Here is a 72,089-nt window from a genome sequence, read left to right on the forward strand (position 1 = left end):
TCCAAGAAGGGAGAATCAGAACAGAAAATGGTGATTGTGGCTGCCAAGACACAGTCAGCCACACTGCAAGATCTACGGGAATTTCTGCCAAGTACTTTTTGTATACATGTGGGAAGAGACTCCATTTTCTCTATATGTCTACACAGAGGCTGTAAAGCAGTATCATTTTCTTTCAAATGAATCACCTGGCTTTGACTAAAACCTTCTGGTCTGAAAGGAACCAAACTTGAACTTTGAGCAGCAAGTCCAAGAGATAAAGAAAAAGCATATACACAGAAATAACCAGAAGAACACCATATCTACAGTGAAATGTGGTGGTAGCAGTGTATTGATCTGGGTTTTCTTTTTTTTTTTTTTTTTTTACAAGAAACTAGGCTTTTTGTCATGTTGAATGAAAACATGAACAGTTCCACATGCCAGTCAATTTTAACCCAAAAGATGAGGGATTTCAGCATCACAGATACTTCAAACATTCACATTTAAGTCAAAAAAGACATTTCTTAATGGAAAGAAAATTAAAGTTATACAGTTCTCTAACCAGAGTACAGAAGTAATTTTGATAAAAAAAACTTTGAAGGCACCAGAATGAGGTTTTGGACAATTATGTTCTCACAATTTGGGAGCCTTTGCAAGGAACAGTGGGAAAGCATGGTAAGTCAAGACATGTCAAGCCATCAAAAATGCTGAAAACAAGCAGAAAAGTTCACCAATTTTTTTTAATTTTAAGCTTGTATCCACTTTTGCAACTAGGTTATTGGAGTTTTTAATTATTTTTCTGCAGTGCAATTGTCCTTTAGTTGAGATGCACAGAATAAATGTCACTTTATTCAACAAAAATTCTGGAAGAATTTTTACATAAAAATGCCAATTTAGTGTGCCACTGCAAAAGAACAAAAAAAGATATTTCATCTGTGTTACACTATCCACATTAGTATTGTGATTATAATAACTTACTCACCATTGGCCTCTTAGATTCTCCAGTCTCTCCCATACTTTTTCCCTGACAGTGACAGATATTTCTTCTACATCTTCATTCAGAACATTTGGAAACTTTCCACTTCACCATTTCATATCTTTACTCTTTTGCTATTTTCATGAATTCTGTTTTTGGGGGCTGAACAAAATCTTTCCCAGGACCCCAAACAACCCAAGGACGTCCTTGTTTTAAATCGTCAGCAACATAATGACCACATTTCTCCAAGTCAAGACAAAAATAAATGATTCAGACTTGCGATAATTCATGCATGCACAAATGTATCTGCATTCACTCAGTTTGCTTCTGGAGCCCTTAAATGTTTGTTGTTCAAGGTTATACGTTATGGTTTATTAGCATGAAAAGGTTAAACACAAGCGTCAGATGAAATCAAAAGCTTTATGGAACATTTGCACATTAGAAAACGGCTGCAGTTTGTGAAAACAAGACTTTTAAATACACCCTAATTACTTGTTTTTGTCTGATTATTTTTTATTTTGACTGTTGACAAGGGAGTTTGAGGCTCCTGCTCTCATCAGAGAGCCTTCTATCTTTATCCTTCTCCCTCACATTATCTCACACATTCAGATGGACATTTAAGTCTCTCCAAATCAACGTGAGCAGCACCGGCAGGGACGTTTTATTTATTGTGCTACAAGGTCACAAATTCAACAGCCAGTGACCTTGACACAGCTTCTGACAGAGTGCTCAGCAGAGTGAAAAATGCTCTTTAGCTCGTAAGCATGGCTCGGGACCTATGAATCTGTTCAGCTAACGGCTTCACAGGAAATCCCTACGTGTTGCAGCAAATGTGAAATGGGTCTTAAAGTCTCCCCCAAAGTGGAGGGGCGCCGATCATAAAATCAAGCCCCTATATCCAGTCATGTCTTCATCTGAGGGAGATCAAGCAAGTGTGCGTAATGCGTTTTAGGGCAAAGATGGAAGGAGGCGCAGTTGGGAAATCTCACTGAATCACAAAACGCGCGTTCACCCTTGAGGAATTTCAGGTCGTCCTTGTGAAACGCTACCCATGCACACCACCAACCCCTCCACCCACACCTCCTCCTGCCTCCCTATCTCCTCCTCCCCTTCCAACAAACCCCCTTCTCTCCATCCTCTCTGCCTGCCCTCCCCTCCCCGTGCGGATCGCCGTATTGGTCGCTGGAATGGAGTGACTGCGCTCCAGCGTGCCGCTAGCGCACGATCATGCTTGCGGCCGGTCCGTGTGTGGGATGCTGTGCAAGTCCGCGCTTTGCGAGAGGGACAGGTGTTGGGGTGCCGTGTTAAAGAAACGCTTCAAAAACAGGGAAAATTAGTGGATTGGTGATCGGACAGCACGCTGTAGCGCTCTGCATCTGCAGGCGCGGAGGGTTTCCCCCCCTCCCGCTGTAATATTTATGACAAAACGGAGGCGAAATATTCTGGTCACGTTTTTGGCTGACAGCCGGCTGTCCTGGAGAGCGCTGGAGTGGATCGAGGGTCCAGTGCTGGAGAAGGCGCAGCGCACCGACACCTGCAGTACGATGTAAAGGGAATTCCCACGAACAAAACTGGTAAGTTTAACACTTGTCTTTGCCACTTCTTCTCATGAGACTATTTTTTCTCTCTCTCTCTTCTATACGCTATATTAATCCGCTTAAGGCTGCAATTTTTTATTTTTAACATAAAGTCTTATCGTGATTCTGATATGCAAATATGCATTTTGCACATTTGAACTGGGAAACAATGTGAAAGATTCAATTTTATAAAATAGACACTATAAGAACAATTCTCTGTAATTTGGCACAAACAGTTGCTGAAAGACCTATGCAACTGTTGGGACTGCGAACGAGGGGAAGCAACAACATAATCAACAGACTTTCAATGAGGCCTTTAATAACCTCGTTTTCATTTTCAGACGAAACAATTAATTGGTTTGCCAAAAACTCTTTGAGAAAATAAGAACATTTCCAAAAAATATCATTTGGAAATGTGCACGACAAGTAAAGGTACAAAAGGTCCATTTCCAGTATCTTTTAGTTTCATGCATTCACGACACTTACCATGGAGGTTGTACCTCTGATCGTCTTAATTTCAGCGTCTCAGTCAGCGTGTTTTCATGTTTAATGTTTTGGGTTCATAAAAAAGTGCTCGGTCCTGCACCTCTGTGGCTGTAGTTGAGCTAATATAGCATATGAGATCAAGACTTCACTGTAGTTATTCACCTGTAACAGTAAAGTCAGCGCCAGAGGCTGTTCGTGCAGAAATGCTGCCCCATTTTTTGCACACAGAATATAGTGGGTATAACAAAAAGGAACTTTTTGTTTGTTTGTTTTGTAAAAACTCAGATATACATATATATTTTTATCAAATACAGCTCATTAATGCTTAAAATGTTGATCTTTGTTGAATTATAATACATGTTTCAGATGATCAGATGGAGTCCAGATTTCTTAAAAACACCAGTGAATGTTAATTGCTATTGAATTTGCAACCTCAAATCAGAATCCAACTTCCACATCAATAGACAGCCCATTGACTGGGCATCACAAAAAGCAATACAAAAAATACCATTTTGTTCAGCCCCAAATGATGGATAACTTTATCACATGCTCTGATGTCACCCCCTAATAGGTTGACACCCTGGGTTGTGTGCCAGATTGCCCATGTTAATGGCCACCACTGTTCAGTGTCACTGCTGAATGTATTATAAATTTCCTTTTTAATGCTGTACGTAGCTGATCTGAGGCAAAAGCAGAGAATGTAGCTTCCTCTGTATGAGGGCCTTGTTCATACTTGAAATCTCATTTGAATGTTTTGCAAATGTACCAGATGTGTAATAAATGTCATGAAATCTTTAATTTGACATTTACTCCTGCTGTGAGGGTCACAGTACATACAATAATGATCAATTTTTGCGTTGCAGTTTGGGACGTTAAAAATAAAATTGGCCCCTGCTTGCAATGAAGTCACCAGACCAAATAAGAAGAATAAATCCATTTACTGAACATAATTTTGCACTGAGACAAAATGTCTGATAAATAAATCAGAGTGGTATTGTTATAAACAAATAGCATCTACTAAATAAATAAACATTGCATCCCAGGACTAATTAACACATAAATAATATGAAGATAGATGTTCTGCCACAGAGTTAATTTAAGAAATGTATTATTTAATAGCCTGACAGATTAACTATAAAACAAAAGGGGTTACATACAGAAAGCTAAAACATTTAAACATAAATAATATAAGTGGCTTGATTCCTTTTGTGGATTTCGGTGTGGTTTAACTGAAGGTAGACATCCCATTCTTATCAGGACTTCCTTCAACCTCGAGTCGTATCTTAATCCTTAGAAATTATTTTGAAACAAATAGCTGTGTTGAAATCTTTTTTGTTTATGTTGTTTCTTGCTCTCTGCAGCTCTATCTTATTATTTTCTTTGTTTTGCACTTGGTCTCCACTGCATCCTTCTTATCGGCTGCAGGCTGGTTTAATACAGATCTTGTAGCATAAGCTGTACAATAAGAACAAGTTTGTTTTGCAGTGTTTTGTGTAGCGCATCCCACTGCAGAGAAACATTGCACCTGCAAAGCTAGGTCATAGAAAGTAAATAAATTGCTTTAGTTTTCATACCTCGGCCTTTTAAAATCCAGTGATTTAGTTTAGATGTTGAGAAACATAATTTTTACTAGCAAGTCTTTCATGCGTCTTTTGTTCATACCTGCTTATTCTTGCTGGAGGGTTTTCTCTAGCAGCCATTGATGTCACTTGTACTGTGGCACAAGTGACCAATATGTTTTGGACTGTAAGAGGAAGCTGGAGTACCCAGAGAGAACCCATGGATACACCCATGGCTGGAGTTTAGCTCCAAGACAACAGTGCCATTAACTGCTCCACTGTGCAGCACATAAAGAACTTCAAACCAAACTATAACTGTGAAAATTCACTCTACATTTTATTTTTTTGCCAGATGGTGTAGTACATACTAGCAGTTTTAAGAAAAATTATGCCATGTCTGATCATTAATTATTTACAGAAGCACTGGAGGCAATGTCACAATGTATGTGTGAGAAAGAGAGCAGGCAGCGCTACACAGCTCCGCAATTAAGTAGGATTTCACTAATATTTCAAAACAAAGACAAGAATATTTGAATTCATGTCTTTCCTTTCTTTATGTTCAGCAAAATTTGGATGAGTAGTGAAATCACTGTATCTCACTAAGATTGCCAACATTTTCTATTCCAGCCTGACCCATGACAGAGAAAGTTTATTTTTGTTCCCACTTAATTTCTGAACAACTTAGTGCCAATTAAAAAAGCTCTTAGTCTCCTTTATTCTGTAACAATTACCTCACTAAAAAATGTGGTTATTATGACCTGATGGCATTTGTATGGTGTGTCAGTTGTTAGGGAAATGATCTGTTTTATACCACCCAGCTGTAAACAGGACCACTCAATCTAAGAATCGTACAATGCCACTTAGAAGTAAATTTTTATTACAGTTACGTGTTATTATCATCATGTTATTTACAACATTTATTTCTTGTAATTTACATTTTTTAAAAATCAACCAATTCCAGTAACTAGCTAACTTCTTGGTGCGTCTAAGAGTATGTACCGAGTACAAACATTCAAGACTCTGATATCGTGATTAAGAATATCAGAAGGTGTTAATCCACACTGAGATATGTCCCAATGTTTTTCCCATTCTCACTCTCATTAGAGGGTCTAGCCTGTGTGTTTGCTTTGCATATGGGTCATTGTAGGTTTGCATCTAAAAATGTATTTATAGACAAGCTTTGATGCTGCTGGTGGGGGAAATATTCCACCACACACGTGTCACTCTCTTACTAAAAGCGGCAGCACAGTTGAGGGAAGCTGTCACATTTGGTTTTGGCGCGATGAGAAACAGGAGTACTGTACCTCTGATGTGACGTGCTGATTGAGAGGTCTTATTTACTTTTTCAGATGACAATGTCACGACAGTTGTCAGGGAAATTTTTAGGATTCCAGTGTGAAAAGCATGCAAGGTTCTCCAAATAATCCTGCATGCACTTTGAATATTAATATAAAGACACTGAAGTCATATATGTGTAGTGAAATAGTTTCCAGTGCCTTGAGAAAGTATTAAAACCACTTAAATGTATCACATTTTATCGCAGTATAACAGCAAACTTTAATATTTTTTGTGATGTAACAGGACTAGAGAGTAATTATGAATTAGAAGGAAAATTATTAATTGCTTAATAGTAAAAATTTGAAATGTGTGATATATTTAGGCACCTTTTTTGGTGGCCGTAAATAAATTCCAGTTCAACCAGTGGCTGGTTGAACTGGAATTTGTATGAAAACATTCGATATTTAACAAAAACTGAAGCGTTTTGTGAAGAGATTTGTGGCTGATTTAGAACAGAGATGGGTTTGTACAGATAAAGGCATAATGAATAAGGTTTCTGTTAAACAAATTCACTGGATTAAGAGAGCAGCTGTTAAAATGCCCTTACAAAGCAGCAAACAGTTATTTGAAGGTGGAAGATCCTCCAGAGGTAAATTAACCTACTATTCGGCCACCACTAACCAGAGCTCACAAGCAGAAACGGTCGCAGTGGGCCCAGCCGTACAAGAAGATTAATTTTCAAACAGACTTGTTCACTGATGACTGCTGTGCAACCCTGGATGGTCCAGATGGACGCAGTAGTGGATTGGTGGTGGACGGCCACCACATCCCAACACAGCTGTGACGTCAGCAAGGAGGTGGTGGAGTCATTTTTTGGGCCGAAATCATGGGGAGAGAATCATTGGTCGGCCCCTTCAGAGTCCCTGAAGGTCTGAAAATGACCTCAGCAAAGTATATGGACTTTCTGACTGATCACTTTCTTTCATGGTTCAAAAAGAAGAGCCGTACCTTCAGTAGCAAAATCACCTTCATGCATGACAATGCACCATGTCATCCTGCAAGGAATACCACTGTGTCATTGGCTGCTGTGGGCATAAAAGGGGAGAAACTCATGGTGTGGTCACTATCACTATCCTCCTATTGAGAACCTTTGGAGTTTCCTCAAGCAGAAGATCTGAGGGTGGAATGCAGTTCATATCAAAACAGGAGCTCTGGGAAGGTATTCTGACATCCCGCAAGGAAATTCAAGCAGAAACTTTCCACAAACTCACAAGTTCAATGGATCAAGAATTATGCAGGTGATATCAAAGAAGGGCTCCTATGTTAACATGTAACTGGGTCTGTTAAGATGTTTTTGATTGAAATAGCTTTTGATTTTAGTACATGTGACCACTTAATGCTGCACATTCACAGAATTACCTTTTGCAGTTCTTTATAATCCATAAAATGTTTAGAAAATCTGCTGTTCATAATAATTTGGAACAGTGCATTTTGAGTTTTTTATTTTTGAAAAAAAAAAATAGTGTAGCTTGTAAATTGACCAAACCTTAAAACATTTAGGGGCTTTTAATCTTTTTGCAGGCACTCTAGGTTTTTCTGTTGAGATTTAAACTTAAATGCATGCTCCTCTTTTCTTAAAATGTGATAATAAAGTAGGACGATAACAATCCACCTTACGATAGAATAGAAAAGATAAAACTCAATAAGCCACAGTAATTGACTTGTCTGCAGATGTATTGATTACTGATGGCAGAAGAAGCCCATTCCTCTTTACATTGTTCACTGTGTGAAATTACTTAACCCTTAACTTTACTTTCAAACCCAGCACAGTAAATACTAATGTTGCTTTCAAATTTGCATCAGCACAGGAAAGCAAAAATCTCAAAGCAGATCTTCCCTCTAGATGGGATATAAAAGAATAAGGATGATGGTGAGAGTACTGCACAGGAAGAGCAGATAAAGGGAAGATACAATGCATCATTAGAAGAGCAGAAAACTGGAGTAGTCATGAAAGGAAAGCGATAAGAGAGGAAGGAGAAAACATGCGTAGGAAAACCTGCATCCACGTTCCTGGCCATGTTCTAGATATGATCTTAATATTTCAACATGCACATTGTGATGCTCCTCACTCACCTGCTGCAAAAGTGGCAAACTGACAGCCATAAGATGAATACAGATGTGAACCTAATTTATGTTATGCCTCCTGGAGTGTTTCATTTAAAAGTCCCTTCATGCAGAATAAAAAATGAATCCCTTGGTGCTATTTGTGCACAATCATGTCTCACACGTGTTGTTCACCCCCTCAGAGTTAAGGTTAAACCCCTTGCCTGCCATTATGTTATAATATCATAGTTGATAGCCCTGCAGTGGAGCTTTCCTCTCCTGGCCAATGATGTCCTGTCTACGGGAGATAAATGGCATTAATTGAGATCTAATTGCCCTCCAGAGTCAAATAGCTTAATCATTTCAACCTGATACTGGCTACTTCTGCATTTTTTCATCTTTTTTCTTTTCATCAGCTCAATTTTCTCCATTGCTGTTTTTGATTGGCCATAAAACATCTTTTTCCATACCTCTTTATCTGCTAAAACTGAGTCATTCATAGACGTCTGGTGTGAGTGTGCTCCAGAAATCTGGTGCAGACAGATTCTCCTTTTCTCTGCAGACTCTGAATGAAAACAGCGCCTAATTAATTTTAAGCTGAAGGTTAGCTCTGCATGAGCCCAAAACTGTCCTGATTACCATTGATTTTTTTTCTATCTCTGCAACAGAGTTGCTAGTCGAGTCAGAGTTAATGTTTGGAGTTTTCTCTGTTGTGCCGTGGAGTGATGATCCCATCGGGGCCTTCTGTTTGCTCGTGCACAAATATGAAACAATGCTACACATATTCCTGCGGATGATTTGACACAACTTCACTAATCTACCACTCTAATGAGCCGAGAAAAGCAGTAATCTGCTGAGAAGGTTCTGTTGAAAATCAATATGTTTAGAAAGAGTCTTTGTTTACAACATGGGCTCCACAGAACACAATTACACAGCTTCATCTTTATATAAACCAATTTAAGACAACCGCTTTCCACTTTTGCTATCTAAGTTGTCAGAAAGAACTTCACTTTTGCTCTCTCCTGAATTTGGCCAGAGGCATAAGCAAACTAAGGGGCTGCAAAGGCCCTCAGACCTGCAGGGGCTTGAAAGGCCATTGAATTTAAACACTAATGGTCAAAACTTTGTACTTTCTATGCAGCTGTCATGTTTTGGAGCAGTATTCTAACGAAATTAAACTTTTGTATCATTAAGCAATTCTCACATGTAGGCCTACAAAAGAAAAGGTTCACAGTCTCATTGTTTCACTGCATCTAACTTTGAGTCAACTTGGAAAACATTTGTAAAAAGCCATGAAAGAAATGTCAATTTTTATTTCAGGTGTATGAGCTTACAGAAAAAGTAAGAATATCCAACCTTTAGTTATGAAGCATTTCTAAAAATTAAGATTGCTTTTGATCTAAGGTTTTATGATGGTCACCATGGCAGAAAATCTCCTAAGCTCACTGTTAGATCTGGAGTCACAAGTATTTTTAAAAAGTATGTGGGGTTTTTCCTGCCCTTGCATCTCAAACAGACATGTGGAGTGAATTCTGGTGAATTCTACTGGGAATTTAAATGTGTGTGCTTTTCTGCAATGAGACCCACCCTGAGCTTTTCTGCAGCACTCCAGGAGAGTTTGGTGGTCAGGGAAGGGTTAATATTTGCCTACTGCTAAGTATGGTGGAGGATCTGTAATGGTGCGATGCTGCTTCTCTTTAGCAAACCCTAAGAACCTTGTTAGAGTCCAGGACATCATGGGTTATTGAAAATAAACCCCTGCTGGACTGTCCTGTGAATAAAATAAAGTTCTCAAAATTTTATTAATCCAAAACATTTTGCCAATTGATCAATCAATCAATCAAATCAATTAATCAGTCACCGGACACAAAGTCAGCCTTCGTCCTTAGCTGTCTCAGGACTCGGACCTAAATCTATTGGAAAGCTCTAGGATGAGCTGAAGAGGAGACAGAGTATCCAGGACTTTGGATAATGTAGAAAGATTGTTTGAAAAGGAATCGTCAAAGATTCGTCTGTATGCTGCAACGTAATGAAATGTTGTCAGAGGAGACTAAGTGTAGTCCTTTGCCAAAAGGGGCTTGTAGTATAAAGTGCTGCCAGCAGAGTGCAAATAACAACCAATGGAAAGAGCTATTGTCCTCTTACTGAAATAAATTACTTGCTGTTGGATTGCTGTATATTTTTCATAGTGAGATAATGCAGTTGCAGTAAAAGATGAATTGACTTAAAGGTTTTTTTTGTTGTGTTGTGGTGGTTGATGGGCAGTGGTCTTAGCTCCCTTATCTAATATTTTAAATCTTCCTGTCTAAGACTAAGATTCTATGCAACATTTGTTACGTTATGTTTGTTGCCAGCTGCAGCATAAAACAATGGAACAATGAGAGCTGTCATTTTTATTAGTAAAGCAAACTAAACTGACTGAGCAGCTTAGCATTCCCAGTTGTAAGAAACCCAGAAAAGCAGCAAAAAGTTGAGAAATTTATGTGTTTTCTCTTATCTTTAAAACTTTCATCAGGGGATTTATGTAAAAAAATAATAATAATTTAACAAATTGGTCTGATGAAAAACTTTATTGCATTTTTTAAGGAATCCCTGTTCTCAGTTCTCAGTCCAGCTGCTGTCACAGCTTGACCAGGACTTTATTGTCGAGGAGAGAAAAGTAAAGTTTCCCCGTTATCTGCTCCCATCCTCTGTCTGTGGGAGATTTTCAGCGATTGTGTCTGCATGCGCTCGGTGCAGCATGTGTGCTCAGGTCAAAGCTGCTGCCAGGTGTTACCATCCAGCTGCTGTGTCACAAGAGAACCATTAAAACGGTGGCAGCCCTCTCTATGTGAGGAGACTATTTATTCACAACATTCCAGCACAAAGCAAATCAACACAGGTGGGAAGCAGCACACAGGCCATTTCGCTCTGATGATTGCATCCAGACAATTAATTTAACTCCTAATAGAAAGTGCTGTTTGATTTAATTCAGAGTTTATTAAGGCCACAGCTTGTAAGGAGTTTGACATGGATAGATGGTGGCAGACATCGCTAATCTAGAACAATCTCCTAAATGCGCATAAAAATGAAAATGTTATTTAGTGGTTAAAAACAAACACAATGGATGCTGATTTATCTCTCCAGTTTATTCTGCTTCTTTTTTGTCTTACATCTACACTAATCATTGCTATTTTCTACAATAGTATGCCATTTTAGACCTAATTTATCTTCATTTCACAAGCTTTCGCTCCGGGATTTCTTTTTGTTTCAAAGAGCGGTGATTGCATGACAGCCTTGATGAGTGCATATTGATGGGACGTGCGTTTAATAGCAAAATGATGTAGCCAGCACGTCACTGCTGGATGGAGGGTGCAGAGGGGTGTCTATAAAAATGGCAGAGCTAAATTGAATCCACTGAACACACTGTCAGGTGGTAATGATGCCTCACGCTGGTTCAAAGCTGTCTATAGGGAGCAATGTTTCTATTTCTACACATAGCCATGCAGGCTGTAATAATTAACCTGTCCATTGCTTCTTTACCGATGTTCTGGTTTTGCATCTGCCTCTCAGAAAAAAAATAAAAATAAGGCCACTCAGCATGCAGCTATGAATAGCATTTGTAAGAAAACAATTAATGCCTTTAAGGTACAAATGTTATGAAAAATTAGAGCTATTTTGCAAAATGAGCAGCTGAGTGGAATTGGGTGGTTTTCAGTCTGACTTGCTGCTCACAAACTCAGATAGCGAATTTTTTCTGATCAGTGAAAGCACCATAGTGAGCGCCACCTGGTTGCTGCCTATAATGCTCTTTGGTGTGGAGGTTGTTACTGAGTGAAGAAGACAGTCAGCACATTCATAACCATGGCAAAACATTCACACCTTTTAACAAAAAATCTAATTTGTATTAAAAACAATGCAATTTCTGAGGTGTTTGACTTAGTTTGGCATTTGCTTTTTATGTTTTTCGGTTTAACTTTCTGTTTGGTCTTTTATGCAGCTGAAGTTACTTTACTGTGTAGGAATTTTTATTAAACCATTCCTGTGTTTTTGGACTGAGTTAGATACTGTAATGAATAAAGTTGACATTAGTTTATGAAAAAAAATCTTTATGAAATAAAATAAGAATATTAAATAAAAGAGCTCTTGAAAATTTGATGAAGATATAATGTTTACTTTAGTGGAGGTATGTGAAGTGACAGACTTTGGTATCTTTACAACAAATCAGAGATCAGTTGCCACATTATATAACTGCTTACTTTTGCTGCAATTATATTTAAATAAGTGATAACTATAAAACAAATTGCTTACTCGATGCTTTTATTGCAATGAACAACCCAGAGGGTTTTTGACTCTAATTCAGTTCGAACGTTCTCAGAGAGGAAACAAGGCTGAACAAAGGAGAAGGAAGTGACATGAGTTGAATTTTTTTTATTTCCAGTATCAACAAGGTGCTTCAAAGGAGGGAACCATGGATGCTGCATTTACAAAAATCTTATGTTGACAACATGATCAGACTTCTGCAATTCATCCACGTAGTGAGAGTGAGAATTTCTTTAGATAACAGGAAGGTTTAACATATAACAGGTTTTAGTTATGGTGCTTGTCGGATTTATAAAGTTGATAGTCTTTGTTAAAACCTCTCAACTCTCAGTTGGAGCAACTCTCAGTCTTAAAGGGAATACACATAAATAATTATGATTTTGAGACTTTAACCTTGCTAACTTTTCTAAGCGCTGATTAAAGAAGCTTAATACAGTTTAAATGTAAATCCTGTAATCATTTTTGCTTTATTTTGTCTTTGCAACATGTTTCCTTACATGGCAGCATAGCTCCTCTTCTTAATTGTTGAGCTGTCAGGAAGAAACTACAAAACATCATTTACTTCTCTTCTTCAATCTACTCATAACTACTTGAGGACACGACTGAGTCAGCTTAAATTGCTACAGGCAGCACAAAGAGTTTTAAAACCCAGAGATCATAATCAGCCACAAATTTCTGATCGGTTCAGGTCTATTAAAGATTCCTGTGGGAAGTGACATGAACATATTGCAAAGTCTCAAACCTCAAAGCCATATGCTGGTTTCTAAATAAATGGTGAAAAGGGAAGACAAAGGGGGGCAAGTGGGACTGTTCAAAAAAGAGATGGATTGTGGCAGTGAGCAGGGAACAAACATTCCTCTCCACTGAGCACACGACTCAGCATCCATCTGCACACCCCTAAGCCTTCCTTCCATCCATCATTCCCTCATTGCACCTTCATCTTGTTTTATCTATGCCCACTCCAACCTCCAATCCCAGCTCTTCCTAACTTGTCTCGGGGATAAGTGTGGATGGGGATTTGGCCATTTCCCGAGCACAAAACATGTCGTTCACCTCGAAAAGCAATCCATCTTGTGTTGGATCTGCAGGGAGCATGCAGGCAGGGAGGCAGGCAGGGAGCGAGTGCAGAGGGGCGGGAGGTGGGTGGTTGTGTGGGTGAATGGCAGCTACCAGTAGCATTGTGAAATCCATGTCACTGGTGGGATCAGCAGGATTTCTTATAGCACATGTGAAAACTTTGCAGTGCTAACAGTTGTTTGGCCTTATGAATAGTAGCAAGGAAGGTGTTAAGCTGGAACATGTGATGAACCGTCTAAGCTTGTCTGCTTGTCACATTTTGAGCAGCTGCACTGCTGAGAATCAACAGCAGGTCTTGATCTGAAAAACATTAGATGAAGATGTTGTTGCTCTTACTGAGCTCAGTCTGCTGCTCGCATTTCCAGGCTGGTTTGTTGGACGTCTGCCAGGGATACTGCTGCCCAGCTGGGGGACGCTCGCCGTTAGTGCTGCGAGATGAATGGGGTTGGAAAAAATTAAGGCTTTGATCAATTGTTTCACTGCGGACTTCAGGAATACCTAAAACAGCCATGAGTCAGCGCTCTGTGTAAGCCGTCAACCTCTTTGCTTTCTCCCTGTTTTTTTCTTCTTCCCTCAATTCAGTCTTCTTCTGATTTGGGTCGCCTCCGTCTCTCCTCTGCGTCCCTTTCTTTCCCAAATGTCATCGCTGGGTGACAGTGCCATAGTATCAAAGAGCAAAGCCTTCTCATCTTTTTGTTCTGACATATCACAGCTTTACAAGAGAAGGGAGGCAATTCTCCACAGACATTAGGCTGAAGAAGCCATAAAACAGCTGATATACTTCTGTCTTTACAGTCAATGTCCTGTTAGGCAAAAGGACGAAATCAGCTATACAAACACTGAATCAGTTTTTCTAATTCTACATATTTATGTGGTTGTTAAAGTTTGTCTATTTCTGTAAGGGTGATTAGTTGAATGGCTCAGTAAAGATTGATGGTGTGCATGAAAATACTACCAGATCTGGGATGTGACCCAACTTTGAAATGATTAACTTCTGTTGTTGATCCAAATCCAGGCTCTCCCTGTTCATCCCTGGAGTCTGGGAATACTCTTGTTGTCCTCACCTAAACACTCCTGACAATTTCCATCCATCAGGTTAACCTAACAGCGGAGATTTACCTTTAGAAACTAGATGACTTTGTATACAGTGACTTGCAAAAGTATTCCTACCCCTTTATTGTTATTATTATTTTGTCTTTTACCATGACAATCACAAACTTTGGTTTATTGGACAGATTTTGTATGTGGAAAACCAATAAGTGGTTCATTTTTTAAAAATATTAATAAGTCTCAAGAAAAATCAAAAGTCTAGGATGCATTTGTATTCAGTCTACTCTATTATGATCCCCAAGACTTCTTAAGTCACAGAATTTGTAAGCAGCTGTGTGTATTTCATGGCCGGCCCAAGGCATAAGCAAACTAAGCAGCTGCTTAGGGCCCCCTCAGTGGAGCTGATTTTTTATTTTATTTTTTTTTAAAAATAATTTCTATGTCGTTATAATATCAACAACACACAATTTTACTATAAATTGATTTGTTTTTACAATAATATATATTTGATAATGTATGTAGAAATGATTATTTTACTGATGAAAATAACCCTGGTGGTCACGGTAGGTACCGGACACTTCACAGTAACGAGCTTCCGTGCAACCAAACGTCCAAAGCTACGGTCAGAAGTTAAAACAATGTCTCTAAAAAGGACTTATCCTTCAGGGAGGGAGAAAAGAAAGAGGAAGAATTGGAAGAAGCAGAGATAAAGGTTTGTTTTAATGTGCCTTGGTAATGTAAAAGATTAGCAAAGCTGCTATTAAAAAAATTAGCTTGATAGCGACCTGGAACAGTTCAGTTCAACAGCCAAACATTTATGCTAGATTCTTTGTGTTTGTGTGAAACTGAGTTTAAACTTTAAATGAATTGATTCTCCTGCTTGGCTCTGTATATTTCTGAGGTATTTTGGCTTCAAAACGCCGTGTTTGATAAGAATAATTAAAACTTCTCAATGTTTGACATTGTCTAGCAAAATGTTTTTACGTCAGGCTACATGGCTGCTACATCGATGAGCTGCTCTATGCTGTGGTTGGGGATTTGTTGTTTGCCGCTGAGCATAATCGTTTTGTGGCTAAAACAAACATTATTTTACATCAACTTCTAAGTTATGTGAGACTTCAGTTAAAATCATTTGAGGCTCAGAATCAGTCCAGTAAAAAATCCACATTCTCAGAGGAGAAAGACTCACCTGGTATAAATTAAATTTTAGCTATTGGAGTAACGCTTAAGAGAAATTTATTTAATCAAAGAATGTCATGAATATGTGTGTAGGGCTGCACTGATTGAAGTTTTCTGGCCGATCTCTGGTTACCAATCTTAAAAAGTCTGACCAGCAGATTTTGATTTTGGCTGATATAAATTTTTTTGTCTGAAATGTTGCTAAATATAGCAAAAAGTCACTGAGTTGGCAACAGTGGGGTGAATATTGTTAACTGCAAACGTACAGACCTGACCTGGTGGGCCGGTCTGTCAGTCAAACCTCTCACTGCAGAGCAGAAGAGGACAGAGACCGATTTTTAAACCATTGCTGACGAAGATAAGATTAGGGGATAAGATGGGATTCACATGTAAGTATCGGCCAATCACGATCCCCCAAAATTAAGGAAACTGGCGCCCAGAAATCAACTGGTCGATTAATCATTTGGCCAATAAATGTATCATATTATACATGTATATAATGTAAACAGCACTGCCAAAGATGCAATAAGTTATAGCAGGTGTGTGAATGACCTAATGATTGGGCTGCTGACTGCAACCAGTCCATGTTGTTAGAAGAACTAGAGGGCCCCAAAACCACATTTCGCTTACGACCCCATGGAGGCTTGGGCTGGGTCTGATGTATTTTAATCTGATTTTTAGGGAACATTATAGAAAATTGCAACTTAATGACCAAGAAACACACCAGAAAGGCTAGAAATAAAGTTGTAGATTCAATTAAATCAGAGTTGGCAAAACTTTTTACAAACTTTTTTACAGCTCTGAGAACAATGTTCAAAATGATGAAGAATCAGGTGGTCTGGTAAGGTGAGACCGCAGATGAACTCTTTGTCCCACAAGCAAACAAAATAAATAAAAAAATAACACAGCACATCATCTTCTACCTGTACTCTCCCTCCCATCAAACACACACTGCCCAAACTCCCAAACTGTTTTTTTTAAGTGTTTTTAAAACACTTAAAAAATATAATTGCAGCAAAAGTTGGTTTCTGCAAAGTATTGGCTCACATAGATACTTAAATTGTGGTCATAACACAAAATGTGCAAAAATGAAAAGGGTATGTGTACTTTAAAGTTTTGCAAGATACTGAAACTCTGAAAGGGCTTTACTTGAAAAGGAAGAAGGATTTCTGAGAACAAGTATCTTTATACCTCTCAGGTCACAACTGAGTAATTAGCACCTCGTTGCAAACCTTACACACTGAAATCACAGTCCTGTCTGGACTGTCAGAGACCAAGATGAAAGTCTGAGCGTGCTGTCTTGAAAAGTGAAGTACTTTGAAAAGCAGCAGGTGGAAACATCGATTGGTGGTAGCAGCTCAACGGACAGGGCTTACAACAAAAGATTTCATAAGGTCTCGCTGCCTCATTAAAGAAGAGAAAGTCTCTTTCTGTTGTTTATCAGAAAGGTGCTGATCATAAACCGTTGCTTCATGTCAGGGCAAGTTTACCTGTGCTGATCAAGGTGTGATTAAGGAAATAAATGACACATAAAAAGAGAGTTTGACCGAAGATGCAAGTTTTATTTTGAAATTTTATTTTTCTGATGCACATTTTTAGCATCTTTTATGCCTTATTTTTTTTTAGCATTGTCTTTATATAAAGCTGTGCTGCTGTGTTATCTTTTGCATTATATTCGCTGGAGGACCTAATCCTCTCATTTACTCTTGCTTCATAATGTTTGTTATTCTACCAAGCAGTAGAAGTATGTCAAAAAGCTCTTCTCACAGCGTTGTGTTAGGAGCTACCTGAACAAAAGTGGGTTTTCTGTTTGTCTTTTGGCTCAGAGGACGTAATCAAGCCTCGAGCAGGAAATGTATTGTCTGACTCAGGAGTGCAAATTAAACACAAGCATAGCTTGTGTGTAGGGGTGTGCAGGGCGAACACCATCCTGCCAGAGAAAAGAAAACAAAAAGAAGCAGGCTGAACTTTTCACACTTGAACACACAATCTGCTTTAGTGTTTACCCCCGTTATATTGTGAAAAGAAGCTTGACAACTTGTCATCTCCTGCTGGACACCTATAATAACCCTGGCAGCAGGGTGCTGGGCTCTGCCAGCTCGTTGTTTTAGACCAAATCACAGAATCTACACTAAATCAGACACCAAATGTGGTGGGGGAAAAAAATAAAAACATCTGCCAAGTAAAAATTAAATCTTTGGCAGATGCACTGAGCAAACCAGTCAGTTAATTTATGCTTTTGACACAGGATGTTAAGTGAAGTTGTTAACTGAGGTTATACCTACTTCTATTCACACAAAACCTTAGTCACATTCAAATCAGAGAAGATCCAAGTCTTCTGGAAACATTTTGCTGGTCGATTCCAGCCCATGTATCCCAGGATAGGCTCTTCCAAGCTATTATACATTATTTTAACCTTTACTTGCATGATGGAAACCTACCTCCTAAAACACAGTATGTTTGGATCATAGTTCCAAAAGTAAAACTTGTTTTGTTCTTGCCTGAAGTCTCTCCTGACCTTTTTCTTTCTCTCTAATGTGAAAATCACAGGCCTGATTGTAATTTACAGCACAAGAGTTTCACCTTGTTTCCAGCAATTTTCTGTTGTCACAACTCACTCTGAAGCGTGCCTTCTTGGGAACAAACCTCCCTGAAGACAGAGGCTGATTACAACAAGCAGACAGCAATAACAAGGCAAACTTGGTTAAAAAAGAAAGAAAAAGAGAAAGATTTATGAAGGCTACAGAGTAATTACTACATCTTCGTTTCCTTTGCAATAGGATTGCAGATTGCAGATTGCAAAATATTAGAATGATACGTTAAATTAACATTGTTATTTTAAAATTTGTCTGAAAGGCACAAAACCTACTAAAGTTCATTGCTCTGTCTGAACACTTTGATTTTATTGCTCTATGGTTTCTCCTTCTCTGTAGAATATTGAGACTGTTACTGCCTGCCGGTCAGAGTCACAGCTGCTCTTATGAAGGGAATGTGACATTTACTCTTGCTGAAAGCTACCAGACATTATGTACATCATTGTTCGAGTTTCTTTGTAGCTCTTATCAGTTTATCAGAGTACTAAGTAGTCCTTATAGCGGCACTCGTTCTCAGACTTTCCCTGTCCTTGTGAAAGGATACAACAGTGTTGTTAAAAGCTGTTCTGTCTCCATCCTGCAAAATCATTGTCTTGTAAACATTTGTCTGGGAATAAGAATAATAGCGTGAATGTTACAAAGCGTTCAGATCACTTTGATACTCTTGCTACTGATATGACTATAACAGTATACTTTTAAGCTCATTCAAATTGGAAAGCATTAAACTATTCAAAGATATGTTAATAACTCTAGCTATTTAAAACTTTTATGCTTCATTATGTTTCCCAAAGGAATTCTTGTGCCAGTTTTTACATTACAAATCATTATACGCTTACTACATCCACTTAGTTTTTGCTTGAAACACCAAGAAATTAGTGTATTTCCAAATCCTTGTTTCCTTTAAATATCATTTAATCTTTTATAATAAATAAAAACATTCATTTGTATCCCTCACAAGGGAAACCTAACCACTTATCATGCTTTATAGCATATTAGCTTGTTCCTACTATTATCTTATCACCTTATTTTGTTTGCTAACATGCTAGAATTAGAATTTTGGCTAAGGCTACATTTATTTTTTCTTTGACAAGTATTTAGAGGCATTTAGTGGCTTGTTCTAAAAAAGGATCATCAAAAATATCTAGTGCATGTATCCAATTAATCTTTTTTAAGACTTGCAAAACCACGTCCCATGACTCATGTAAGTAGCAAAATTGCTACTGACTAATCAGAGTGGGAAGTAAATGTGAAGTTTTCTTTGTCTAAATTAAATTATTGAATTGAAATAAACCAATGCTTCTCTTTTTTTCTGAAGTTGTTCATGTAGATTGTAGATTAAAAAAATTTAGTGAAATTAACAGACGTTTAATGTTTTAAAGTTTTATTGTCAAGGTTGAGTGTGTGATGTTAAATTAATTATATCCTCTCACTTGATAATTTAGTCTTTTTTTATACTGATGGAGGAATATGGATAATGAAATAACATAAAGAAAAAACTTTTTGCAATAGTCAAAATGAGACAATGTGACTGGCAGCGGATATGAAAGGGATGTTTACATGCTTCTTTTCTTCAGGCTTGTTAAAGTGGCAGATCGATGATGCTTTAAATCAATGTTCCAGCACCACTGCAAACCCCATAAAACCCATTAGTGAATTAAGATAGACCACTGCTCTGCCTTCAGGTGCTTTCCATTTGATGAATGGGAGACAGAAAAAAAAAATACTGAAACAAAAAATGGCAAACAAGAAGGTGTGAAAAACAGTGACAGTCAAAGGCAATAGCAAAGACAGGATGTAAGAATTATTGCTTTTTGATTCAGACACTAAAGCAAACTTTACAAGGCACCTGGGTTTTCTGCTGCCGTAATTCACCACCGTCCAATTGCCTCGCAAAAACACACAACCAGGTTAGGAATCATCTCCCAAAAAACCATCCAGATGGGGAGGAATTACTTTGATATTTACCCTAAACCCTAATAGAGCTTTGTTGGAGAAAGTAATACATATTTCAAATAGGAACAATGTTTCAGTCATTCTGCTATAAACTCCCTTACTGCTCATATTTTTTGTTAACTTTTATTAGGTTGTCAATTCATAAACTTTCCATAATACTTTGAACCTTCAGGGTGAAGTTTTTGAACATTTTCCATATGTTTTTTCTATATATCAAAGTCTTCAGCTTTTGTGGAGACAGGGAGGAGTAAATCCTCCAATCAAAGTGAGGTTTATGTTAAAGGCAGAATATAATATTAAACCCCTATGAGTGTTTGAAAGAAAGAGTCAAACTGCTGCTGTTTGTGCAGTGTCATCTGAAATAGTTTTTCAAGTTTGGAAGGATTTCATTTTGGTTTAAAGAACCTCCTTGATGCAGTGAGGAAGATAGTATCAACCCATAATATGCAAAACTTGTCACAGCTGAACCTTTATGTAGAGTTTGGCAAAACTTGAAATAGGTAATGAAAATTGGCCAAGAAGAATTGGTCCTTGATTGGTACATTTGATTAAGTTCCCTTTCTTCTCATCGTTGATGAAAGTTATTCTCCATGTAGTAGTCCAAAACCAACAATGCTGCTTGAAACTAAAATACAAAGATCTTCTCTGCAGTAGCTCCCTCTCATTTAGTTTTTAGGATGAATTCATTCACTTCATGCATTCTTACTTAATTTATAAAGGGAATATTCATGTTTGGTGAGGTTTCTATGTAGCAGTTATGTGAATAGTTGTGTTAAATATAAAGTTCGCGTTGGTTGGAATAGCCGATAAAATTGAAATAGGAGAAGCGAGAAAGGCAATCCACTCAACATCGGCTGATGCTAATTCACATGAACAGCATTGGCAGTCAAAGCACACATGACAATCAGTCCAGGGTAGATTGAGGTTCATGGTCTGGAAAAACACCTTAAAGGATCTGTAAGGTTTAATATCTCACATCTACAGGGTAGATTATTGTTATCTCATCAATGTTGAACAAAGCTTACACTAAGCGTAACAACCTGTGTCAGTCATTAAACTGGAGAGAGAACAGAGTGGGAAGACATAAAATTGATGTATTAGAAAAGAATAAAAGGGATTTGTGGAGGGGGCATGGCCGTCTGTTTCTGATAGCATTGTTTATGTGGTACTGTCTGTGGATCATTGATCCATTTGTCTTCATTGCGTCTCCATGTGTGAACTATTAGCTGCTGCAGTCCTTTGCTGGATCTTCCGTGTTGATAAAAAATGCACCTTCTCCCTGACAGTCCAAAAATGTCCCTGCCTCCTCTGTTTATAGAGCCGGATACTGACAGTAGCTGGGGGATGTGCTTACCAGAGCTACGAAGCAATAGCTGTTGTCACAGGCTTGGTTGTCGGTGCTGTGAGAACAAGCAGCAATAGTTAACATGTACTGTGTCACTGACCTGTCAGCACTACAGATAAGCTGCTTGAATCCAGAATATTTGACAAAGCTTTAGCCTGCATGTATAGTTTCTGACCCATATAATGTATGCTGTGCAAGAATGAGTCAAGCATCCACCCACTCACTTTCTAAAGAAAGGGTTATCTTTTGCAGCAGAATCCACTGTGGTGTGTGAATTATGAGAAAAATGAGCATTGGGGTTTGTTAAAATACAAATGGATATGGACGTTGTCATCAATGCACAACAAAACGCACTGAGACCTGCATATAAGTTACATCTTGTTCCAGAACCTCTGTAAATTATTACCACTGTAACAACTGCTATGTGTGCTGAGCCCTAGGAGATCATAGGACATACATAATAACTTCAGCTGCATGACTTTAAAAGAGCCCCAGCATCACAATCACACTCCATGTGTCAACTTATAAATCATGACATGTTTAACTTACACTTGTAACCGTGTTATTTTTTAAAATAAACATGAAGCACTTCTGGATCATTTTCTGTCCCTTGCTAACTTCCTTTCTGTGTATCTTCTCTGTTTTGTTTTGCAGCTACAACCTCGGATCTGGTTATTATCTCCAACGCTGTCTCATCTGAGCCAGAGTGAAAGGAAACATAGACCATGGTCAGGTTTGGCGGCTGCTGTTGCTATGTATGAAGGACCGCTGTGGTGTCAATGGAGACCGAAGGCTATCGTGACCTCCTGGAGACCAGCGATGGTCAGGGGGTAGGCCTGTTGGATGGAGGGGGAGAGGTGGGTGTGGAGGAAGGCTGGAACACACCCTATCCTGTCGGTTTCCAGGTGTCGTTGACCACTGTCCTCGTACTGGAACTCGTGTTGGGCTTCAGCAGCAACTTGACAGTACTTGTTCTCTACTGTGCTCAATCCAACCTGGTAGATTCAGTCAGCAACCTCGTGACGGTCAACCTTCATGTGCTCGACATTCTGGTCTGTGTGCTCTGCTTGCCGCTGACGGTTGCTGTGATCCTGGTACCGGCAAATGAAAGTGGACTTAGCAGCCTGGCCACACTTTGCTGCTTCCATGAAGCTTGTGTCACATTTACAAGTGTTGCTACAGCAGTCAATGTATTGGTGATCAGTTTGGACAGATACGATATCTCAGTGCGTCCAGCCAGTCGTCTCCTGACACCTAGACGTGCTGCATTACTCCTGACAGCAGTGTGGGCCGTCTCTCTGGCTGTTTTCTTCCTACCCTTCCTTGAAGGGGACTTCTTCTCTTCATCGGGTGAGGATACTGAGGATGAGGAGCTCGAAAGGCAGAGCAATGACTCAGAACTCAACACTGGGCATACTCCCATTTTTTCTTCCATCCCTCCTTCTTCATTACCCTCTGCTCCACCCTCCTCTCCTTCGCACCACCTGCCACCAGTATGGCAAAACAGGACACTGCTATGTGTTGGAGGGCAGGGGTATTACACGGGTATGGCAATGTATTATCACTTGTTACTCCAAGTACCCTGCTTCTTCATAGCTGTAGCAGTCATGCTTTTCACCTACTCCAGGATTCTCCAGGCCCTCAACATCCGCATCGGCTCCCACATGATGAGGAACACACGGTCAAAGGACTCCACCTGCAGGATACGCTGCAGGAGGCAGAGGAAGAAGGAACTAAGCCTGCCAACAGAAACGGTGTCCTCTAACCAAAATCAAAACCTCAGTCACCCTCCACTCATCCCCTCTGCTACCCCTACTCCAACATCACCTCCACCATTGTCTTCCATGCCTCCAGGGATGTCAGATAGTGGGGCCACAATAACTACTGTGAGCACTGCTGCAACCACCCCTATTGCGACCACCCCAGCGACCCCTGCTTCTCCAACTCCCCCTTCGGCGTCAGCTCGAACCCATGCCTCCACACCTCTGCCTGCCTCATCCATGGGTGTACAGGCCTCAGTTTCAGCTATCATCGCTTTGAGAAGGGCAGTACGCAGGCACAGGGACAGACGAGAACGTCAGCGTCGCGTCCTGAAGATGTCCCTAATCATCATATCTACCTTCATGGGTTGTTGGGCCCCTCTGTCTGCAGTCAATGTTCTGATCCTTTGCATGGGCCCCAGTGACGGCCTTGTTGAGCTGCGTCTGTGCTTTTTGGCCATGGCTTATGGGACGACCATCTTTCACCCTCTGCTTTATGCTTTCACCAGGCAGAAACTGCGGCGGGCCCTCAAAACACGTGTAAAGAAAAGGGTAGTATCGCTCCTGCAAGTAGACCCAGCTCCCAGCGGAGGGACTGTGATTCATAACTCTTGGGTCGAGGGAGGAGGTCAGAGAAAAGGTCGCAAGTCACGGGTGGAGGCTAGTGATGGCACTGATAGATGCCTCACTGAGGCAGTCAGAGAATGAGGCTGCTCTTCAAGAGCAGTTGCATATCTGAGAGTGCTGTTGGGGTTTAAACAACTAAATGGACCTTACTAAGCTGATAGAGATGGATTGCTTGTACATTTGTGAGTGGGCGTGAGGACAAATGAACAGCATATAATTTACAAGGATCAGAACAAACACTTTGTCCTCAAGTGTTTGGCAGATGTGGAAAGAGGAGAGCCTCAAGCTTTTATGAGAGCCATCTTTTTGCTCTCCTTACATAAACCCTTACAAGTTCACCACTGCCAGTAGGCAAACATTATAACAAACCTTGACATGACTACTCCAATTGCTAGTGTGATCCCTTCATGTAACGTAAGGGTTAAATATCTGCAAAGACATACAAATCAGTATTACTCTTCCGTGCACTTTTACCTGCATGTGCATGTACATATGCACAGTTTAACACACATCACACACATCCACTTAATGCACATAATATAGTCACTATCTGTGAAAGCACACAAGTATCTACCTGCACACATGTTCTCAGAGACATTAATACTTCTGAAAGACCTTTATTTTTGTTTTCATTATTTTCATGCCTTAATTGAGTTATTTGTATATTGTCATGGTGCTGAATGTCCAGCTGTATGTTTACAACAATGTTATCAACACAGAATGAAAGTATTTGCATCGATTGCAGAAAGTATAACAAAGTAGTGCACCAATCAGGGATAACATTATGACCAGATGAAGTTAATTACTCTGATTATCTCCTCATTGCGGAATCTACTAATTCTGGAAGACATTTACATAACCTGTATGAAAAGACAAATATCCATTCCTCCTCACTGTCTGACATTAAATCAGACAAAACTTTTTATGTTTTTTTCCCCTTTTTTACTGTGTTTTGAACTGATAAGATTGTAGACAATGACTTTGTCCATTTCAAGACCCATTTACAACCAAGATTTAAAGTCCTGGCCCGTCTTAAAGGAAGGGTATTGTGAACTTTCCAGGCATATGGAGAAAAAAATTGGAAAGCATAAAGTTTTGAGTGAACTTAAAGAGGACTAGATTGCAATTGCTAAATGAATGGGTCAGAGTATCCCTTATAAGCCTTGTTGATTGCTGTAGATGAATGAACCAGGGTTGGAATGGGCTGGTGAAGCAGCATAAATTGCTGCTTTGCCAGCGTTTTGACTCCAGACTTTGACACCTTTGCTGCATGTCTTCTCCCTCTGTTCATTTTCTGTCTATTACTGTCAATAATGACCACCAGTGAAACAAAATCTGCAGAAGAAAATGATGAAGAGAAGAGAACATTCAAAAGGGTCATGGGTCGCCATGACTGTGTGATTCAAATTGATCAAGAAGCTAATGTTCATTCTGATACAAAAGCTGTATGTACCCATCAGGGTACCCATCCTGGTCATAGTGTTATGTCTGGGTGTAAATGATTAAAAGCATAGAAACATAAAGTTTACATACTCTGATAAAATTACCAGGAAAAAGCAAAAACAAAGAAAAAAAATGAAGAAAAAACAATCAGATTCTAGTTTAATTGTAGATTAGCAGCACTTTTTAGAAAAATATGTACAAAATATAGTTGAAAGGCATGTTTTTATTTTTATTTTTCAGATGTGTTTTAATGGTGAAGGAGGGTTGTGTGATTATGTCAGTATGTTTGCACATTTGTAAACACTGGGTAAATGAAGACATATCTGTGTGTTAGCCAATGAATATGTGCAATAAAACACAAGTAAAGCAATGACCCCCACCTAGGTGTGAACAAAGAGAATGTTTTGTTTTCTTTTTTCTATATGTTATAATGTTGTTGGAAAAGGACAAAAGGAGACTTTTTTGTCTTTTTATAAAGAAGAGGTTGCTGAATATTAAACGTATATAAATAAATATGTGGGGCATTTTTGTATCTATATGTATATGAAGATTCACTGTAATACCATTGTAACAGCATCACTACAGTTTCAAAGAGGGATTTAAAGGGCAATACTTTGTGAAATATTTCATTAAAACTGTCTGTGAAGCCAGTGCAGATTAACAGCATAACCACGAGGAACCAAACCAATGACCTCTAACATGGGACATCTCCTCATGTTATCTCTTAGTTGCTCTGGACGGCAGCTTTGAGGAAGCATTTTAAATGATGACAAACAAAAACAGCCTCTGGACTAAGACCTGAACACATTACACAATATAGTCTCTCTTTCTCCTCAGGGCTTTGTGTATCATTTTCAAACTCGCTTGACAAAAATAAAACCAAGATGATAATAACAGCAAGCAGCCCTCAGTCAGCTGTTGTGATATGAGTGTTAGAGTAGGTTGCGGTTTTTCTCACCAAGTAGATAGAGTTCACTTGAAACTTTGTATGAACTGAAGACTTGGAGGGCTCCTATGGCTTTGGGCTTTATTCTCCTTCCACCTCACCCTTTTTACACTACTTGTGAGCCAAACAGGAAGACAATAACTCTTGTGTATTCATGTACATTTTTCAGGGATGTAAATACTTAAGTGTTTGTTTTGTGTTTTAGTCAGAAATCCCTTTTCCTTTGATCACGATCATCTGCCGGACAGAAAATCAGTTATTGTCTTAATGAGCAGGAGAGCTATAAAGAAGAAATATGTAAGTGTATTTGTGTTAATAATGTATGTGTGTACACTGTAATTTACATTTATGACCACGTGTATAGAAAAATATTAGTATTGTAAAAGATTTATAATATGTGCTATTGTATAGAAAATAACTAAATCTGTATTAAAAAGGTCTATCTCAGTTTACTGTGTCCATCGGTGTATGTTTAATGTCAATATCAGAGCTGCAGCTCACTATAGGGTGCCATTTGTAAAGTTGCACAGTAAAAATTTAACAGCAGTATATATATTTTTTTCTTTAAAGAAATGCATTTATACAACAATGGAAAACAAAAGCCCTGCTTGCAGATGAACTTGCAAATATCTCAGGAAACAATGTAGTGTCCATGTCAGGCCTGTAGGAGGCAGTGAAACCTGGTGACGATACAGCCTCTGTGTGCGCCATGTGCTTATTAGACAGTGAACATGTGATTAGAAGCCTGTAATCCATGCATCTTCTCTCATGGCATTAATGTTGCACAATGAGCATATTTGGTTTTAACACTCAGCAGCAACACAAATAAAACATGGAGGTTGACCACTGTTGTTGTTGAGCTGTCCATGGTTGAAAGATGATCATTTTGAAATGTTTGGGTTTACACAGACATGATTCACATCTTGTTTCTAAATGTTTCACTCTAGGTCCTGTTGTCAAACCTGTGCATTTAAAACACAAAGATTTTCTGTCTTAAAGGTCAGCATGTTGATGATTTCCCCAGACCTCGGTTGTAATAGTTATTTAAATTGATGTTGCCTTTTTATTGTCTTAAACCAGTCTGCCAATTCTCACCCAACATCCGACAACAGGCAATCCCTCTGCATGCTGACCTACAACCACTCCAACAGATAGTCACTTTCATGGCCACCCACTTAAAAACATCCAGAATCTTGTCATGAATACTGTTTCTATAAACAACCGTGAAAGAATAAGTTGCTCTCTGGAATTACAAAGGGACACCGTGATGGATGCCAGCTGTGCAATAAGTCCAGGCATGAAATTTCCTCACTATTAAATATTTCATGGTCAATTCTTAGAAGTATTATAACACAGAGCACAGTCATTGGATGCAGAGGCATTTAGTGGCAAAGGTTCTTTAACTTTCTGCAGACTCAAAAGTTACAAATCTCCAAACCTTATGTGACCCTCACTTCAGCTCAGTAACATCACCAAGCAAAGAGTTAGATACAAAGAGTCAGATGCAGTGATGTAAAACACTAATCTAAAGCAGTAGAGAAATGTTCACTGTAGTGACAAGTCATAATCCATCTGAGTATCCAATATGTCACTGGGTTTACAGTAACAGTGGCCTGGAGAATAACACTTACCTGTCTGACATTCTGTGACAACTTCATGCTCCCAACTTGTGGGAACAGTTTGGGGATTGCCCAACCAGTACACAAAGCAAAGTCCCTGAGAACAAAGATTTGGAAGTTTAATTATAAAGAAATTGACTGGCCTGCAGAGTCCTGACCTCAACTTAATAAAGAACCTGTGGGATTAGCGCTAGTCCATCCCGTTCCAACATCAGTGTCAAATATTCAAAAATTCCCACAAGCACACTTCTTTTAAAGCTGTTACAGCTGCAAAGTATTTTCTGATATAAAAATAACACAATATAAAAGTTTGTTATTCAAACTTTGTAGCAAAGTATTTTATTTTATTATGCAGATAGATTGTCATAAAATTCTTCAAATGACATGTATTATTGAATTTAATTATACGCTATTGTCCATAAACTTTCCTTTACACCCTATTGCAATTTTATTTAATGGAGTTGCATAAGCACTTTTCTTTACTGTAGACAATGGGTTGAGAATAGAAAATGACTTTAAATCACTGCCTGCCAAAGTAGGTGCAAAACATCTTCCTGGTTGATAAGTATTGACATGTAAAAAACATCCTCTAGAAGACTATGAGATGTCCTACCTGAAAAAGTTAGGTATGAAACAACCAAAACTACAAATTGACCAACAGGCAAAATGATTTGAAATGACGATACCTGTCCCTTCTGAAACATGAAGGGACAGGATGGAGTATATAAAAATTTCTAACCTTAAAAACTGGGGGTCATTTTTCTAGCATGCAAGGCTTAGAGACAGATAATATAAGAAAACACATTTATTAAGGTCAGCTTTTGTTTGTGTATAAAAACATTAAGAGCTGACTGTATAATCCATAAATGAATGACTGAAGAACGATAATCATGTCACTCATTATGGTTAAGAGTTTTTGACAAAACAGCAGCTGAAATGTGCAACTGGGGTTAATTATAATTACAGTTTGAACTGAAGCTTATTCTCTAGAGCATATGGTTTAAATCCTCTCTTTTTTCAGCCAACACTTGCTTTTTTTAAACATTTTCTATCTTTACCCCCATTTCTTCTGATCTCTAAATTTAGAAACTCTGTCCCAGATACGTGCGATATTTTAGTGATGATGGCAGAGAATCTTCACTATGTCTCACTTTTGTGTGACAACTGTACTAATCACCACCGCTAATGAAGATGAAACATGTTAGTAAGGTAAGCATCTGTGGCGGCAGCTTTTGATCCTGACAAATCTGGTGATGCATGTGTGCGTGTAATTGATTGCTCTCTGTCTTACTGATTTGTGCATCTGGTCAAAACTGTCGATCCTTCCAACCTGCTTGATAATCTCATCAGCCACCCCTCATCTTCCACTCTCTGATTCTCTTCCATTGGCTCTCCCTCTCTTTATGCTGCCGGTCTGCATCTCTCTCATCTCTTATCCGCACTCGGGCCTTCCAGAACAAAAAGTGAGGAACAGCTGCAGTGTCTGTGAAGGAAGGAAAGTCACCTTGGAGGGGAGGAGGGAGATGACAAGAGGAACAAAAATGTGAGCGAGAGAATGAGGCAATATGGAGGGGAGATTACCGGGGAAAAGAGAGAAGAGAAGCACAGAAGCTGGCACAGAGACATCATATGACTAATAAAGGGACAGCACTGCATCACTGCAGAACGCAGTCAGAAAAAATAAAAAAAGGCAAACGCCAAGCCCAGAATGCTAATGTTATCAACCTTCAGTGTTTTCCAGCAAACACATTGTTGATTTTTTTGTAAAAACATCTGCATATCTGGGTGTCTTTTAAGAATATGCAATGAAAATCAGAGGTACACGGAGTCTAAAGGCTGCTGCCATTTTCAATCACTGCCTGAGCTATTGGTAGTGAATACAAAGAACTAACCAGAAGGTTTCAGAACCGGAATAACTACTCAGTTTTATTATTTTAAATGATAATAGTCACCGATTTTTTTAAAATTTCTTAAAGGACTGATTTTACTTATTGCTTTTTCAGTGTTGACATGAAATGCTGTCAATGTAAAAATTGATTACTTACTGTAGTACAAAATAGTGTTGGTCACTGATCTGGTAACATCATGGCTACCTATCTAATAGTGTGTAGTTTATTCAATGCCTGGACTCCACTAGACCCAATAGTGTCTGGGACCATGACTTGTAATGCGGGGCCATCTATTGACAGGGTTTGCTAGTAAAAAAATACGACTATTGTTCCCACAAAGTACTTTAAAATAACAGACTTTTATTTTATGTTTTTCTCGATAGCGGTGTGGCGCCATCTTGTGTCCAAAGCCCTTCAAGCAGAATTCAGTTGAAACACTTTCGTTTTCACCTTTGACTTATTTGTCACAACATTTACTATTGCGAAGCAGATAACTTATATTCTTTATATTCTTTAGGCCTCGCCTGTTTCAAGCTTTTTCATCAACCACTAAAACTTGTCAAAATACTTAATGGGGTCATAGGATAATCACACCAGCTCTGCTTGTTGCAGAACGTGCGGCCGAAATAGCTCAGTTGGGAGAGCGTTAGACTGAAGATCTAAAGGTCCCTGGTTCGATCCCGGGTTTCGGCAGTGCAATGGGAAAAATACATTTTGTAAGTTACTGATTCAGCGAACATGTACCTTGTTGCAGATACGGAACAGTCCTGTCATCTTGGCGCTCGATCTCTAACAATACAACAACTTAATCTTAACTCATAACTGGCATGCTGTTTATTTTCTTTCTTTCTTTTTTACATCTGTTTAACTTCATCCTGTCTATATTAAATGCCAATTTATTGAAGTCGCAGAGATTTGTAGATAACTAGTACCTGCAAATTTACACTTAGATCACTCAGCGTGGTGAACTTGAGCATATAGCTGAGCTGCATTGTCATAATGTTCTCATTTAAATAGTAGACATTTATTTCTCCAAAATGTCCTGAGCTCCTTGGTTTAGCATCAAAAAGCTATTGACAGCAATACATCATTTTATGTATTGAATTTTGTCTACATCCTCTAACTTCAATGTAATGTTATGCATGTTCAAAAGATGTTCAAAAGATCATGGAGTATTTACAATACTGCAAGGCAATAACGTTTTTTCCTCTTGTACTGATGTTTTACTCGTAAAATTCCTAATGACAACCATCATGTAAAATTCAGAGAATATTATGAATATTTACAACTTTTCATAAGTAAATATTTAATAATAGTAATTCATTTACAACATTAAATTAGAATAACCATAACCGCAGTATGATTTTTGCACTGTCTAGGTAAAGTTAAATACACTAAAATTAATTTCTGTAAAAAGCAACAACAAATGTAACTGTTTTCTTTAATCTGTAAATAATGTTAAAATCTAAGAGTGTTTGTGAATAAAACAGTGAGGTAAAGCACTGTAATTATCTTAAATGTTATTATAATATTCCTGGTGAATATCTGCCAGAAAAAAATAAAACAAAACAAACAAAAATATTTGAAAATAAGTCAAACAGAATATTGTCCAGCTTCTCTCTTTCTTTCTCTCTCTTTCTAATTTGTTTCTGTACCGATGGTTTGTAAATAATTCCTGTGGGGAAATGTTGGCTCTTGTACAATAAAATGAAACTATTTTGCAGAACCTCCACCAGGGGGCAGTGTAGTTCAATAAATCACTCAACAACAGCGTTTTCGTTAAAAGGAACAAGAAATTCATGGAGCTCCTATGAAATATTTGAGGAGACATTTCAGCTTTTAACATGGAGGAATTTGGCATAGAAAAAGCTAACAGCACCACAGTTATAACAACAATAACCAGAACCGTAAATTCAAGGCAGTGCACAGCGCTTGCTATGTACAAGTTAATCTGTTTAACTTAAAGAACGTGGGTAATAATGAAAAAGTTTCAAACATTATTTCAAAATTTACTGATTGACATTATCTTGTTCTTGTACGGATAAGAGAGAAAGTTTTATCCGCAAAATATTTCAGTTTTTTGCACATATACTGAAGAAACGACTGTTAACACCTAGCAAACAATCAGGAGTTATTAAATAACGCAACTTCTTAAAAATGCAAAAGAAACTCGTTGTGTTATTTTTACATAAAACACATTTTGCTGTTGTGGTTTTAAGCAACAACACAAAACAAACTGCTTCAGGTAACTTGGTTAAATGGAATAAATTAATATTTTACAACCATAAAGTTTCTAAATATGAAAACTAAATTAATCATAATCAGTCTGAATGTTGTATTCCTCTTTTCACAAAATTATTATTTGTAGATATTTGCCTCTCAAAAGCAGACTGTGGCTACCGTGTGGGTAATCTGTAGCAGATTCTGAAACAGACTGTGTCCTTGAATTTTACAAATTACTTTTTCATTGGAAATATTCCGAATGGATGTGTGGCAGCTTGATGGAAACTCAGAAAAAGGAAAGATAATTTCTTTCACAGCTCTGTGGAAATAAACATTTACTTGCGAAAAACACATTTTGCCCCAGGATAATGACAGAGTTGGAATCTAGCTGAAAGAACAAGCCAAAGCTTAAATAAACAGAATACACCTACTTGAGTGCTGTTGTTTGTGAGCATAAAGTTTATCAGGTACAAAAATGCTTTCATTTACTGTGGGTTGTATATTTTATGTGGCCTTTATCGGTACAAAATCTGATTAAATGTTTATTGTGCAAAATCATCAACTGCTATCTTAACTGTTACTGCTACTATCTTAACTGTTACTGCTCCAGGTTTAGTCACAATAATTAGCTATAGCTGGAACTAGACCTTTCACAATAACCAAATCACTTAATCACATGATAAATTAAATTTTCATTTGCATGATTTATTGTTTTTCTCTTTTCTGTTTCTGTTTACCAAAAACCAGATGATAAAATTCAATTAGCCCTTTTTTTAGAGGACAATTTTGTCTACAAAGACTTCATAATTAATTTTATTTATTGTTTCTGTCGTCCATTTTCTGTACACCTAGGAGCCTGGTGCCTATCTCCAGCTAACGTTCCGGGCGAGAGGTGGGTAGACCCTGTTCAGGTTGCCAGTCTGTCGCAGAGCAACACAGAGACAGAAAGGACAAACAACCATGCACGCACAACAGAATTTAAAGCAACCAATTAACCTTTTTTTACTGTGGGAGGAAGCCGGAGTACCCGGAGAGAACCCACACATGCACAGAGAGAACATGCAAACTCCGGGCAGAAAGACCGTGGGCCGGGAATCGAACCCAGGCAAGGCAACAGTGCTACCAACTGCGCCACTGTGCAGCTCTGTTTCTGTTGTGATGTTTGTTATTATTTTTTGGGGGATATTTTTAAGTTTCTTCCAGTGTTAAATGTTCATTAGAATTTAAAGTTTGTTGATCTTTGAGAATGTGTGTTTGCATTATTATGCCATCACCCTTATATTACTTGAAAATAGTCTCAAAACAATATTATAATTTATCACAATAACGTCTGAGAATATTTAACGTTCAGCAAAAATTTTTATCATGAAAGGTTTAGCTTTCATGATAAAATGTGGATGTGGATGTGTAGCATTGGGTTAAGAAGATGTTTAGGGCTAAAACCCAACAGAGTTAGTTAAAAAGTTTGAATGATATGAAAAACTATTTACTTAGAGAAGCATTTTGAAAACATTTGCTGTAGTTGAGTTTAGCTATTATGGGTAAACCAAACTGATTATGTCGAGAAAAATCAGAACTGCACAACCTCTGTGTTTCTGTCGCTTTTAAAGTCGGCCATGTTTGAAAGAACATGAGAAGAACGAAGAACCTCTCTGAATGCTACCAAAATTTTAGTTTCGAAAGTTAAAAATAGAGTAATTTAAATGAGAAGTTCCAAACTTCCTCTTCATTTTGCAAGTATTGTTAAATGATCAGTGATTGTGTATAGGGACCAAATTATCAAGAAAAAAGGGGAATATACTTTGAGAAATATATGACGGAAACTGCAACAAACCATGATTTATTTTAGTCACACAACTTTTAGCGGTGAAGTTGTGTGACTTAACAGCTATACATTTGCTTTTCTTCCGTATTTATACTGAAGAAAAAACATACAGTTTAACTACAGCAACTGTTCACTTCAGCCAGTGCAACACCTGCACACCTATCCAAGCTGCATTATTCTATTTTATGGATTTTTATCTGTTATTTTGCTTTTTCTTAGTTTTTTGTTCCTGAAATCTTCAGGATCTGTAAACTCCTAAGCGGCTGGACATGTTTTTCATTTTGAATGGCAATAACAACTCCTCATCCTCAGTTGTTTTTTCACTCTTTTGTTGATAGTATAAATTTACCTTCCCATAAGCCCTTGTGTGCAAAACTAATAGGTCATCCTGTGGCCACAGTGACTTTTATTTGACATCCTTTAAAAATAATAAATAGCATTTCCCTATTTCAATATTCAATAAATCTTTGGTTGCATTTCTGATATCTGATCAGAGTTATTTTAAGAACCAATTTAATTTTGTGTAAAAGCGTCTCAAACATGATTTTTCTAAAAACTAAATGATTCTAATTTAATCAACAAAACCACGTTGCGTTGCGTAACATGCAATATTATTTACTATCAGAGTCAACCTGACTACATCCCTCAGACTGTGTTGGGTTTGTATGATTTGCACACATCTCCATTTTCCTTCTGTTAATACACATATTTGGACCTTTGTGCAATTTAATGATTCACTTTGCTTTTATTGTCTGCATGTTTTCTAGACAGGTTCTGTATCTGTCATAGTTGTTTTTTGATGACTCGACTGCAGTTTATTTCTACACACCTTTTTCTTGGAGGACTGAACCCAGTGTCTTCTTATCAAGACACATGATAGGTTTATTTTGTGTGTGTGGGTGTGTGTGTGGGCGTGTGCGTGCTGGTGCGCGCGCGTGTGTGTGTGTGTGTGAGAGAGAGTGTGTGTGTGCCCTTGCATTGGCAACGAAGTGGGAAGGAGAAGACAGGTTTGAACTTGTCTTCTTGGCTTAAGACGGTGCACTTCTTTCTATTTATAGTCAAATGTTAAGGATTTTTTTTCAGGTTCATTCAACCAACTTACAAAAATTGAAGAAATTTATTACAATTTGGAAACGAAATGCAAGTATTTGATATCAATTTTCAACCTTATGAGTGTAACATAAGCCTGGAAGCATTTTTCAATAAAGTTTGAAACACTGTTATGTTCTGATCTCTTACCAGCGCACATTAAGCGTTTGGGAACATATGTGACTTATTACCAAGTGCCTTTGATGTATGATTTCATCCTCTCAACAATTCAGGGACTTCTTTGTCTTATTTTTAGTTTAATAGAGTTCTCCGAACACTTCTAATTGTTGACCGGACAGGACTGCTGGCAGGATAATTTCAGAGGTTACGTTATTTATTTTAGTTGTCCCAGTTGCAATCGATAGTGTTGGCACCCACCAAAAAAAACCCATATGTCTCTGGTTTATTTAGTTTGATTTATATGGAGTGCTATTTGATGTGAATTTAATAACATAAAAACATCATGCCCCCAAAAAACTAAATGCTTGAGGACTTGTGCATGTTGTTGCATACTTACAGTATATTTGGCACCAAAGTGTTAGAGGTGCAAGAACACACTTTAACAATGCAGTAAAAATAATTACATTTCTTTAGATGTCATTACTGTCAAAAATGTCACTTAACAATTAAAATTAAAAAATTAAAACACTACAAAGTGACAAAGACCAACAACAAGTAGTACCAAAAACAATGGGAATATGGTCTCAGATAAATAATCAGTAAATGAAAGACAAATAAATTTACCAGAAAACTTTCACTTTTTTTGTTATTTTTACCTTAATAGTTTTTGAAAAAAGTTCCCAATTGCTAATAAAATGAAACTGATTTAGAGTGGATAGTTCAACAGACACAAAATGCTTTTATTTATGAAATAACAAAATGTGGGTATTACAGATGTAAGGGGTTAAATGGCCAATCAGAACCTTTATCACTGAATATACTGTAGCTGTAATGTAAAATCTTCAGAACGTTCTATACAAATTAATTAAAATTAATTACATTGGAATTCAAAGAAATTGATATTTTGTCATAGTAGTTTTTTAAAGTAACCTTGAGTGCCTTGAGAATTAAACTAATTGTTTAGTACATGAAAATAAAACTGTTACATATGTGTACAAAATCTGGGTATAAATTCATAGAATTACTAAAAGTCAAGTTAATTTTAGTGCCACTGTTTACTAAGTGCTTTACAAGATCTAGAAATATAATAAACACAATTGTGGTCAAATAACATTAAATATAAAATAAACAAATCACTGCTGCTACACAGGATGAAGTTTTCCATCTTCCAAATTTTTTAGCACAAGTATCTTAATCTTTACTTGTCTTTGACTTTCCAGGCATTGGGACAGAAAGGGAGCATCATTTGACTGAAGCAAAAAGATTACTGCGTTTTTAGTAACATAAAAAGAGGGTGGCAAGTTTTTAATCTACAGACCAAGGTATTGTGTAGCAACCCATCATGAAAAGCTGTACGTCTTGTGGTCACCATCAGGATCAGTTCATGCAGTGTGGTCTCTCGTCTCACGTCATCTGAGTTTTGTTTTTAAGCTGTCTTACAAAAAAACCTCCGTGAGAGTCTCAGATGATGATTCAGGTGTTGTTAATTCCTGCCTATTCACCCTTGTGTTGGAAACCCTTTTTGGATACATGCGATGTAGTTGTGCTTGTGAGTGCATGTCAGATCCTTCATTATCATTTCATTTCAATATAGAAGTTCTGCTTTGCTGCAGGATCTGCAGGTGGGGAGCGCCTGAAAGCAACTCAGACCGGCAAAACTGAAACCTCTGAAACTTCCTTTAAAAGGTGGAATAGCAGCGCTGGAAATACAGTAATCAGAAAAATGGGATGCCACTAGCAGAATATGAAAGTGCAAATACAACTAAAGTAGACTGTTGGTAGGGTGTGTGTGTGTGCGCTGGGGTGTCTGTGTGTGTGGTGAAATATGGTTCAAAGCTGCAAGGAAACATATAGAATTGGACATTTTTTAAATCTTTTTTTGCACTTCAACCTAACTGCCGGGTCAAATTGACCCGAACAGTATCTATGTAAAAAGTAGACCCAGGAGGGGTGTAATGTGAATGTGAAATGTGTAAAATGAATACATTTTCAATTTATATGTAGAGTGCACCTATTAAGACAAATAGAAAAAGTTTCATGCAAAAAAATACTTCCAACTATTTAAAAAAAAAAAATTAAACTTTAAAACAGGTCAATTTGACCCGCAACATAACAGGCGGGTTAAGCTCCACTGACTTTTTGGGCTATGCTGATTGATTGTTCACATTTGGACTTATGAACTCTGTGCTTAGACAAAAACAGTTCAAATTCAAAAATATTTTTTTCTGCATGAATACGGAGTTACAAGTAACTGTATTTTTGTTTTTGTATAAGACATTTAAAATATATTTTTTTATGTTTTCATGATGTAAAGCAATTTGAACTGCCGTGTTTCTGAAATGTCTTCAACACATTTGAAATGAAACCGACCTAGATTGATGTTATAGTGAATTTGTTGCATGCTGTGAGCGCACAGGAGACAGGATGAGAGCTTTGTCTGGTGCAGACACTTAGAATAGTCTCACTTCCTGTATTTAGCAAGCCTACTCCCTGTTGTGCTTCCTCTTTTCAGATCTCGGCTTGTCCCTCTGAAGTCCTCGGTTCACTCGATGTAAAGAAGCCAATCAGTGGGAACAGAGACAGCTTGTGCCGCAGAGTAACACACGAACTGAATTTAAAGGAAGTCAATGACAGGATAAAAATATACAAATCATGTTCCTCTTTGGTGTTTCATCCTGGACTAATATAACATGTTGAAAGCAGGTTTCCTGAAAGCTGCTGCGTCATGAGGTGTGACTTTAAAATAACTAGTGCTGTTCTCATCTTGTTAGCGTTTAACCGTTTCACACTTTGCACAGCGGTGTAACACAATCCACGGGGCGAACGCTCCAAAAATAGGGTCTTCTTTACGTTAAGAAGGGCCTGCAATAAAGCAGCAAGGATTGACCCCTGGATCATCATGTTCCTGTTGTAGCTGTGTTCTGTTACTCAGCTTAGCAAGAAACAGTGTTGCCATGGCGCAAGTGCACATCTTACTCAGCACTGACTCCAGCAAAAAACTAAATTACATTTAACGCCCTGAGAGTGCTGAGTATCATTTGCTGGCTCCAAGATAAATGGTTATTAGTTCGTTAGGTCGTCTGATGAAGGGGAGGCTCTTTTAGCCACAACCTCATGATGCTCCTAGTCTGATGATTCACAGAGTCATTTATTTAAACACCTGTGGTAATGAGAGAGACTTCACCGCTGTCTTTGCCATGTGCATTAAGCAAAGCGGGAATGCCGCTTCAGCAGATCTGAGATTTTATAAACACTGGGTGCAGCAGCCACATTTCTGCACGCCTACCAATCATCCTCCTGTCCATGTATGTTTACTTAGCTAATTTCATGTCACCAGACCCATCTTGCTGTTTACACAGATCTTGAAGGGAGAGAGAAAAAAAAGCAAGAAGAGGGCTGAGAATGCACTTATGTTTGGCTGTATTCTCCTAGGAGTCTGGCCTCCAGGAGACAATAAAAAACACATCAACATTCAACTGTATTGGTTACAAATGTAACAATATATCAGCATTATTTATGTGTCAGACACCTGTGCGTGCAGCAACGTCTTTAAATATTGGCAGGATGGTAAAAATGTTTCAAAAGCATAAATAATTATTTTATCTTTATTGCAGTAGCATGATTTTACACTTACCTCCTTCGCCATCATCCTGACTGCATGATTATGAGATGAACATAAGTCTTCCTCCAGCCACATTTGTGACAAGTCCAGTTGTAAACATTTATTTGACATACTGTGTGTGAACCAAAAGTCGGAGGAAGCTTAGCAGATGGAGTATAATTTAATAAGATCTTTATTTTTACTTTGCTGTATATGAATTTTCTTTTTCAGGGTTTCAAATCCCTAAAACATTTACAGAAATTAAGTGCCAAATACAAACATTAATTAAATCAAAAACAGCTAATCCAGTGCGAGCAGTGCAGCAAACCGAATGGCAAAATTAGCATTTTACTTTTAAAAATCAAATTAGCAGACAATTTAAAAAGCATATAAGCACTTTAGTCATTAGGCCTGTTTTACTTTTACATTTACCTGGTTTACCTTTAAGAAACAAAGCAAGGAAGGTGAGTAGAACTGAGGTTACAGCAGAAAATAGATTTATAAAATGAAACTTAAATTACAGAAAAACCTCCAACTGAACACAAAGTAATTTAACTGGTGACATTATGTGTTTTTTCTAATTAAACTCTTATGTAGCCAGATAATTATACATAGATTTAAAGGCAAATTTGGGTGATTTGCTATTCTCTTGTAGATAATTCATGACCAGTGATGATCAAAACCCATCTCTTAAGTCTCTGTGTCACATCATTTATACCACTGGAAGAATTAAATGTTCCTCATCTACCTGTTCATTTTTAAATGCATACACTTATTTTTTAGGAATTATAATCAACACATCAGGAATTATATTAAAAAAAACATCTTTATCAGCAAAATAAGCACATTGAAATTAGAGGTTGTATTTTCTATATTTTCTGGTGCGAGATATTTGCAATTAAAGCTGATTGTTGTAAACATTTTAAACAATCTTTGCCCAGGGAAGATAAAAAGTATATCAAATTGAACATTTAAATAGAATTTAAACATACAAACTTCAGCATATTGAAATCTATATTTTAGCAATATGAATTTAGTAATCTTACTATTCATCCATTTACCCATCCATGAGCCTAGGATGCTGAAATATGTCATATAAAAGTCTAAAGAAACTACTATGTTAATTACATATTAATGTTTTTTAAAGTATATTACTGAAGTAAAACTAATTTTCAACTTTGCTGAAAGCATAAAAGAGATTGTGTTGTAACATTTTATAGTTTTGGCTTGAAGCTGGTAACACATCATTTCCAGTTGGGTTAGTGTGTGATCCATTAAATCTGCTCATATGATTTGATTTGAAAGGTTTGATGAGTTCCCCCTGAAACAAGATCACAGCTAAGCTCACGAGTTAACAGCAGAGCTGTCCCAATTAGCAGGAAGATTGTCACCTCCTGGGTCCACTCAACCTCACGTGTTGAGATCATTTTACAATTTTTTTTTTTGCTTCAAATTCTCATGGGAAGCTCAAAAAGAGTCTACTGGGTCATTATAATTATGTCCCAGAGCTCATTCTGTCTTTTCTGTCCCTGACAGACATACATATCGATTTTCTCCAGAGTGGAGTTGGCTGAGCCACGCAAACAGGTTCTCCTGGTGTTATATTACTACATCCCGGAGTATCAGAACACAAGGTGAAGAGGCTAAGATGAATAAATGAAGCTCATATTCCCTTCACTGGAGCAGCCATGAACACGTACAGAAATCTAGATGATAACCAGTTTTGTGCTCATGCCAGGCTATATGCCAGCAGTCATTCATCCAGCAGCAAGTCGTGTTTTTGAGTTAAAAAATGTTTAAAGTTGACAGGAAATTTGAAAATATCAGTTGATAGTTATGCATTATTGGAAGACTGGAAGATTAATCCCTAAACACCAACTATAAAGCCTTTTAAAAAAGGTAATAATTTAAAAAGCCTAAAATAAATAAACAACGCTAAGCCTGGTGTGGGCACAAGTAAAGCCTGGTGGCCCACCAGGCTTACAATGCACTGTGGGAACCCAGCACTCAGTAAAATACATTTGTGGTTGCAATGTAAAAAAAAAAAAGGGAAAGGAAACAGTATCAAGGGTTCCTAATGTTTGCAATGAAATAAAGTCACAGAATCCTGTGATATTTTCTTCCACACAGAACAACGTGACTCATTTAGATGTTTCATGTTTCTGCTAAAGCAGTTTTACATAAGACTTTCCAAAGCAAACTGATCTCAGTGCAGCACAAGACTGCAGTGCCATTGACCCTACTTTTACTTAAGTTTGCTGCATGTAATGGTTCATTTGCGTCCTGCTGCAGCTTTACTAGGCTGACACTTGACAATGAACAAAGAAGAACAATGACCTTTAAGAAGACGGTCATGCAAAGGTGCACATTCACTCATTCTGATGGATTTTTGTCCATTTGTCCCTTTTAAAAGAATACTCAGAAGATGCATGAAGAGTCCTGAGGGATTTGCTGTGACGAAAGCTGGAGCCTGAGGCAGGATGTTTGACATTTCTCTTTGACCCTTTGTTTACTTAAAAGGGAACTGGAACTGCTCTCTGCAGGCCTCTTTGGATGTAAATGTTCTTATTGGATGAAGAAAGGATTATGTAGTTTATTTCATGACGATTTTTTTTTTGCTCTTCCCAAATATTAGAATATCCTTTTGTTCCAAAATCTCAGATCTGACTAACTTGTTGTGCTGCAAATCCATATGAAAGAGCAGATAAAACTTACTTGTGCACTTCTATTATTTAGGGCCATCAAAATAAATGGGGCTAAACAGAAACAGAGGTCACACATTTAAGATTTTAGTTGTAAAAAAAGTTCAGAGGGTGTGATTAACGTTGTAAAGTAATGTAGACCTTGTGACCATTCTCCATTCTGCACATTTCGTCCTTTCAGTGATCTACTTTGTTCCCAAATAAACACTTTGTTTTAATTTTTTTTTCTCAGTATCTGATGCAGCTGGTGTGTCAGCAACACCACCACTTTGGCAGCTCCGGCCTAACCCCTTTTATCAAATCCGAGCTTCTCAGCTGTTCTGTCAAGATGGGACTGATGAGCTTTCCTGCCAGATCTATCACCATTAACACAGCAGAGGAGACAGACAGGTAGTTGTTTGCCTCCCAAACATGGCTTTGCTTTTGCATGAACAGAACAAGATATACAAGTGGCTGCACCTGTTGTTTGCCTGGTTCACTGCGGGGGGAAATAAGTATTTGATACACCACCAATTTCCAAGTTTTTCCACTTAAAAAAGAATAGGTCTTTAATTGTTATAGTTAAACTTTAACTATTACAGCAGAGACTAAAAATAATCACATTGAGTGATTTTTACATATTTAATTTGGATTTTATTGAATGAAATACATATTCCCAGTTACACAGGTCGAACATTGGTCCTTGATCAGGTTTACACACATTTCAGCAGGGATTTTCCTCTATATAAATATTTTTCAAACTTTCAGTTTCCATCAAAGATTTCTCCATCCATACTCTCTTCAATACAATGCAATTGTCCTGCGTCCTTTGCAGGAAAGCAAACCAATTCATGATGTTTCCACGTTGATGCTTCATAGTTTGGATGGGGTTAGAAGGATGTACTTATCCATCTTCTGCCAAACACAACAAGTGGAGTTCATACCAGAATGTCCTCTTCTGGTCTCATCTGACCACACAGCCTTCTTTAATGCCTTCTCAGATGGTCACTGGCAAACTTCAGACGGGCCTGGACATTTGGTGGCTTGAATATTTTAATTAGACTGGAGTAGTGTGTTACTAATGGTCTTTTTTGAGACTGTGGTCCCAGTATGGAGCCGTAGTTCAAGGGAGATTGACATCATCTTCATCTTCTTCCATTTTCTAACACTTCACTGATGTCCTTAGATAGCTTTTTGGTTTTTGCCCAAGAACCAAAACGAGTGAAGACTGACTGACATGCAGACAGGTTATTTTTATTCATATAACAGGTTCAATCAAGTGCATTTAATACAGGTAAAAAGTGAAGGGTAGATACCTGGTAAAAACCAGCTCCTTGTTCTATGTGTCACCTTCTACAGAGGGTCTGGACCCTCGACTATTGAAAAACAATTGATTACTGGAGGACTCTTTTGAAGTTTCAATACGCAATCACTAACATTTGGCCCTGACACATGTATTGCGACAGCTGGACGCTACAAAGCTTACCGGAAATTGTATACAAACTTCTTCCACTACCAAGAGAGAAATGCCGAACCAAATAAGGTGGCTGTTAATGTTAGTTCAATATTTGGAGGCGTGGTCAACACGGACTGAACAGCTTTGTACAGTTCCTCCACTGCCAATGATAAAACTACAGGTAGACTACAATTATAAAACAGCACAGAAAATCAACATCATCGTTCACAACTTTTCCTTCTGTTTGCTAATTATCTTGGTTGAAATTCAGCCAAAGCCAAACAGGTCTGTGAGAGCCAGAATTAATGCTGGTTACCAGGTGATCAAATATGTATTTCATGCAATAAAATGCTAGTTAATTAGATACAATGTGATTTTCTGGATTTTTTTTGTTGAGACTCTCTTTCATGCAGTTGAGGCGTTTACAGAGCATACTGGTCACTCACTTCACCTTTCTAATGTCTACAGTAGGGATCTTCAAATCCAGTCCTCTCGGGCAAGTGTCCTGCAAGTTTTTGATGTCTCTGCTTCAACACATCTGAGTCAAATAATGAAGTCATTAGCAGGACTTTGCGTGACTGGACTGAATACTGAAGAGGTAATTCAGCCATTTGATTCGGTGTGGGACCAGAGACAGATCTAAAAATGACAGGACCCCGGTCCTCGAGGACTTGAGATGAGGAAAAGACTGGACATGTTACAAAGCAATGCACTTGATCACGAGAGGAACTGAGCTAATTTTTGGTTGTTTGCTTTATGAGCACTCCTTCTCTCAGACACAGCTAAGCCCTCAGCAAAGAGCCATGTCGCTCATTTCAAAACCAGTACTAGAAGGCAAGTCATTACGTGAAATGTGCAAGTATTTCCCAAACATACAGTACATTTCTACTTGCTGAGATCTTAGTACTCTTAGGTAACTGTTTCTATTCCGGTGCTCAGTAGATATTTAATGACTATACTGACAGAGGATATGTTAAAGAGCTGTGGAAATAAAGGGACTTTAGCTCCCTGAGGATTCAGTCTCAATTCCATATTTTCCCTTGGCTAAATTTATCTCTTCTTGTCTTTTAGCACATTCTAATTTACCTATCTTCCTGCCCAACTAAAATTGCTTCAGCTGTTCTTCCAACCATGTGATCATTAGGGATGTGTGTAGGTGGTAAGCTTAAAAAACTTCTCATCTGATCCATTGCATTATGTTAGCAGCGTGGTTTCTGCTGACATAATTACCTCCTAAGCTGACTTGTTTGCACAGGCTGTGCCACTTCAATGCTCCTTACAAGACAAGTTAAATGGTCACGCTGTTCATCGGGAGTTTGTGTTGGCATTTGCTGCCACAGCTAAAGCCACTGTCTTTACTGGCAGCGAGTTTTGTCTGCAGTCTCAAAGCTCCCATCCATGCTGGGTCCTCAGCGCAGAGGACCAGATGCCCTTTTGCTGCCTGCCAGAAACAGCTTTACATCCCCTGCTTCTTCTGTTTCATTCATTCTATCCTTTGGCCTTTGTGTACTCTGTCTGATCCGTTTCTTGATCTCTGGGATTTACCACTGGTGGTTGTAACGGTGGGCCTGGGTGTCCAGGGTTATGCAACCCCGGGATTATTCCTCAGGACAAATTGATTCAGACAGGCTGAATAACCAGTACATGCACAGCAGGTTTACAGGAAAGAATACACAGCATTTTATGTCAAAAGCTTGAAGCTGATCACACTACGACCTGCAGTACAACCTTTGGGGATTTTCTTTTCCTTTTTTAGTTTACTTTTAGAGTTTGCACAAAGTTTTTACTCGTGAGAACAGATGAGCAGGACCTGCTCCATTGGCCTACTTTGGCCTAGATCCCAGGCCTTAAAGGGATTCCAATAAAACCCCTCCTGCCAGAAAGGCTCACAGGGTCCAGTTTCCTTTGGCATCAGAAAGTGACAGAAAGAGAGCAGTGAAAGTTTCAGGAGGGAGTGTTGGAAACTCCTCTCCCCTATTTTTTTTTTTTTTTTTGCCCCTTTTAGTGAAGGGATCAATTAGCATGTTGTTTAGCATGTTTTGTTTTGTTGACATAATTTGGGATTCTTACAGTGAATAATTACTGTAAATGAATGCAAATAGTTGTTTTGTTTTTACATTTTCAGCAAATTGGATGGAGATACACATCAAGATTTGGTTCTGCTTACTTCCATATTTCCAAGCTCATTAGTATTTGGTAGTAAACCTTTCAACTAATATAGAACCCCATCCCAGCTGTGTAACAAAGCCTTAAAATAGAAGTAGCTTAATCTCCCACTCAAAACTTTGGAGCAGTTCATTAGCACTTGATTTTGAGTTTTTTTATTGAGATATTTTATCATGCAGCTTACTGTGAATGGTAGCAAAATACAAACATTTCTTATTGTCCTGCTGTGTTAATTATGGCTCTACTCATTTTAAATGTTTTAAGTATTATTCTAGTTTAGGTTTGTTTCAGTAAGTTGTTATTTGTACCAATTTACCGTAGCCACAGCTGTCTTACCCGAATGATTTGTTCTCTTGTGAGTTTTATGTTGAACAGTTGCTGAAACACATCAGCAGTTATAGGGATGCACTGGTACAAAAAATATGGTTGGATGGATGGATTATACAATAATTGTTGTTTAGGAATTAATGCAGGAATGTGAAAATATCTAAAGTTTTAAATGATTCTGGAGTTGGTTTGATATTTATTCAGTGCTGTGTACACTATCTAAAAAATAAAACACACACATCTGGGAAATCCCCTCTGGTCAGATAATAATGTGCTGTGCAAGATTTTTTACTGGTTGTAGCAGTGATTCATTACATAATGTGTACAAAGTTGCCAGAGATACAAATTGCCACAAATTTCTTCAGCCTTGACAAAAATTCAGTATCAAACTTTAATGAAGTAGGATAGCAGTACGTAGGTCCTGATATAAAACAAGTATTTAAAAAAATGTTTTTCTGTTGTCTTATGGCAAGCATGTTTGTGAAGAGAGTTTTACATAGAATAATTACCCTATAGCTCTAACCAGCAATCCTGGTCCTCGAGGGCCGGTGTTCTGCAACTCTTAGATGTCTCCCTGGTCCAACACACTTGAATCCAACAGCTGAATCACCTCCTAAGTGCAGTCAAGTTCTCCAGAGTCCTGCTAATGACCTCATTATTTGACTCAGGTGTGTTGAAGTAGAGACACATCTAGAAGTTGCAGGAGACCGGCCCTCAAGGCCTGGAGTTGCCCACCTCTGCTCTCTAACCCTTGCAGAGAGCCTGCATAATTTTAATTGCCACACATGTTCGTTTCTGTTGCCATAAATCAAAGTCAGCTGTTCTAAGAAACCACTGCAAGCCGACCCTTGCTCCATGCCACAAGAAGGCAACAGCAAGTTCAGCATTGACCTGTTGTGCAAACAAACTTATAAATAGATCCCCAAACTTGTTTTTTGTTGGTTTTCACTGTGTCTACTGCACTACTTTCTATTTATACAAGACTTTTATTTATATTGCTAAATTTAACTTGATGTTACATTTTGTTAGATTTTTTTGTATTGCGGATTGACCATAAAATATATTTTCAGTTACTTTTGTTGTAAATGTTTGGCTTCTCAAAATTTAAAATTCGTTTTTGGTTCTCTGTTTGCAACTATGCCAAATATCTTCATACAACTGTTTACCTCCACCGTTAATGATACAGAAGAAAATAATCTACAAAGTAACTTCACTATTGGTTTCCTGGAGGTATTTGGCTCCAGTATGTAGCTGGTTCTTCAACTTGAATAAACATCCATCATCATGGCTGATGCAGAAACTGAAGCCAAATCTTGAGATATGGAAGTTGTGAAATACAAAGTCTAGCAAGGCCTACTGCTGTATTATTATCATCTTATTCTGTTTTACATGCCCTATCATATTCTAAACAGTAAATCAAACATTAGAGACATCAAACATTACAGTATTCACTGTGGTGAATAAAGTAAACTATATCCATTAACAATAACTGTTTTTTTGTACTTAATTCTGTGGAAATCTGAATTCCACGTGTTTTGTTTTTTTTTGACCTACTGAACACCTAAAACAAGTAAACGTCTCAAGTATAAGTCAGAAAAACTCTTATGTGTCTCCTTTTATGCAGGTGGATGAGTAATGGAAATGTGAAAATAACCCTTACAGAAGCATGATACATTATGTCATGTTCTTCTCATCACTCTTGAAACAGGAAACATCCATGGTGTGAAATTGCTCACACGCCTTCCCCTTTCGGTTCTTTTCTCCATCAATCTCGTGATTATCCACAGTGACCCGACCCAAACGGAGCAAATTGTACCCTCAGGACGTCCCCGGATTGCACCTATTACCACAGACACTCATTGTTGCGCCGGCGTCACACTCACAGAATGTCATTAACACATTTGCAATCACCTCCTCCACTTTCACAGCAAAGATGCTGCAGTGTCTGACTGTGACTTGACTGTATCTACATATATATTCATCAAACCCTGCAATGAATACAACTCATCCTCAACCACTTATCTAGATATCCGTCTGAACCTTAATGCACAACCTGCTGCTGCTGAACATGTGACCCCATATTTTAGGTTATTATGTTTATAGGTTGTCATTTATGTAATTTATTGTATTTTTTATGTAATTCCAGTGTAACTTAAACCCACAGTAAAATAATAGAAACAAAAAGTTTTAAAAAATGTTTTTCTGTTGTCAAAACTTTGTGCAAACTCTACTGACATCTCAAAATTCTTCACATATTTATTTATATTTATTTTACTTTCATATCAAAGCGACATGTTTGATATGTCGCTTTGATATGTACTGTTTTTATTTTACAGTTTCTTAAGAACTAGATCTAGTGTTATAGATTCACATCTAGTGTTATAGATGTGAATCTATAACACTAGATTCACATCACAGTTTCGATGTGAATCTAGTGTTATATGTAGTAAAACGTTTAAGTTTGTTCTTTTTTGTGGCTCAAACGATCAGATAAATTTTTACTAGCTAAATGTAGAGACATAAAATGTAATAAAATTTTAGGAAAACAAAAAATATTTACAAACAATGAGTGTGAATAGATTCATTTAAATACTATGTATGTAAAAGTCAGGTGCTTTCACTTCTTTTATGCTTCCCAGCTTCTCCAGCTATGTTTCTCTACCCATGTTTATTATATTTTACTTTATTATCTTATTTTTTAAATAACCCGAGTGCAGAAAGACGATCTCAAACTCGTCTTCTTTTTCATCAATTTGTCCATCTAGTATTTTTCCATTAACATATGAGCTAGAAATGTGGTGATGGATCCTTCCCCTCAATGGCTCAGTCTCTTTTTTTTTTTTTGTCTCAAACAGCACTCACGCTGCCTGCTTCCTTTTCATCTCTCTTTCCAGCATCACTTCGAGCCTCAGCACTGCAGCACTTGGAAAATTCCACACTGCAGCAAACAGAGGGGTGGCGGTGGAGAGCACGGCGCAGGTGCAGAGAGGAGGGAGCGAATGAGAACACAGAATGTGCCTGAACACAGTAATCAATGATGGGGAGATTGTCAATACATCGTGGGAGTAAGACGTTGGCTCTGTGAACGGAGCAAGTATCACAGGAGCAGTGGGAAAATAGAGGCAGGGACAGGGTACCTGTGAAGCTGCGTCATTAAACAATAATGAAGTTCACATGGAAATCATAGAAGGAAGTAAAAACACCTTGTAAATGTTGAAAAAAATTTAAATGTCTATCATCCTCTAGTAGTATAAATAATGGAAAAAGCAAAAAGAGAGAAATGATAAATGAAGAGAGAAGGGGATTGAATTCTGGAAGGGCGAGGTGATGGAGTAATAGATGTGGAAACCTCTACAAACGTGCATCCATCATCACGTGCCTCAGAATAAGCAGAGAAAAGCACTGCAGCAATTTAAAAGTGCTGCTCTGTTCAGGCAGCCACTGACTCTACAAACACCACAGAAGAAACTAACATTTCTCACATTATTCCTCCATGTTTAAGGGACATATGTTTACATTCTCATTCATAAAGCCTGTGAATGCAAAAAAATTAATTAATTATGTTTAATTTATGGAAACAATTATCTTTTATTCTGGGTGTTTTTCTGCACATGATGGATATTGGAAAATGTGTTAATATATAATCTTTGTATTTTCTGTCTGAATTGCTCTTCATGACATACTAAAGGAATAGCAAAGCTCTTTTGTTGTGAAATTTTCCACCCACATGGTACACAGCACATTTATTTAAAGCTTAGCATTATTTGTTTAAAAGTCTTGGATGTGACAAAACTAGAAGAACATTTTATGAATTTTTGCAACTCGAGAACCCTTATGTATGACATATTTCAGTATAGTCTTTTATAAGTTGTAACCCTTAACTTGTTGAACTACAATGGTGAAAAATTACCAAATAACTTATTTTTTTCCAGATTCAAGAGCACTTATATCCTCTTTCACAATGGAGTTTGAATGCCTTCAAAAAGCAAATATTGAAGTTATTCAACCCATTCAGATTGACGTGATTTGATCGTTTACACATTTGACAACATGATGCATGTTGCACTATAATTTTTAAAGTTGTCTCAGGGAACCTTCTATATTTTTCTATGCCAGGTGTCTAAATAGGTCAGCCAATATACTGTTGAAACCGAGTCTACCTTGTATAAAAAGTCTCATGACCTTTACGTCGTCACTTTAAATTAGACTATGCTTGAACCTAACCAACCAAAATGATTTCTCGTTGCTTAATGTTCTTTATGGCATTTCAGTTAAATAATAGCAAGCCTGGAGGGGCCACACCTCAACCACACTGCTTTTATGTGTGATATCATGGAAAAATCAGCCACAATATCAGGAAGAGAATCGCCAACCTCAACAAGCCTGGCTCATATTTTGCTACCATTTCTAAACATCTGGAGGTGCCAAAATCATTGTTATAAAACACTTATATGCAAGTGTAAATTGGATGGAAATCTCTAGCTTTCATTGTAGTTACAGGTTTTCCAGATTTTTGATAACCAATGAGACTGAATTATGAACATAAGCTCACATTCAGGTTTTTAAAAAGTTCTGATGGTCTCAGAAATGGGATTGTAATTATTCTGAGGTAGCAATGTGAGAGCAGCTTGCACTGTTTTGACTGTGAATTGAGCAACCCACCAATGTCACATTGAAACAAAGTGAGCGCATCAGCACAGACGTCATAGTGGTAGAGATCAATCACTCTGCTATAACGACCTACACCAGTGTGATTGATTCGCAACAACTAACCAGGTCCATTGTCAATGCAGTAGAACCCAGTTTGCAGATGGACTGATGAGTATTTGGAAAACTAGGGAGGATCCCAACACGTGAGACTATGACACGTGTGCAGCGAACACTTATTAAAAAGCTCATTATAAACTCATTTTTAGATGCTGTCATTTATATGGAGGTTAGGCCGTGCGTGACGCTCATTCTAACTTATCACCATCCTGTTTTGAGCCACAGGGGAGTTTAAACGCTTTGAGTCAGTATTTTAAAGGTCTGATCAGTGAAGTAAAACAAAGTTTGTGTGAAGCTGGCGCTGCAGCAGAGCTGCATTTCTGACTCAGAACAAGCAGGTGAAGGGCTTTTTTCTGAAAACTACTTTTATGAACATCAGAAAAGTCCCTGCATTCTGCAGACTGAATGAAAAGGAATGAGCAAACACATTAATAACCTGGCTCTTATCAGTGAGCATTCATAAAATAGTCTTGGTATGTGTGTCAGTCCCATGGCCTATTTATAGACACAATGTTTAAAAAAAGTTATTACATAAATGGTGCCACTGCATTCCATACCAGGCAGAACTTTCTTCTTGTGGGGATTTTCAGTCTCATGTCCATGTGAAAAGGTAGAGACTGAATTGGATAAGTCTTTGATTTTGTATGCCAGCTATTAAACTTTTCGCAGCAAATATTGATGAGGCCAATTCAGGATCACACCATGCAAACATGACGCAGTAATCCCCTGATATTTGCTGGGGTTAATACATAGAAGAAGATGTACTTTTAGATCACAAAGCACATCGTCTTCTATGTATTAACCCCAACAAGTAGCAGGGGATTTGTTGGGGTTGCTTTTAGGTGTGCTTTCAGATCAGAAAGCACACCTAGAAAGTGTTGCATACAACCAGCACTGTACATCATCCTGATCACACCCAGGTAAAATCTTTTGGGAGCAACATCATATCGTTAGGGTGGCTTTCAGAAAAGCTAATGAGAGTTGTTGAGTGGATGGTTGGATGTAAATCCAGGACAATTCTGAAAGAAAACCTGGAAAAGTTTTAAGATTGGGGTAAACATTCACCCCAATCTCAAAACTAAACATCCAAGTTTACTCCAAGTCTCTAAATGTACAACCAGAGCTACAAAAGATAAGTCAATGTGTGTCCATGTGACAGAAGGACTCGGTCAAAGTCCAGAGCTAAATCTGACTCGGCATTTCTGGCAGGACTTGAAAATTAATGTTCAGAGCTGCTCTTCATCCAGTCTGACTGAAGAAGAATTGAAGAACCATTGAGATAAAACCCACAAATAGCTGTATCAGATTTAGTGGGAAAACTCCAACTTATTTAGAGTTTGAATGGGTTGAATAAATAGAGTTGTAATAGTAATGAACTTTTTCATAACACAGACGTTGTAAAGCATTTTTACTTTGAATTGTCCTCTTTGTGTACTAGTCACTGTGGACATCTGAGTTACTGTTTTATAGACCTTGATGATGATAAAGTTTTATTGACTGCTTATGTCTGTGCTCTCAGGGAAACACACGCGACATGCCATGTTGTTTAGCAAAAGCAACAAAACAATAAAAATCCAAAAATTCAGCTTCTCTGCATTCATAGAAACAAATTTCTGCTTTGCTCTCTGCTTTATGCCCCTCTTGAAGACAATCTGTTGGATTAACCTGCCTTCCTGTTAGTGTTCAGGATAGAAATCAACATGCAGCAGAATAGTAAAAAGTTTTTTTATGTTGTGTGTTGATGTTAGAAACCAGCTGGAGACTCATGGGCAAGATAATAAGGAATAAACAAACATCATGTTGGCTCAGTCAAAAAAAGGAAAAGGATTGCTGAAGATGGTGCCACAGCAGGGTTTCTGAAGTAGAAAGCTAAAAATTCTGTGGAAGTGGGGCAAACCTGCTAAACTTCACCTGAAACAAACACAGGATAAAACTATGAAGCAGACCTGAAAAAATAACCAGAGAGACCCGGTGGTATTTATATTGGCTAAACACAGATGGGTGATGGGTAACAGAAAACGCGTGGGAGGTGGGGAGGAAGCAAAACCAAAAGTAAGACAGTGAGATATGAGTTTCACAACAAAAAGCAAGCACAATTAAACCAGGGGAGTACAAAGATCAAACACATAAACTCATTAGACCACAGTGAGGAAAAGAATTTGCCCTCTTTCAGATTTCTTCTGTTTTCTTCTGCTGGCAAACATTTTATTATCAGGCAAAAAGCCCTAATTAATGTTGATTTAATGTTTTGATGGAAAGATGTAGTCTTAAGCAGCCTGGTCCTGTGTGAAATATAATTTATCTTACCCAGACGGAAGTCCACACTCTCCAAAAACCCTGTTTGATTTTTTATAGTTTTCGGAGGTCACAAACTGATGGGCGGGCATTTTCCTTTTCGATCTGACTGAACAAGTGCCAACTCAGCAGTATTTTGTCACCATTGACTAAATCTTATTTTGGTCATGCTATTTTTTAGTGGTACTATGTAGCAGTCTAATGTCCTTTTGAGTTTAGGGTTTTCATTTACTGTTAAATGTGTGTAATCAATCCGTTATTCAGAAAAAAACAGGGTTTCACTTTTTTAAAAAATAATTAATTAAAACAACTTTTCTAGTGTATTTTAGAACTTAGTTTATTCCAATTTATTAAAGGCATTGATCAGTATCTGTGTACTTATGGGAGCCAAAAAACAGCTGAATATGAGGAAGGAATGGTCCAGTGCTGGCAACCCAGTGGTTCCATAACACTTGCACCAAATATACTGATTCTCTCTTCATGCTGTCTCTCTTGGGTAACTGAACCTCTTAGATAATGTCTTTTTCCCTCTCACTTATCCATTGCTACCCACTGGTGTCAACATTGGACCACTGTGGGAGTTTTTCCACCACACCGGTTCCGATGTTAAACCCGTGTTTGCTTAGCAACAATGTTTTCTGAAAGCACTGACTCTGGCACCATAAAACGGGTTTTATTCTGGCACCAAGTTTTTGTTGGGCCGGAGAATAAAACCACTTCCTCCAGCAGCTGTTTGTGGGCTCATATAAATCAACAGTTAATAGAAATGAAAATTTTGTAAAATATTAGTAAGTTTCTCTTTTGCTCAGCGTAATCCAAAACAAAAACAATAAAAACATTGAACTCTAGCATCAGTAAAATATCGGATTATTACAGGGATACCACAGACTCACTCCATCTCATCGTTCCTATTTGTTTTCATTTCATCTGTCTTCTCGGTCAATATTCTGCATACAGCTGCACTTAAAATTGCTACTTTCAGCTGAATTTATAAACACTGTTGTTAACTATAATCAGAAACACTTTTAATATCACCAGATAGTGGTAATAAATCTGTTTGGAATAGGCATGTGGAGCTACTGTTTGCATGGCTCTACATAAAGTATGAACCAAAGGTCAGAACGGGAGAAAGGGAAAACGTTCAAACACACCGGCTGTTGTTCAAATCAGTGTTCATAAGCTGAGCTGGTGCCTAGGCGTTTGTTTGCAAGGAGTCTAAAATAAAACACTAGAATTTGAGTCGATAAACTGTCCCACACTACAACCCTCTACTGAAATTTAAAATGCATCAGAGATGTGACCAAGCAATCAGTTAAAGAAATGCTTATAAAAGCTTTGTTTTTATAAGCTGCTGTTTTACTTCTGTTCAGTTGCACAACGTGATCAGCAGGCCTCATGCATCACCACAAACTCAAGTTTAACAATGCGTCAAGGTGTCATCATGTTTGCTATCAACCTCCATGCTGGTTGGTAACATATTTCATGTCAACAAAGTTCAAAGAGCGTGTAGCATTTTTGTCTTAGAGAAAGTTTTAACAGCATAGGTCTTTCATTTGGAAAGAAATATTTATACTTAAGAAACGTGAGAATATGTCAATTATAACCAAAACTGTCATCACGTATTTCAGGAATATTATAAGAATTACATAGTTTATTGATGTTGTGTAAGGAAGTTAAGTTTAGTTCACTAAAGGTTGGTATATTTTACCTCATTGTAGTGGTTTGTACGGTGGCCCGTAGTCTGCAGGATGTTTTCCTCTGTGTTTTAACAAAGGAATAAGTCGTCACTAAGGTAATTTTATCATTATAGCATTTTTATTTTCACTTAATATCTGATTAGATAATGACATTTGACCTTCCTATACAGATGGTAGAAACAACAGTATAAGTGTAAGCAAATGCAAGGACTAACATAAAGCTTTTGGTATTTGTGTGCAGGCAGGTTTGAAATATTTGAACAGTCTGTGCTCTACATCATGTCATGGGGTTCAGATATAGTCTGATTCGAACCAAAGGACTCTTACATAATAGCTATGAGCACACAGAACCCGCATTCAGCCCTTCTTCTATCTCAAACACACACACACACCCACACAGAGGCAAGCACACTCATGTCCAGGATGTACATAGACACACACACACACACGCACCCCCACATATGTGAGGAAACTCTAGAATTCATGACATTTGCACAGAGAAAACAAAACACACCCGCCATGTGCAGCCAAGCGGAGGCGGAGTCTGGGTTCTGACTTTTAACAGATGATGTTTACTTTGTTTTTCCAGGAAAAAGGAGAACGATGTATGCTAAAGTTCATACAGTGAAAAGGGAACCAGTTCGCTAAAAGGCTGCATTTTCATGAACTTTGCTCCTAAAAGATCTAATTTTAACTTTTTATCATAAATGTAAGGATAGAAGAAAACTTGTTTGTCTGCTGCAGCTATAATAATCAGTTCCAAATACAAAGTGCATTCTTTCACCGAATCCTTCTGTAAGACATTTCACTCTAACTATTTAATTAAAACTTTATATGACAACACATATTTTTTCAAAAAATGTTTGTAAAAGCAATACATTTCCAGGAATCAAGCCTTGCTGAAAGAAAAAGAAAAACAGGAAATAACTGCTGTATAACTGCAAAGCTATAAAAATCGCCATGCGACCTGATGAACTGTAGTTTCTTGGAAGCCTTGACTCGAAGCCTCCTGTTCATGTGAGATTCACTTTCTGTGTTGCACTTCTGAGCGTGTAGAAAACATACATTTTCTGTGCAGGCAGACATGTGTGTGCATGAAAATCAAAATATTGTGTTTCCAAATCTTGGCTATGCTTTGTGCCACGTGATTTTTTTTTCTTTTTCTTTTTGCAGCACGTGTGGAGAAAAGGGAGGCGATATTCTTATATGAATAAGTTCTTCTCTCCTGCTGTTTCTTGACATTCTCAGGGGTCATATGGAACGTGTTAATCTGCAGTGTGCTAAGGAGGAAAACACAAAGCTACAAACACATGTTTTACCACTTAAGCTTATTTGTAGCTCGGTAAACTCTTCTCAGTGTCACAGCAGTCATTAAAGCTGGCATTCCTGTTTTAACTCGGTGGATTTTTATGACTTTCCTGAGCTTCAATTTAACTTCAGTTTTAGGTTTTCTCTTATTAATTAAGCGTATTTGCTCTTTTCCTACTGTTAGTTTTTTTTACCATAAAGCCCTTTGGAGGGCTCTGTGTATACAAAATAAATTTGACATGCATTGTCTTTAGAACATTTTGGGGTTGCATGTGTTAAAAAAAGTAGTTTAGTTTTGACAAGTTTAAGTTACCTTGTCGAGTTATGCTCTCTTCTGGTTTATCTTGAAAATATCTGCATGTGTGTTTGTTGCACTTAGGAAAACTTAGGAGTTCTGCAGCTGACAGGCGCTGACAGCTTGCTGGACTATAAATACAAGCAAAAGGGAAGTGATACTTTGTTTAATGAAAAGATGAACAATCTTTAGTCTAATATCCATTGCATGCCATTGGAGAATTAAAAGTTTTAATCTTAGTACATGACAAAATAAATAAATAAATAAATAAATAAATAAATAAAAAATTGTCAAATTGACAAATTTCTAAACTAAAGCCTGATTTGCAGGATGGTCAAATATTTGTTGCTTTTGTGAGGTTGAATGAAGGTTGCATTGGGGAGTTCAATAAATCCCTGCCAGCTTCTCTGGCACGCATGTCCAACAGGATGTAGACGTGACGCTTGCCTACAGAGGAAGTGGGGCAGCAGAAACCATGGTTTAGACCAGAACACGTGAAATAGATTTGGTGCAACTATTTGGTCAGCACCCAGACATCACAGCCAAACAGAACCTGCCTGTCCAGATCCTGCACCTGAAGATGTGGAATGTGACCTAATTTTGTCGCCAAGTATCCAGGAAATGATAGCTTGAGAAGCAGGTATCGCCACACGCCTTGAGTCATTTAAGAGAGGTCACATGTCCGAGGGAGGGACAGGCCACACTGGTCAGTGTGGGAGGGTGTATACTTACCGAAAATATTGTAGCACAGAAGAGTTCTAACAAACAGAACAGACAGGCCATTCCTCTCTTAAAAATATGCCAATAATTAACTACAGCATTTTCTTAAATATAAAAAAGAGTTTTTAAAAAAAGCCAAAAAATCAGTTACTAAAGTTTTTGTCATTTCCAAAAGAATGATTTTGCAATGAAGCAAATAATCTTGGTCAGATGTCATAAATGTGAAGCTAACATAAAGAGAGGAGCAACATCAGTCATAGACTTGATGCAGCAGTTTCATATGTGACACTGCATCAATTAATTTAATCGGTGTGGGATTATGGTGCCGTAATAATAGATGATTTTATTTTAAGGTTTTTCGCACATCTTCACTAGCTGTGAAGAGAGCTTTATGTACTCTGCTCATTTTTACCTACAGAATGAAATGTGTGTAGGATGTTAAATCTAGGTTATTCAGCTTACCTTAAATAAATCCAACATGAACACATTTTCTTGAACACTGACACAAACAGGCTGTCCTCTTCAAACTGTTACCATGGTGAGGTAGCATGGTGCAGATTGATCTACTGGATGCAGAAACTGGGGCATAACGATAAGGCAATACGTATGATGTGCACTAACTTCAACAGAGACAGCATGCAGCAATGAGAAATGCAACACACTGCATTCTCACAGAACCATTTAATGTATGTTTACAATATATTTTAAGTCCCCTAGTCTTGAGTCAGACTGACTGCAGTGAACTTTAAAAAAGGATAAGAACCCTCTTGATAGTAGGTCAGGGTTCGTCTGGTTTCCTACTGACATGCTGAAAGACTGCAGCTACTTTAAACATTGTAATTATTTGCTCTCAACTTATCTGCTGATTACTGTACCCCACCTCCACTGCTTCTGTCGTGCAAATGCCTTCGCTATCATCAAGGCTTTTTGTTAGCATGTCAACTGAAAATATAAGTGAACTAACATGTCAGGTTTTGTTTACAGCATGGTATCATACTTACACAAGGCACGCCCTTTATGTGCATAGAAAGGAGAAACAATTAGAAGATTTGCAGTGGCCTTCCAAGATGACAGACAGAAGCTGTCAACTTGATAGTTTGTGTCTGTTTTTCAATGTGCATCTTGCCCGACTGTCAGACTCCTTCCCTCTGCTCAAGCTCTACATTGTAATGACTCATATACTGTACATCTCAGATGGGAACTTTGACAAACTGATGTCATTCTGCAGGTTACTGACCTGGCAGCGCTGCAGATTTAGTTGAAGGAAGTTTTTCTCTGCCTTTGTCTCAATGACCCAACCATTGAGACCTTACCAGGTCAATATGACTAACCATGTTTAGCTGAACATGTCGGTTGAAGGTCAATAATTTTATTTTGCTACTTTAGAAATCTAGAAAAATATTAAAAGTGCTTAATTAGCTGTAAATTCAAATACAGCTAATTGCTACCTTGGTCAAATTTTGAATCTGGGATTTTACAGGAGGATGACTGAAGTAATCTACTGGTTGTTATTTCTGATCATTTTGTGATTGTTATTTATTGTTAAGGTTTTTCCATATTCAGTTTATTCATCTGTGTTGAGTTTCTTTCTTCTGGCTGAGAAGTTTGTGTTAGGTCTTTTCCCTTTTGGTTTGTAGTTCCTGGTTTTCTGTTTTTCTCCTTCTCATTTATTCTCACAGTTTGCTATCTTCATCCTCCCCCAGTAGTTCGACATGCCTCTGATCAAACTGACCTGGTCTCAAGGTCAAGGAAAGCATCCAAAGTTGGCTCTTGTTGGTTGCCAAGCAATGCAGTGGACTGACACAATCTTTCCACTTGACCTGAAGGATGCAGTGGATCGCCATTGACTGGATCACCAATCAGCCTTGTTGGCTGTGTCAAATAAAGACCTGACCTGTATTCACTAAACAGATTTATAATCTGTGTTCAAATGTAATATCATCTAAGTAATATATTAAATTTATATTCTCAGTATGCAAAAATAAAACAGTATAGTTAGTAGTGATATCAGAAAGTATCCATTTTCTTTGTTGCATGCTTCTCATTATCTGAGAAAATATATTTTGCTTTCAAAGGTGAAGCATTCCAGTTACACTAGTTTATGTTTAAATTGGATATAATTCTGTAAAATATCTGAATTGAGCAGTGGAGAAGAGAGAGTGAAAACGGGACAGGTTTTACTGGATCTTTTATGACTCATCAAAGTTTGTATTGGTTGAAGTAACTCAAATATTTCAGAAACACCAGCCAGTCCAAAACAAAACCAAACAAAACAAGGAAGATAAAAATTATTTTCTCTGTGAGAACTATTTACAGTGTCTGGCACAATCTTCTTTGTGCCAAACAACAAAGACTGACTTCACCGGTTTTTCTTCGCGTGTGAAGCATTTTTAGTTTACTCATTGTCTATTCTAGTAAAGAATACATCTAGGAAAAAGTTGCTTCGTGGAGGTGAGGCATGTCGATAGCTTCCTTCCAGCAATACCACTTCAACACCTGCTGAACAGCATGGGCTCTATGAAGCTCCAGGAATGCACTTGAGGAAGGCATCCTTGTACTCAAAGAATCGGAGTTCAACGGTACAGCGCTGCTCAGATGTTATCTGTAGATGTTAACTGTAGCCGTCATCTGAGAAGCTCCAGAGACGTAGACACGTGCATAGCTCTTATTTACAATCTTAGATGCAAAAGCTACTCCTCCCACTTGAACTTTGTCACATTTCATGTTGCAACCACAAAGATTTTATCAGGATTTTTTGCGATAGACAAAATGAATAGTACACATAAAAGAAAATGTCACATATTTGTTGCAATTATTTACAATTAAAGATTCAAAGGAGTTATGTGCGAGTGTCCTCAAGTATTGCTCTGAATTTAACTACATCCATTTCCTCATTAGGATGATATGCAGCGCTGGTTTCCTACACAGACAGAGTTTTGTATGTCAGCCAAAAAACTCCGTTTTGGTTTTATCTGAGCAGAGTGCCTTTTTTTCCACTTTTGTTCCTGTGTCTTTTGTGGCTTCTGCCAAGTTGCAAATCAGACTTCAGTTTTCTTTTAACAATGGGCTTTCTTTTTTGTGTCTCTCTCATAGAAGTCAGATTAGTAGTATGCACAAATGTGTGCACGTAGTTGTCCTGTCGACAGATTGTCCACCTGAGCAGTGGATCTCTGCAGCTCTTACAATGCTACCATGAGTATCTTGGCTGTAGCCCTGACCAGGCCTGTCAGTTTAATGTCTTAGTAAATTCATAATTGTTCAATTCTCTTTCTTTTTTTAGATACTGAACAACTCTCTTTGAGATATTTAAAGCTTGTGATATTTTTTACAGAACATTGATGAAATCTACCTGTAAAGAAACAATGACTAATACTCATTACATCAAGTTATAGTCGAAACAATATTTGTCATTTGCTCCTGGTTTTCTTAAAGCAAGGCTCTATAACAAAGCAGAAACAAAGTCATATTAATCTTGTTTGTGTGCACAAACTTGGTAAATATTTTATATACTTTTTTGAGGTAGCAGTGACACTAAGCATCTGGTTTATTCTGGACAAATTGCTGTCACTGTTGCCTTTAAATGAGTCATACTGCTGCTCATATGGACATTTTTATTATGGCTGTGGATTACTCCCTTTCTGTTGAGCTGTCCTTTCACATGTTTTAATATTTGCTCAAGCAGTAGCTGCTTTCAAGGAACTTATTTATTAAAATTGTATCATAAACCTATCGGCACAATCTCTTTTGTTGAAAGTGAAAGCATTAGGAAGACTCATTTTGTCTCCTGTGGTCAGAGATTTTTATTTTGAAAGACGCAACATTAAGATTTAATTCAGACACATGTTTCATCGTATAAAATATAGTTTATTACGGCAGATGTGTTCTGATTTTTACTAAGCAGCGGTCAGCCTCCTTTTATTTCTGGCTAATTCATTGCAGATTTGGAAAGGGCAGTGGGTGTGTGGGAGGAACATGAAGGAATGTGGAGTAAACAAGGCTGTCCTTGATCTGGCATTGGGGCAGCTTACTGCCTGCAGCACTCATCTTTATCAACACACTTATTTTTAGTGGAACCGCTCAAAGCCTCATGGAGCCACCGTCTCACCTCACGCCCTCTATAGTCAGTGTTTTCATAGCCACACCAAACGCTTCCTCACGTGCAAAGGAAGGCAGACAGAGGAGCGTGCAAATAAAAGTGTTTTTTAGATTTAAAGCAGGAAACTGTTGGGAATTCCTCAGCACTATATTTCCCTGATAATGTCGCCTATAGTTTCTGTTAAAAAGGTGCACAAAGCATCTGAGCTTAATGGTTCGAACACTGTTCAGATATTATCAGCTAACACTGAACAGGATTGTGCTGAAAAGATATAACTTTGTCACTTTCTGAAGGTTCGTTGGTTTACAAAATGTCTTTTTCCTATCAGTAACACTATGGGAAAGTCAGTTGATATTTGATGATTAGTAAGATAATCCTCTTATGTAGATCAAGTCTTTAATTAGACTCATAATTAACAGTTTATATTGGGAAACCTGATATCGCATGTTAGGATATTCTACATTTTTAACTATCAGAAATCAATCTGTCTCATAATCTCTAAAGAAAAAAACGTCTATTCAATCTAAATGCTTGGGAAGCTGAATGTAAGCACAATACTTAATATTACACAATATTGTTTGAAAAAAGCACCCAATCCAGGAGCGTCATTCGTTTTCCTTGCCACTGATTGGCTGTACCCCAAAAGCAGCAATCAGGAAGACTGTAGATGTAAGCTTCTGTGATAGTGATAGTTCCACTGTTTGTATTAATGCATGACGACCTATATGGGGCAGTGATATCTCTTTTAGAGGCGGTATGAAGTATTTGCGGGTTTTAGGAGTTTTTGGGGTGGCTGTGGTTCGTAACCACTTCAAAAACTTGAGATCCACAATCTACTTGATTTCTGCTCCAACAGTAGTTCTGTTTACCAAGGACACTCTGTGAAAGACCAGTATTACTGGTTTCATCTGGCACTGGACTTTTGATGCCTGTAATTTCCTACTTGAGATCACTTACAGAATCACACTGGATATGAAGGGTGAGGCACTGAAATTAAGCTTTTAATTGACAGCACATGTCTGGAATCTTATTCAACTTTACCCTGCAGATTAATCATACTTAACATACAATATAAACAAAATAACACAACTCAGTCAAGAAAGACAAAATAGGCCTCTCTGACTTTGTTGGAAAATGCAATAAAAAGAGCATTATACACTTCTGATGGTGTTATGTCAAAGGGCTAATCAGCCAATGGAGAAATTAATTATATTTGTTGCTTACTTTCTGGAAATGTTTCAATGTCCTCCTAGTTTTAAAAGTGTCATTAATCTATTACTGCAGCTATAATACTCATGACTGCACCTGTTTTCAAATTATTTACATTGATAAGCATTTAATTAGTATATGGATTGAATATAAAACACATTCACATGTAAGGCTTGATACAATCAACAATCTGATGTACAAAGGTGCAAACAATTATGAATAATTTTGCAGCTTTCTAAATTTGTAAATTAAAAAAGTAGGATTATTCATAAGGAAAGAGCTCGACTTGATTTGACAGACATTTAGCCAAAACTTTTGGGCATAACATAACAACTTAGCAAGGTCACATATGTCTCATATTTAGAAAGTCCCAGGATGCCACATGTGCAAATAATAATCCACTGACTAATAATATAAATAAAATAAATTACTGTGTTGCTGTGGTGACTGGAAAGTCATGGTCCTAAGTAGTGGGAAGAACAAATTAAATTCTGCTTAAAGGTCCACAAAACCTTGATCTGACTCTGAATGACCAAAGAACATGGGGGGCTAAAATCTTTAGGTCAAACTGGTTGATATCAATTATTCACTTCAGAGGTTGGCGCACCAGCCATCAAGAGTCAGTAGAAGTTCAAATTTAATCAAGTTAATTTATGACCGCTCAAACGATCAGAACGTTTCATTGCTTGGATTAAGCCTATCTGCTGTGCACTTATAGTTAAGCATTTACAGATTAAAGGTTCTTTGTCATACGTTTCTCAGACTTTGTTCAGTAGACCCTTTGAAAAGAGACACAAAAAAAGCTGAACCAAGAACCTTACATTACATAATCGACTGCTATCAGTACTGACTTTATGCTATCCAATTTCCATGAAAGAAGGCCACTTCTCTGAAATTTCACAGTTGAATAAGTTGGGTTTCATCATCATCATATGCTCTTCTTTAGGCCCATGTCTAACCTGATAATACTAATGCTCTTTATCTTAGATGATCATTTTACAAAGTATGATGTATCAAACTTAAAAAGCAAAGTGGAGCCTATTTTAATGATATTTTTATGATTTTTCTTTATTTTAAATATCTGGTGGATATGTCAGATCAAGTCTGCAGTGACCGCTGTATGACCATGTGGTATTAAATATCCAGAATGGGTTTTCATATTTTATCACAGCACTGATTCACAGTCAGACTAGTGACCCTGTGGCACCACCTGGATCTGTTGTTTTGGGTCACAGACCTGGAACGTGATACAGTAGGTTGGAGCTGGCACAAAGCTGAAGAAAGGCAGGGCTGGATCAGGTAGAGATGACGGTGCACAGAAAAGAACACACATTCAAACTGGTCTGATTAAAAAATACCAGCAGTATTGGATCAGATAGTCTGGGTACTGATTATAAATACATTACTATCACCTCTTTTGTTCCCATCTCATTTTCCACAAGACCATCAGGGAGTTCTCAGAGACCAGATGAGCACCTGCTCCACGTGCTGATCATTTAATTTCCTCCCATCCTGGAACTGGGATATTTGCTTCCCATGTGTAATCCTGGAGAGGAACTGGAACATCAGAGATTAGAACATAATTAGGTTGTAGCCATCCAGTGACCGGAGCCTGACTGTACTTTCTTGGCTTTTTCTAGCTTGGCACACCAGTCAGACTCATTAGGTTTAGTGCCGCTCACAAAGACATTTTATATTCGGCCTCTTGATATATTTAAGCATGAATGAACCAGTTCATCAGAGTGCTCCGCCACCTACAAACCAGCTTTCTTAACGTTTTGTTAAAGCTCATTGTTCACAAACCCAGCAACCTACAGTGCATGTTTTTTTTAACTCTTATGTTTGGCTTTGTTTGTTTATATTTTAAATAATGAAAGTATAGATTCTTTAAACTGTTGGCTTATTTTTTTTTTATTCATTCAGTTTTTAATTCATTCAGTAATTGAAAAATCATTTGTATGTCAAGAACAATAGCATCAAAAAAGCATTCCCACCTCTTTTTCCCTCAATTTGTGACATTTCAAACTTAAAGAATAAAAAGTATGTGTTTAATTACAGACAGTAGCCTGCCATGACAATGTGAAAACATGTTTTGGGACAAAAATGTGTGTATTTATATATATCTATGTATATATCTATATATAAATAGTTAATGTTTAGATCTTAGTTTGGATAAAGTGCCTCTGGGATCTGATGCACATCAACACAGGGACGGTGCCACAGTATATATTTTATGTACTGTCAACACAAGGTTGTTACGACCAATAATATTTTTATGTTAACCAACCTCTCAAAAACAGATGATACTTCTTGCTATTTAACTCTTTGCAGGTAAACACAGAATTGTATACAAAAGTGGTCCAGTTGTAATCTGTGAATATTAAATATGTGCAAAGCTGTCCCAAAACCTGAAAATTTAGATATTATATTGATAGGTCTGTGCTAACTGTGAGGAGAGCAGGAAGAAAAAGTTGTTTTTCAACAAGTGATCACAGCATGTCAACTGGTTCTATTTTGGAAAATGCCTTTAGTGACCATTATGACTGGAATAATAATTTTGTTGCTACTTAAAATAATCTTGTTAAGACATAGGCCTACAAAAACAGGAGAGGACATTTTTTATTGCTTTCCCAGCTGTGGTTTTCCTTTGACACTGTCCTATTTTCAGTCTGAACTTAGCCTTGAGTTGCCTCTCCATCAGCATAGTAAATGTTAGTATCAATGACAAAACTCTTGGATAGAGCTGTTTTGGCAATGCACCGTTAAGTCCACACGTGACAGACTCTAAGTCATTTATCTGATGACATGCAGGCTTGCTTGTTGTATGCATCAGAGATGTGAAATATTGAAACCACTTGATCTTTATTTATATTTTGTCACGATGCAAAATCTTATGTATTATAATTTATACAACAGAACTACACAAAGTAATGTGTAGTTAGCTGTAGAAACAAAAGAACAAACTTTTTTCCAAATAAAAATCTGAAAAGTGTGTCATGGATACATAATCAGTCAACATTTTTCAGAACTACATTTCCTACTTTTCGTATATAAAATACTGAGGTGTTCTGGGTTGTCTCTGCCATCTTTGCACATCTGGAAACTAACAATTCTCCCATCTCCTCTCTGTAGAACAGATTACGTTCAGTCACATCAGAAGGATCTGACCCTTTTATCAACTCTATCCAGTCACTGTTAAAAGGAAGGATTGTCCCAGCATGATACTGTGGTATCATAAACCATGATCTTATCATCATGGTTTATGATAAGATTATGCTTTCATGGTTAGTTTTCCCTCATGCACATTATATTGCATGGAGACCAAAAAATTACATTTTGTTTACATCTTGCTGGAGCATCTTCTTCCCCAGGATTTTTTGAAGCTTTTGATAGTTTTCTTGTTGCCACTTTTCCAGATTTTCCCATCTGGGCAATACTGTGCAGCTCCATCAAAGTCTCAATGGAGATCTCTAACCTTACCCAACCTTCCTTTGCAGAGCAAAGAGGTTTGACTAACAGCCTGCTACACTTTTTAGATTTTCAATTAAAACTATGAATTACTTCACATCCACTTTACAAAAATCTTAATAAAATATACTAAGGATTCTGGTTATAAAAATGATCAGTCTTAACCTTGTAAAGAGGTTATGAAAGATAACCAGATAAGCAACATCTGATATTTGACAGCCTTTGATTTTTATTTTTTTTAATTACTAATCATATACTGTTGATCACTGAACAAAATAATGTATGAATAATTTCAGCATCTGCAGTGTCTCTTTAAGAATACAAACGCAACGGCTACCTAATGATAAAGTTGGCATATGCATACAATAATTAAATTCATTTAAAAATGTATTTTTGTTGTTGTTTTTCCTGCATTCCCATCCCCCCTGTTTTCTCTCCTTCCTCTTTGTCTGCTTGATCTCTCCTCGCTGCCATCTCTCCTCCCAGCGACAGCCGCTGCTCTCTGATTGGCTGTCTCTGATGTGGGGGCGGAGCTTGCTGAGTCCTCCGCTGCTTTTCTAGCCTCGAGATCAGCTCTGTCGTCAGTTTCGGTAACGGCTACACACGGAGTGCGACAACAGTGCACGTTCACAAAAAGGAAACAAACGTTTCAGTAGCTTAAACTGTTGGCTTAGTAACAGTAAATGAAACGTAAAAACACATAGCTTAGTGTTGGACCTTACTAGCGTTCTCCTAGAGTAAGGAAAAGGGACGATATAAAGGATTTCGACGGTGGTTTTGCTTCTTCCCCTTCGGTCTTTTGTTTTTCGTCGTTCCAGTCAAGCAGGTGAGCAACAGCGCCCCCCTGTGAAGACGACTGGAAACAGCCTGAGGATAGGGAGCCTAACAAGCGGCCGAGCAGCTAGCCTCCCCTGCGACGTGGGTCTCCACAGCCCAGTCGTCCGATGCGGAATGAGGATGAGTCCCGCTTTGGAAGCCCTCATGCAGGCGGACGGGACTCCCTATTCGGGGAAGGGGGTGATGCTTGAGCCCTTCGTGCACCAGGTGGGAGGCCACTCCTGCGTGCTGCGCTTCGGGGAACAGACGATATGCAAACCCCTCATCCCCCGGGAGCACCAGTTCTACAAAAACCTGCCTCTGGAGATGAGGAAATTCACCCCTCAATATAAAGGTAAGATGCCAGCGTTTAGCCAAAGGGTGCAGCAGGAGGAGTGCTATTGTTTTGACTGTATTCAATGTGGGTTTGTAATCAGGGCCTGCACAAAAATATATGCGGCCTTGAGCAGAGTCTGGTTTGGGGTCTCATTTCCTGTCTGGGCCACTAAACCACCAATGATGTCTTTTTAATGGGTTTAGCTTAATTTAGTTGTTCTTTTTGTTTATAAATGTTCCTTTTTTTTACAAATATATAAAATGTTGGGCGTATTCAAGGGGAGAGGGGGTCCAATTTTTCAGTTTTTAAATGCTGATCCCATATAACACATGATCAAAGAAATAAACAAGCCTTGTCTGATCTAATGCTATTTTGTTGGTGCATATCTAATAAATGGAAGCAAATTATTTAGTTTCAATATACAGCGTTGCAGTACAGACTAATAATTGACTGATTAAGTCCTCCACAGACGCAAGCAGTAAAAATTATAAATGTAAGCTGAACTGAAATGACTACAAATAAGTTGATCACTTATTTTTAATACTAAAGAAATTCAGACATTACCGTATTTTCCGGACTATAGAGCACACCTCACTATAAGCCGCACCCACAAAGTAAAAAAAACACAAAAAAACTGGAAACTTACATATATAAGCCGCATCAGGCTATATATGTACTATCTACACCGCTCTCGGTTTTTCATAAGGACGCAGCAGAGGGCTGCGTGTTGTTTCCAAGATGAGGGGGTATGAGTTTGAAAATATTCCTCTGTCCTGCCTGCTGCTAGCATGTGCTTGTTCTAAATAAAATCAGCACTTTCTTCTTTGATTTACAATTTTGACTTCCAATGATTCACTTCCTGCTAAAGAGCCCCCTGGTGGTTGAAGAAAAATCCACAGAAAAGCCTCACCGGGCTATAAGCCGTATGGTTCAAGGAATCTGAAAGAAGTAGCGGCTTATAGTCCGAAAAATACTGTAAATATTTTAGAAGTGCTCTTTGGGAGTCCCCTTAATTAGCAGCTTCATTTTCTTCTGTGTTGTACTGGGTCTGGTTGTAATCGGTGGTTTAAGGAACATTGCGTACACAACAGGACACATTCAGAGTGGATTGGATTCCTGTTTCTTAAATGCTATATCAATAATTTTTAAGATGCTGGTGGGCACATCTCATGTCCTGTGGAGAGTTTCAAATGGCACATGAATGTAGGAACTGACTTCCAGCCAGGAGGATGTGTAGCCAGAGGTGTCTTTTAAAACATCTACAGTTTCAAGATGAGAGACAACCCCACCGCCTGGATCAAAAATAACTGGGCCACATCACCTAGAACGGAGAGAGTAACTCACAAGTCATTTGAGGGGATTCTAGTTTCAGAGAGCTTCACACAAATACACATTTTCATACACACACACACACGCAGGCCTTTAATGAAGAGTGTAGTGTTTCCTGGTTGCAGCCAAGGCCAACAGGCTCACATTCACACTCGCAGACAATGACACCAAATGCATGCGAAAGCAGACGTCTCCTTCGGCCAAGTGATGGAGCTTGGGCTCATGAGTGCTATCTGACCCCTCGGTTATGTGGCTATAAAAAGATGCGGAGTCTGATTTAGATGATGGTCTTCTGGGCCTTTCGAAAGTACACTGCGTAAACTAATGTTTAGAATTTCCTCACTTTTATCAGGAGGTATTGTCAGAAAATTTTATCTGCAATTAATGTATATAAAATCAAATTTTTAAAAATAATTTTACTCTATTTTAGAAGTAAACAATGTCTTTTACTACTACTTTGGGTCAAGGTTCAGACTTTCAGGCAAACAAGGAAACAGTAGTTGACAATAACCTGCATTTCAGTCATTCTCCTAATTTAGACATTTTGTGCCCTTGGGTTGTAAAAAAAAAAAATCAACAAAAAAAACACATGTCTTCCTTGAATAAATCCTTATCACAGCTTTCCAAGCATCCTATTGGATTAATTAGGAGTGACTCAGAAGTTCCCACAACCTCTGAGAATGATTACGTTGCAACTCTAAATAGGATAGTCCCACTTTATGAGTTTCAGAGGCAGGGCTGTTAGTAGGAAGAGGAAGAAGATTATGACAGTGACGTCAAAGCACATGACATCAGCTGTCCTTCCTCTACTTGCTGTAGACTTTAAGACACTACATGTTAACAGAATACATGAATCACAGTGATGAATCAAGTCACTGGTCCTTTTGTTTATATCACTAGCTCTTCCTTTTCAAACGCTTTCTACCTCAAGTTTCCTTCCTCTTTCTTTTTAATATGTGTCGGTCACTGCAGCTGCCATGTTTATTCTCAGTGCAAAGCCTCCCCTCCCATCTCTGCAGCACTCAGGACCTTGTAGGGAGTTTTATTAGGACCTAGTGGGGGCAGACTTGGCTGTATGTTTGTTGGCTGTATCACAAAAAATTAATATTGGGATCACATTGCAAAATGTTCGTCATCAGGATGTTTTCATAAGTTATTTGTTGAGCTAGTTTCTACTCAAATCTCGGCTTTGGAATATTTAGATATCTTAGTGAGAAGCATCTAACATAAAAAAAATGCACAATTGTGATTATGATTTGTTTTTCGTAGGCATCCGCACTAACAAAGTCAATCTTTTTTTCTAGTTTTTTTGACTGGTCAGATGTTGTGTAAATGTATAACATACATGGGGCTGAATTAGATTTTCATCTTACAACCTCGAGTACAAACAACAAATTGTTTCTCACTACCACAGAGTCTAAAAATATAGTTAAAGTGAAAACAGCAAATATATCAAAACACAACCAGAAAAGCAATAATTAAAAGTATTTCTAAGTGGCAAAATGTTTTCCATTTTGCTTTTGTAAGTCAGAAGAAAGAGCTTGGACCAGTAGTAGGCAGCAATCTAAGGAGTTGGTCACATTTTTTTTGGCAATTGTAAAACTTTAATTTGATTTGGGTAGACCCTGCAGAATGTCTAATTAACATTTGAATGTTTGTTTTGTATAACATGTTGATCTTTAGTAAACATCTCTTCCTTTGTCCTTCCTTTTCTTGCAGGTGTTGTGTCGGTTAGTTTCGAAGAAGACGAGGAAGGAAACCTGTGCCTCATCGCCTACCCTCTCCATAGTGAATCTGTGGACTTGGAAAACAAAGACCCTTCGGCGGACTGCCAAGAACCCAAGAGCAAGATGCTGAAATGGAGCAACAAGAAGCAGTCCCCGTTGCTGCAGGAGAAGGAAAACTACAGCAAAGACAGAGTTCGAAACAGCAGAAAAGAGGACAAAATCATGAGGTGAAGATGCTCACTAGAATGAGAGTGGTTTCTTTATATTCTATATGCAGCTCAGGAGCTAAAACTTTTCTGTGTTTTCTTTCTCCCTGTGTAGTTATAATCGTGATGAGGTCCAGCAGCAGCAGGCTGAGGTTTTGTACTTCAGCTTGGAGAAAGGCAACGTGGTGTCACAGATCAAACACAACCCATGGAGTCTGAAGTGTCACCAACAGCATTTGCAGAGGATGAAGGAAAACGCAAAGCATCGCAACCAATACAGTATCCTTTTTTATGAATAACACTGCATTCAGTGACTTGCATGGCGATGCATCACTCACGGGTAGAGTACATGTCTTCTTTATTGGTGTGATCCTTGACTCCCCGTCTCACAGAATTTATTCTGTTGGAAAACCTGACGTGGCGCTACAGAGTCCCGTGTGTGTTAGATTTAAAGATGGGGACCCGCCAACATGGAGACGATGCTTCAGAGGAAAAGAAAGCCAATCAGATCCGGAAGTGTCAACAGAGCACATCAGCATCTATTGGAGTGCGGCTCTGTGGGATGCAGGTAAAGAGATCAGCTTAATTAGGTTGGAAAAGTCTGGAATTTGATTTCTCTATTCTGCATGTCTGGATTGAAATGAACAAAGAAAATAAGAGTGTAGGGAAGACAAATTCAGCTCAGTAAATTAGAGCATAATCAAAACTTCTAGTGTACAAAATCATGCCACTGAGCACTAAATGTAGTCCACTCCCAGCAGCCGCTACAATTTTGATGGCATATATTATTGTTCGTATTGAATTATCAGGGCTTGCAGCTAATGGAAACTATAAAATTCAGTTTAGGATGTTGGATAAGACCAACAAAGAAATGATTTTTAGTTCAGAAATGTTAGCCTAGTTAAAGTTTGCCCATATATTGCATATACAATATGTGCACTTACTGTAGTTCTTTGTGATGATGTGCTATAGATTCTGTGTTTTGGTCAGAGCAATACTGAACTTTTTAAACAAGATTTTGTTGCTTTATTAAAAATTTTCCCTGTAGCTTGTGCACTATTTCAACTACAGATTTTCCTTCCACTAAATTTTACATTACTGCGTTAAGATGCAGCATTCTTTAGCTCTGTCAGCTTACCCTGCTCTGTCATCTTAATACAAGATTTCTGTATTGAAATGTTTTTTTGGAATTGGTCTTATTACTCTGACTCACATGGATAAATGTTTGTCAGATGAAGGAAAAGGTGAAATCTGAGATTTATAGACCATTAACCTGTTGGGGGAAAAAATGTGAGTTTAGTCCTTTTTTGGTCATGGTATGACATGTTGAAATGAAAAGTGAATAAGAACCCTAACAGAGTGGATTTCTGCATGTCTCTGCAGGTGTACCAGTCAGACTCCGGCCAGCTAATGTTCATGAACAAGTACCACGGGCGAAAGCTGACCCTTGCTGGTTTCAAGGAGGCTCTCTACCAGTTCTTCCACAATGGCCGCCGCCTTCGTCACGAGCTGTTGTCCCCGGTTCTGCGCCGGCTTCGGGAGATGCAGGCCGCCCTGGAGGCCTGCGAGTCCTACCGCTTCTACTCCAGCTCGCTGCTCATCATCTACGACGGCGACCCTCCCAGGACTCCAGCCAGACCCAGACATCGAGGAGGGGAGGAAGGCGATGAGGATGAGCCATCTGATGAAGAAGAGGAGGAATGCGAAGAGGAAGGAGCGTTTGGATTCCCTCGCTCTTCCTCCACCAGTGCAGCCGGTGGTCTGTCTGGCAGCGGCAGCAGTCACTCCTCGCATGGAGCAGGAGAGGTCAGCAGCCCCGAAGTGGACGTGCGCATGATTGACTTTGCTCACACCACATGTCGGCACTACGGAGAGGACAGTGTGGTCCACGAAGGCCAAGACAGCGGCTTCATCTTTGGCCTCCAGAATCTGATAACCATCATTTCTCAGCTGGAGGAGCACAGCACTGACTGAAGGCACATCGGAGCTGACCTGGTTTAAATTTTAAGCATGGGAGAAAAGTTCTTTGGAGCTACAAACCCCACTGCTTCACCCCCTGAGGTGCTTCATGCCTGAACAGGGGTCCGCTTGGTGGAAACCCCAGATGCCTCTCGGTTAGAGGAAGAGTCTGCAAGGTTGATCCTGCGCTCTTGCTCACCTGCTGAAGGAAAGGGCTGCTACTGCCCTCTCTTGCACTTTTCTCTTTTATGAGACTGAGACTTTTTCTTTGTGATACATGGTAGAAGCATTGTTGCATGAGACGGACGATTTTTCTACAGGTTCTCTCCTTTGACGTTGTAAGACCTCCCTCCTCCCTCTCCTCTGGTACAAATTGGTATCTTTTAGTTCTCTCTGAGAGAGAAAGAAAGAGGCAGACGTTTGAAGCTATACTTAGGTAGGATGCTGCCGTGGTGCTTACTCTGTGATATTACATCCTTTTTGTTAATGAACTGCTCCCAACAGCAGAGCACAACTTAGTGGAGGAGTTAACTAGTTACATGAACAAGCTGACCTTAGCTGGCTCGGTCAGCAGCCTTGTAGCAACGGACAAAATAAACATCAAACAAGGACTTTTTTGTGTTTCTATTGACG

At 38.2% G+C, this 72,089-nt stretch overlaps 2 protein-coding genes and 1 non-coding gene across 3 annotated transcripts in view; all 3 read left to right on the forward strand.

Annotated features, from left to right (window-relative positions):
• Positions 1-2,089: 2,089 nt before the first annotated feature.
• On the forward strand, positions 2,090-26,678 carry LOC116710908 (G-protein coupled receptor 22-like). Its single transcript, XM_032550205.1, has 2 exons — positions 2,090-2,526; positions 22,110-26,678. Exon 2 carries the CDS (start codon positions 22,235-22,237, stop codon positions 23,921-23,923), a length of 1,689 nt encoding a protein of 562 aa, XP_032406096.1. The 5' UTR covers positions 2,090-2,526; positions 22,110-22,234; the 3' UTR covers positions 23,924-26,678.
• Positions 26,679-30,359: 3,681 nt separating this feature from the next.
• trnaf-gaa (transfer RNA phenylalanine (anticodon GAA)) lies at positions 30,360-30,432 on the forward strand. The gene has a single exon. It is a non-coding gene; the product is annotated as a tRNA-Phe (tRNA).
• Positions 30,433-65,650: 35,218 nt separating this feature from the next.
• ip6k2b (inositol hexakisphosphate kinase 2b) overlaps positions 65,651-72,089 on the forward strand; it is a 6,855-nt gene continuing 416 nt past the window's right edge. The window contains exons 1-5 of the mRNA XM_032549739.1: positions 65,651-66,253; positions 69,284-69,518; positions 69,613-69,776; positions 69,890-70,065; positions 70,881-72,089. The exon at positions 70,881-72,089 is cut by the window's right edge and continues 416 nt beyond it. Coding sequence (XP_032405630.1) covers positions 66,034-66,253; positions 69,284-69,518; positions 69,613-69,776; positions 69,890-70,065; positions 70,881-71,471 — 1,386 coding nt within the window. The 5' untranslated portion in view covers positions 65,651-66,033 and the 3' untranslated portion in view covers positions 71,472-72,089. The remainder of the gene's footprint in view (positions 66,254-69,283; positions 69,519-69,612; positions 69,777-69,889; positions 70,066-70,880) is intronic.

This window comes from Xiphophorus hellerii, chromosome 20 (genome assembly GCF_003331165.1).
Source record: "Xiphophorus hellerii strain 12219 chromosome 20, Xiphophorus_hellerii-4.1, whole genome shotgun sequence".
In the NCBI taxonomy this organism is placed as follows: Eukaryota; Metazoa; Chordata; class Actinopteri; order Cyprinodontiformes; family Poeciliidae; genus Xiphophorus; species Xiphophorus hellerii.

Excerpts from the sequence above, each read along its gene's own strand:
- LOC116710908 (XM_032550205.1), top strand. The coding sequence starts at position 22,235 with ATGGAGACCGAAGGCTATCGTGACCTCCTGGAGACCAGCGATGGTCAG.